A 72,089-nucleotide genomic window follows, 5' to 3' on the forward strand; every position below is an offset into this window, starting at 1 on the left:
CAGTATCACTGGATCTCAGAGTATGTGGAATCTATAAGACATATAAAGACTGGGAAGGTAAAAAGAGACCAGCAAAACAGAGGACTTTCTATTTCCCCCTGGAAGTGAAAAGGAGTCCCATATTTATTGATTGGGGTTGAGGTGAATGGTGTCATGGTCAGACCTGTAATTTAGGAAGATCACTTTGGTGGCTGAATAGAGGATGGATTGGAGTTGGGAGAGACTTGAGGCAGGCAGACCCATTAGCAACTATTACAATATTACAGAGGTGAGGAGATGAAGGCCTGTGGGTGGGGGAGGAGTCAAAGGAGATGAGGGATCATATTAGAAAGATGTTACCAAGATAGAATCAACAGGCCTTGGCAAGTGATTGAATAAAGATGAGACAAGGATGATACTTAGGTTTCAAGCCTGAGTGACTGAGGAGATGGTGGTGACCTCAATAGTGATAAGAACAGGAGAGGGTTTGGGGTAAGGGGGGATAATGGATACAGTTTGGGATACTGAATTTAAGCTGTTTATAGGGTATCCAGTTTGAAATGTGCAATTGGTGATGTGAGACTGGAGACAGGTTAGGTCTGCATAAGTACATTCAATAATCATCTACACAGAGATAATAATTAGTTCCATGGGAGCTGATGAGATCACCAAATGGAATAGTATAGAACGAGAAGAGAAGAGGAGAGAAGGGGAGGGAAGAGGAGGTGAGGGGAAGGCAGGAGTGAGAACTCAGGATAGAACCCTATGGTTAGTGAGCATTACCTGGATGAAGATCCAGCAAAAGAGACTGAGGAGTGATCCTACAGGTAAGAGGAAAACTAGGAGATCAATGCCATGAAAACCTAGAAAGAAGTGCTTATCAAAGAGAAGAGGGTGGTTAACAATGTCAAAGTACAATGAAAGGAAGGATGAAGACAGAAAAAAGTCATAAGATTTGGTCATTAGGAGATCATTGGTAACTTTGGAGAGGCAGGTTTGCGTGAATGATGAGATTGGAATCCAGAATGTAGAGAATCAAGAAGGGAGTGAAAAAAAAGAAATAGAGGCATGTATTGTAGGTGACCTTCTCAAGGAACTGAACCACAAAAGGGATGAGAAATATGAGATGATAGTTAATGGTGAATGACAGATTTGGTGAGAGATTTTTTGAGAATAGTGGAGATATGGGCACATTTGTAGGCAACTGGGATCTAGCCAGTAGACAAGGAAGAGCTGAAGATTAGTGGGAGCATGGGGACCATAGAGGAAGCAATCCACTGAAAAGGATGGAATGGAATGGGACCACTTGTGCATATTTGCCTATTTGCCTTGGCAAATTTACCTTCACAAGGAGAATTGCTGTTTCATTTTGTGAGGCAGGAATAAGATAGTGGTAGGAAAATAAAAAAGGAAAAATGGTACCTTGTGCTAATAGCGAATATCAACTCAGTTTGGCATTTGATTCAAGAGACTCCATTGCCAACACTTCTGTGACTCAAAACTTCAAGTTCAAGGATATTGAATCATATAATTTTCAGTCCAAGACTAAGTGTGTAAGTGCTTCCAGGATGCACACTGGGGATTCACTCCATAATGTAGATGGTGACTCTTCCATGAATTAGTAGACAGTCTTCACAAGAGCTGCTGTAACCAAATAAACTCATCACCTGCTGACCTTGGTCATAGGTGATTCTGAACTTCTCCAGGTTTGTTCTCAGATGATATACATAGAATCCTAGACCGGGTTAGATGGATAGATAGATAGATAGATAGATAAACAGATAGATAGACAGATAGATAGATAGATAGGTAGGTAGGTAGATAGATGATAGATAGATGATAGATGGATGGATGGACAGATAGAAATGGTAGATAGATAGACAGAGATGGTAGTTAGCTAGGTAGCTAAATAGATACAGATAGTAGAGAGTGTAAAAAGAGATGGTAGAGTAAATAGGCAGAGATTGTAGACAGACAAACACATTAGATATATAGATGATAGATAGATAGACAGATAGACAGAGATAGTAGATAGTTAAGCATTCTAGCTTAATCTTCAATCATCTAATGTTAACTCCATAAAAATAATCAGAATAGGACTTTTTTAGAAGAAAACAATGTCATACGATCTATAACAGAATTATTTTCTACATAAATGTTGGACAGTTCTCTGGTGCACTGTTGAAAAGGGTGAAATTTTCTGCCACTGAGAGTCTGTCATCTGGGACAGTCTAAGCCTCCAAGGAAAGAATGTCTGAGTCCCTATTGGCTGGTTGCTGACTTTCCATTCAAGAAAATAGGTACCAAATGTGGAAATGGCTGCTCCCTTGATCACCCCATCCTTGCTTCTTCGAAATTCCAACAAAAGGGGGAAAAACCAACATTGCTCCTTTAAGACTTAACTCCTCTTTGGTTTGTGAATCCTGACATGCCAAAGAATCAGAGCTTTATCCTTCAGTGTACAATTCCCCATGTCTCAGAGGTACCACAGGTTATATCAGTATTTTCATTTACATCTTTGATCTGCTTCCAGACCAAAGAAGGTTTATTTAATGAATGATAGTCCTGAGCATATGGAGGCAATGTGAAGTAGCAGAGAGGGTACTAAATCTGGAATCAGAAAGAGATAGGTTAAAACCTCACCCTTTTCTCTTATTGGTTAAGACTTTGGGCAAATTATTTAAATGTCTGTGTCCCTCAGACAATTGCGCGGTGATGCTGTGTTGAAATGTAGAAGTTTGACAAAAATTGCTCCTGGAAACAGCAAAAACAGTCTTCGGTTATGTTATAGACATAGCATATCTGCCCCTGGTCACTGATGAAATCACAGATGCCTCCTACAGCTTGAGAGAGTACATTTGTCTTTGGTTCCCATTTTGTGCTTAGGATCTATTGCATTTAGTAATTTTCCAACTTGATATTTTAAAAGTGAATGGAGTGCAGGGTTCTTGGGGAGAGCAGAGAGCAAGTTTGTATAAAGGGACATATTCTCGAAATTTGTCCCCTACATCTTGAGACTAATGAGAACATGGCTCCTGATGGGAGGGATTAGAAGAGTACTTCAGAAAAATCAATGTCACAGGAGAACTTTCTCAGTTGGTAGGTTGTACCTTTTCTAGCTAATTATGTCTTGCAGGTTTCGAACACTTCACAAATCATCCATTGCCTGGTCTGTCAACATTATATTCCATCATCATCAAAAGTGCTTATTATATACTTAACATGTGCCAGTCACTCTACTGAACATTGATGAAACAAAGAAAAGCAAAAAAAACCAAAAAAACCCCAAACCCAACAAAAAACATAGACCTTAACTTCAAAGAATTCTTATCTGAGTAGTACAAACAATATGTGAATTACTACATATCTATCCATCCATCCATCCATCCATCCCTCCATCCATCCATCCATCCATCCCTCCATCCACCCATCCATCCATCCATCCATCCATCCACCTATCCATCCACCTATCCACCCAAGTATCCATCCATCTATCTATCTATCTATCTATCTATCTATCTATCTATCTATCTATCTATCTATCTATCTATCTATCTATCTGTCTGTCTATCTATCATCTATCTATCTACCAATCCACTTATCTATCATCTATCTCTCTATCTATCTCTCTATCTCTCTATCATCTATCTCTCTATCTACCTTTTCTATATGCATATATGTACTCTCTCTTTCTCTCTCTCTCTCTCTCCATCTCTATCATCTCTAGCTTTATCTGTCTGCTTGCCTGCCTACCTGTCTATCTGTCAAGATAAATAGATATCTTGTATGTAAATAGGATATATATCTACATATAGATATATACAATACAGTTATGTATTCATATATGTGATATAAATAAGAAAGAAGCTGTAGTTTATAAAGGAAGGCAATCGCAGCGGTGGGAAGAAGGGAACAGAGAGGAAGGGGAAATTCAAGAAAGGCTCCTCCCCAATGAAGAGGAGACACAAAGGAGAAGATATACATACATACATATATATATATATATATATATATATATATATATATATATATATATATATATATATATATATATATATATATATATATATATATATATATATATATATCTTCTACACACACATATAAAAGTAATAATAGAATATTAATATATCTTAATATAATATAGAGAGTATTAATATGTGATAGATGTAATAATATGTAGTATAATATATTATATAATATGTAATATATTAAGGGAAATTCTTACAGCCTATATAATCCTCCAAAGTCCTACAATTCCTTTACAGATACAAACAAAGACAGTAACGTATCAGTTAGTCTTTGGCAGTGAGTTCCACTTCTCCTCTCTTTTCATTTTGCATCTAATTTTTTCTTTAATTTCCTGAAACATGCTTTTCAGTTTGTTAGTTATACTCACATTTCTGTTTAAAAGGGCTACAGTGATATTTGTACTGGTAAATTCAGTGGTAATCTAGGGGTCCCTGCCTTCATTTTCTGTGAGTGCTCTCTGTACCATTTGAAACTCTTGGCCATAGTCTTGAAATGTCACCTCTCTTGGTTTCCGTGACCTTTTATTTCTCTGATCTTTTTTATTCCGTCAACCTCTGCCTCCAGGCAGGTACACCCAGTTACCTAAAACCTAGGCAAACAATATCCTTGGAATTTTTTTTTTCCCTGGCCCATCAGAAAGTATGCAATAATCTCCTAGACTGGGAGATGTTGACCTTGATGTCAATTTGTTTTGGCAGCTGGGTGCCCTATGTTTGTGGCTCAGACTCCTTTACTATGCTTCTGACAATTTGGGATATTTTACTGTCTTGACCTGTCAGAGTCTCTGTTCCGAGGGCCAGCTCTTACAGGATAGATGGTACAACAAGGAGGAGGATAGGAATATTCATGAGTCTCTGCGTAGCTACTCATTAGAAAAACTCCTTTCCTGGCTGGAGCAGGTGATTTTCTAGAGAATGTTTACATAGGGTAGTGAGGGACCTTAAAGTCCAAAAGGGATGGCCAGGCTGGATAGAGGGAGGTGTGTAGATTAGCTTGAGTTCTTTTATCTTAAAGGCAAGAGAAACTACCTGGTGGGGGAAACAAACAATTTCTATGACCATTTCCAAGCTGCCATGGATCTTTTGATCCCAAAGAGTTTGGCTAAGAATTGCTGCTCCTCTCACATTCTCAGTTTCCTGAGTTCTGACCTTAGCCTTGGCTGCATAAAACCTTTCCTGATTTCCCCAAATGGGTATCTCTTCTCTTCCCAAATTACCTTATATTAACCTTGTAAACATAATTCCTCTGTTTGTATACATGTTCTCCCCCAACACAATGGAAACTGCTTGAAGGAAGGGATTTCGTATTCCCTCTGCCCAGTATGGTACCTGATAAATGCCTGATCATTGAACTTCGGAAGGAACCTTCCAGATCCATGATATCACGGATCCTGTTTGATTATCTCAGAGATTACTTCTGTGGTTTTAACTTCTGCAATCTAGGTGGAATCTCTGAATTAATGAAACAAGTCACAGTAAGAAATATCTATCTATATATGCATGTATATGTGTATGACCATGCATACATATACACACATGTATACGCATACACAAATGCATATACATACATGTATATATGTATATGTACATATATACACATGTGTATATGTGTGTATATATTTATACAATTATAAATAGATATGGAATACACTGCAAAACCATTTGCAGTACTCTAAACTCAAATACTGGATAAAAATGCAAATATTTCATCCTGAAGTACATATTTGCAAATTCTACCGAAACAAACAACTTTCAAAGTCCTGTTCTTCCAAAAGATGCCATGTCTTTTGTGTACACAAAGATGATCTGGTTATTTCCCTAGGAAAGTGTTTTTCAAAAGAATGGTGAAATTTTAAGGTGTTTACTTTTCTTTGATTGACAAATGACTGAGATTTTCAATGAAAACAAGTGGCAGGCATCAGTCTACATAACTAGTATTTAAAATAATATTCCCACTTAATCTGTCTTTTCAGGAGAAAGGTGATTCAACTTATCAGGAAAGAATGACCTAACCCTTAGAGCTGTCCAAAGGTCCAGTGGGCTACCATATGGAGTTGTGTATTTCCCTTCATTGGAGGTCCTCCAGTGGAGGCTGGATGAGCACTTTGGGGGCATTTTATATTGCAGATTCCTTTTAGGTATAGGCTAGCTGGGATGGCTGCTATGGTCCCTTCTGACTTTACATTCTCTGATAAAACTATCCTCATGGAATCATGCTTACCCTCGGCACCAGTCAACATGTATTAAGTGTTTACTGTATGCAAGATGTTATGTAATCTACTGGGAATGCCATCTAACCATGTTTGCCTTTGAGTCTCCTGACTTCCTACCGTTCCATAGGATCATCCTTCATCCTCGTCACTGCTGTCCGTTATGTCAGTCACTCAGTGAATTTCTTGATAACCTCTTTTGCATCATTTCTTTATAAATCTTTGGCTTGTAATGCATTTATTGAAGTCTATTCAAATCCACTCTAAGCTTCTACTTTACCTTTTGGATGATCCTTAACTTTGATTCTTTGGAGATTGTTGGATTCTGGTCTATGATTTGCAGTCATATCGATATTAAAAAGTGGGCCTTTGATGCAGGGCCTTTGGATCACTAAAACAATTTATGAAAAGTATCTCCAGTCTGCTCTCTTCCTATTTGGTTCTGGAGATACAACAGCAAAAGAATCCACTGACTCAAAGAGTACATTCTACTGGTGGGAAATCATAGATAGGAGCATGAGAGAAAAAATCCCAAGCAAATAAACAAACAACCTTACAGGCACAGCATTTCCCTTTAATAGTAGAACTCCTGACATTTTCCTTTACTGTTTCTTTCAAAGACACTTAATTACTTACCCACATGCCAGGTTCCCTGACTAGATGTCTCTTTAGCTGGAGATATATAAAAGGAGTGTTTCTGAAGCTCCAGTCCCAATTAGTGTAATTGTAATTACCAAGATGCTGTATCTCTAATATGCCTTTCAATTGAATTGCAGAATCACTCAGATGTGTAAACTAGGGGTGAAACAATTTCTAGCCACTTTTTCTCAATCAATCAATCAAACCATAAAAGAAGGTAAGCGAGGCTCTAAGAGGGCAGCTAGGTGATGCAGTGCACAGAGTGCTGAGTCTGAAGTCAGGAAGATTCATCTTCCTGAATTCAAATCTGACCTCAGACACTTACTAGTTGTGTGACCCTGGGCAATTCACTTAATCCTCTTTGCCACAGTTTCCTCATCTGTAAATGAACTGGAAAAGGAAATGGCAAATGACTCCAGTATCTTTGCCAAGAAAATCCCAAATGGTATCACAAATTACGAGACATGACTTAAATGACTGAACAACAAGGTGCTAGGAGTAACATTTTCAAGCATTTTAGATGAAATTTTATGACAGCGTATTGGGATAATGTATCAGGCACACCTCTGGACCTGTGCATATCAGAGAAAGAAATACTAGCAGCGACAGTATTCCAGCTTTGAGAGTTAAGCTTAGGGAGCACCTTGAGGAACCAAACCTTTGTTCCTAGAGCAGCAAGGGATAGTGGGTAGAGTGAGGTCAGAGAGGATGTCACACTCCCTCTCCCATCCCACTGATCATCACAGAAGAAATCATAAGCAACAAACAGTGAGTTCAGTCAGGAGCAGGGAGATGACAATGTAGACACACTGAGGAAGGTGACTTCGGGGAGTATAACTTACTTGGGAAAGAAATAAATGGAGATTCAGGACTTTATAAGGACTCCAACCTTTGGGGCCCAGCAGTCAGCTACACACACACACACACACACACACACACACACACACCTACCTCAGAGAATTTTCATAAGGAATCACAAAAAGGAAAAAAGAAATTCCATCTAAGCATGAATTATGAGTTACCACTTTGCCCCATAGACTCTCTAAGTTTGGCCTATACTCCTCTGTATTCTGTATATGTGTGTAGTAGAATGTGATCAAGATTTTGGGAGGAGGGGCACATGTTTCATACCAAATCTTCTTATGTTATCACTTTAACAATACCCCTAACTAAAGCGAACCTCTGGCTGGCTGGCTCATTGACATCAACTAGATAATGAATGAGGGATACACCAGTGGAGAATCATGAGGGATAATACTAGAAAACCACCCCAAAAATCTCCAGGGTAACTTTTGAGAAGGACCAACGTGAATGGGAGTTATGGTAGCTCCAGAGGGGGTGCAAAGAAATTTAATTGTTCAAGTCTAAGTGTGCAAGGCTATCCCTGTGGTTTCTGTGTAGTTGTGAGGGATTGCACTATAGAGCTTTTACTTTGGGCATTCATAAATAATCAAAAGCTATGAGAGACCTCTGTTTCTGTGTCTGCTTTTTATTTCAGATTGTCTTTGTTTATGGGCAGAATTCCTCCACTAAGGATTTGTCAGTCCTGTTTGCATGTGTACAAGATGGGGGTTAGCAGTGAGAGAGGACCCAGAGCTGGCTGTCATCTGACCGTTGTGAGAAAGTGACAAAGCCAAGTATGAACTCCCCTCATGAGCATGTGTCTGACAAGGATTTCTGAGGCCTATTCTTGTTCCACTTGTGATACACAACCAGTGAAGTGGGCATTTCCTCACACTTTGTGCTAGTTCAGGTTCCTGTATCAGTAGAGCTGTGGTAAGCATGTATTTTTAGCACAAAGGTCATTGGTATTCAGGAAAGTAACAAAGCTTTTTCAATTGTCCATCCTGTTGATTGGTTATTAAAGACCACAAAACCCCACTTCTCACAGCTGTACCAACGTCACTGTTTCCACTCCTATTTCCAATTTTCTATTTATGTTTCTATTTATTTGGTTACCTGGTGTAGCAGCAGCAATTGTGACCTTTATACCCTTCCCGGCAAATCCTTTGTCAAACAGATATCCCAGTAACTTGAGAGATCAGACAAATTTGCACAATACCTACCTTGATTTAATGCTGGTAAGCTGAATTATGTTGGGCTTGTCAATACCTTTCGGGGGCACTGAATTCTTTTCATGCTTGTGAAAGGTCACCCAAGTTCAGCTCAACATTCCAAAGGAAGGAACATCTTGGAATAAATAGAGCAAAAGGCATAGAGGTTTGAGCTTTTATCCTTCAATTTGGTGTTCATGAAAGATGACCCACAATGCAAAGTCTTACTCAGCTTTTTGTCATAGCAGCCACCTCACCTGGATGGGATACATTCAATAGGAGATTAGGGCTGGGCTAGATTTCTGGGAAATTCCATTAGGAGTGGGCTAAAGGGAGGAATAATATATTCATTACACATTTTTATATTCTCAATTCTCCTGTGCACACACAGAGAGATAACTGGTTATCAAATTGTAACCCACTCTAGAATTTCTAGCCATCAGGGTCAGCCAAAGAGCTGGGAGACTCAGATCTTTTCCTAGGAAACTGGGGTAGTGGGTTGGGCCTCAAACCCACTGGTGTGTGGACTGTAAGAGTCTCCTCATCACCCAGGTGAGTCAGGAGAACGAATGATCAGCTGTCATTGGCATTCTCCATCCCTTCCATTGCTTCAGGGGTGACTGTTTCATCATAATTTAATCACCGTTGTCTTGCCTTGTCTTGTCTTGTAGCAGAGAAAAGCTGTAAATTTGTCTGCCTAGGATTTGGCGTGACAACAACTTCCTCTTCCTAATTGATCCAGACTCATAACTTTATAGTTCTGAGAATGAGTAGGAATAAAATGACTCTTATGACCCCAAGGAAAAGAGACTTTATTATCAACATTATCAAGAAATATTCATTGGACAATGGCACTGGACATGGCATGATGAAATGTTTTATTTTGTTTGTACCTGGCCGGGAGTTTGCAATCTGATTTGCCTCTGAGGTCTCTTTTAGCTTTCAATCTAGGATTCTATTGTGGAGGAACTAAAAATACCATCACTCTATTGTGTTCTCCCCAAAACTCAAGACCCAGGGTTAGAGGGCATCTCAAAAGGTCAACCCAAAGTCAACAGAGGCTAGATGTTCAGAGTCACAAGAGCCCATGGCTTTGTTCACATGACACAAGGATTCCTAACCTGAGATCTGGGAATTTGTTCTTCTTCTCTCCCTTTGAATATGTAAATATATATGCATATATATGTATATGCATATGTATATGAATATGGGGCAGGTAGGTGGTATGGTGGATAGAGTACTGGCCCTGGGATCTGGAAGACCTGATTTCAAATCTGGCCTCAGACACTTACTAGTTGTGTGATCCTGGGCAAACTCTATTTGCCTCAGTTTCCTCATCTGTAAAATGAGCTCGAGAAGGAAACCGCAAACCACTCCAGTATTTTTGCCAACAAAACCTCAGATGGAGTTGTGAAGATTTGGATATGATGACATGGTTGAAACAACTGAAAATGAACAATAACTGTCTATCTATCTACCTCTATGCCCCTATCTCAAGATCTCCCTCTCTTCCTTCCTTCCTTCTTTCCTTCCTTCCTTCCTTCCTTCCTTCCTTCCTTCCTTCCTTCCTTCCTTCCTTCCTTCCTTCCTTCCTTCCTTCCTTCCCTCCTTCCTTCCTTCCTATAAACTGGTGAATCCCATGGGCTCCACTTCAGAAGTAAGTTAAGTAATTGAAATAAGTGCTTAGTCTCTGTTAGAGGTTAGTGAAAATAAAGAAGTTATCTTTTATTCATCTATATTCATGCAATCCCACCTCCCCTGAAATCTATCCAGGGACCCCAGGTTATAAATCCCTGCCCCAAACAGATTGCAGGGTAGGGTGAAAGCCTCAGACTTCTTTAGAATATTTTATGGTAAGTAGCACCAGGGCCATACTAGACACCAAAATAAAGGCTTGATTACTGAGCTCTCTTCATACATGCCTATCAGTGTTTGTTCAGGGTTATCTACATGAGAACAGAGCAGCAGAAAGCAAAAAGCTTCACTTAAAACTGAGTTCTTCCTAATGACACCTATCTGGGCCTACAGCAATCTATTTGCTCCAACACCCACACCTTCTTGCTTGTGAAGGTTTACCCACCAACCTCCAAGCCTACTATTGTCTCTACAGGATGGCTGCCCACCCTGCACCCTTCCCTCCTAAGCAAATAAATGACTTTTGCACTGTTAGCATTTATATTCTTCACACCCTATCTGCCTGAAATTATTAATCTTTGGGGAAAATCAGAAAAAGATTGATAGGTGATGCAGAGTGGTCTCTTCCAATTTTAATGACTTAGGACTTGATGTCCTGAGTTAGACTTAATTCCACTTGTATTGGAGTTGAAAAAGGTTACGCTAATTTTGGAACTTGGCTAAGATCTGAGCTTGTATTCATACACCCCTACATCAGGGGTACAGTATATCCCAATGAATCAGACATATGGGAAAGGAGGGTCAATATGGCTATACAGAAGTATTGGCTTTCACAGGGAGTGCTGCTGCCAAATTTTAGTTTGTTAATTAGTGATGAAGAGGTATGTTTTCAGATGTTTACTTGTCATTTATGAAATGACGTTAAAACATGAAATTAAATGTGAGTGTGCTCACCTGAAAAGCTGGAATGACGATGACTTTTTTTTGTAGTGTTTCCTTAGCCAATAATCAAGTTGCCTTTGAAGTTCTCAGATTAATGTCAGTTCATCCATATCCTTCAAAGACAATCCATAGAACAAAGCAAAACGTGTTTAGTGGATTCTCATTGTAGCGGGATAGAACAGCAAGCAAAGTACTAGGCTATACAAAATAATAGAAGTGGATAGAACACTGGGCCTAGATTCAGGATCGGAGTTCAAATCCAGCCTCAGACACTTCCTAGTTTGTGTGACCCTGTGCAAATCATTTAACCCTGTTTGCCTCAGTTTTCTCATATGCTGAAGAAAAATGGCACATCACTTTAGTGCCTTTGTCAAGAAAACCCCAAATGGGGTCACACAGAGTCAGACACAGCTGAAATGACTAACAACAGTTATAAAGAGAGAAATTGGTCTTGATTTGGCATTTTTCTTCAGCTAAGTGACTCAGTGGATAGATTGCTTGGCCCGGAGTCATAAAGACCTGAGTCCAAATCCAGACTCAGACATTTACTATCTGAGTGACCCTGAGCAAGTCACTTAACCTCTGTTTACCTTCATCCAGTGGAGAAAGAAATGGCAAACCACTCCAGTATCTTTGCCTAGAAAACCCCAAGGATGGTGTAATCCACAGAGTCATGAAAAGTTGAATATGGTTGAGCGGCAAGCAACAAGAAACATTTGTTGAAGAAGGAGCTGATGAACCCTTGGGACAAGAGATAAGAGAGGCCCACATGATTTTTCTCAAAGCTAAGAGATTTTTGTCCTCATGAGATGAATTGTAGGGGTTCTCAACATTTACTTTCTTGTTCATGTCCCATTGAACCTAATGCCAAAATTTGCTTCTGTTGTTTTTTTCCTTAAGTGTGCTGAATAGGACTTAGAATGCTTTCTTGACCTGTTACCTCCTCACTTTCTCTTATTAGTCTGATGACTGATTGCATCAGCTCCTTTCTTTTTCCAAAATTCTGTGGCAGCTACTGAGGAAGCTTTCACCTGTGAGTAAGCCTCTGAGAGGAGTGATGGTGCCAGCAGGCTGATTCACTGCCCTGAACTTGGAGGAAACGACAAGCTCTGCCCTGCACAGTCAAAGACGAGGTTCATGACTATATCTTGAGATAGTGGGATTTGGGGGGGAGGCGGTGTTACAGTACAATTGCATTTTTTCATGTCAATTCATTAGCTGCTTCTGACAGGAAATTCTCCCTTTTTGGGGGGTAGACACTTCACAACAAGCATACTTTCCCTTGCCCTAACCTGTTGGAAACTGAATCTTATCTGATTTGAGGTAGAGGTAAAGGGGAAGAGTGGAAATTTCTGTGCTGATCTTTTTAGTGCTGTCTAGATGAGGCACAAAATTGGAAAAGGGACATGAAAAACTACCTTTAAACTGATACCCTCCCCAACCCACCTCAAAGCAAGTCTGACTGCTTCTGGAACAGGACCAAGATGAGAATCTGGGTGGTCAAGCAACAGTGGGATAAAACACATGCCATGTGGTCAAACCACCAGGTATTACACGAACCATGTATTTCTTTTGGCCTCAACATGTGATTAACTAGTGTAGGGCAGTCTAAGTAAGGTAACTTCTGAAATTTAAGAGTTACCTAGGTCAGAGGTATGTTCAGCCCATAATATTCCCAAGTGTGACCTGAACCAGATTAAAATGTACTTCCTATCTGATTTCAATGTGTTAATTTATTAATATAAATATTATATATTATCCATTATATATATATATATACTGATATATTAATACAAAAGGAATCTTTAAACACATGTGGTTTTCTAAGCCAACATATGGTCCATGGAGTTTAGTGTTTTCCATTTTTTTTGTTTAAAAAAATATTTTTTTAACATCCTTTTTTAAAATAAAATTTTGAGTTCCAAATTTTTTAGTTCCCTCCTTTCTCTTCTTTCTAAGACAAATTATGTCTAATTTGATATAGGTTATATATGTGCAATCATGTAAAACATTTCCGTATTAATCATGTTGTAAAAGAAGTAGAACCAAGGGAAAAAAACTATGAAAAATAAAGTGAAAATGGCTTGCTTCTATCTGCAGTCAGAGTCCATCATGTCTGTCTCTGGATGTGGATAGCACTTTTCATCATAGGTCTTTTGGAATTGTCCTGCGTCATTGTATTGCTGAGAAAAGCTAAGTCTATCAAAGTGGCCCTCACACAGTGTTACTGTATACAGTGTTCTCCTGGTTCTGCTTACTTCATTCAGTATCAGTTCATGTAAGTCTTTTCAGGTTTTTCTGAAGTCTTCCTGCTCATCATTTCTTATGGAACAAAGGTATTCCATTATATTCATATACCACAGCTTGTTCAGCCATTCCCCACTTGATGGGCATCGTATCAATTTCCAATTCTTTCCACCACAAAAAGAGCTGCTATAAATATTTTTGTTCACATAAGTCCTTTTCCCTTTTTTGTAATCTCTTTACTCCCATTTCTTTTTGATACTTCCAGCCTCCAGATCTGAGAGATTAAATAACTCAGCCAAGAACACACATGAGGTGTGTTCTATGTCACTTCAACAAAGATCTATAAATATTTTTGTAGTTCTTTAGAGTTTGTTTTGTTTAGGACAAATGTCTCATCATCTACCTCTAATTCAAAGGTAGATTAGAACTCTGAAGTTTTTAATCTCATGGTCAACAAATTGGCAGAGATTACAAAAGATGAAAATAGTCAATGTTTTAAGGGGTCAGAGAAAGACAGGTACAGAATGTTATGAACTGGTCTAACCATTCTGGAAAACAAGTTGGAATTATTTTTTGAAAGAGCCTAAAGTGGCTCTTTCTTTTGTCTCTATACCCTACAATTAGACATATATCCCAGAGATCAAGAAAGAAAATCCCATATATAGAATAACAACAACAAAGCAGCTAGTATGAATCTAGCGCTTTAAGGTTTACAAAGTGCTCTGCAAATATGATTTCACTTGATCCAAATGGCAGCCTTGAGAAGTATGGGCTATTTTTATTTTCATTTTCAAATGATGAAATGGAGACTGAGAGAGGTACGAAGTCACTTATTTGCCCAGAGTCACCCAGCCAGTAAAAGCCTCTGAGATTGAATATGAGTTCAAGTCTTCCTGGTGTTAAGTTCAGTACTTTGTCAACTGAGCTACCTAGCTGCCTCTGCACATTAGCAGTTTTTGAGTTAATAAGGAATTGGAAATAAGGAATCCATCAGCTGGAAAATGTCTAACCAAATTATGGCACAATGTGTATAACCTACATCAAATTGTTTACTGTCCCAGGGAGGGAGGGAAGGATAGTATTTGCAACTCAAAACTTAAAAAGGACCTGAATTTAGAAAAAAAAATATTTTTATATGTAATTTGGGAAAATATTTTTCAAATAAAAAAATACCAATATAAATGTAATAGGATATTATTGACTTGTAAGAAAAGAGAAATATGAGGAAAGATGGAAAACGTCACTTGAACTGATACAAACAGCAGGAAAATAATACAAATGTCTAAAACAACATAAATGAAAAGAAGAATAAGATTAAACTGAACATTACAATTATGATGTCATCATCCTCCTTTCATTGGAGAGATGAGGGAATACCAGTGTGCAATTTTTTTGTATGATGTCAATATATTTCATATGTTGGACTCGATAAATCAATTGGTTTTAACTGTTGGGAGTGCAGGGATCATCCATTCATTTAGTTCATTGCTTCCATCTACTGGCCACTGAGAACCCTAACGTTGCCCAAGTTTACTCCTGCGTCCCTGATTTCTGCCTCCTATTATGGCTTAATTAATTTAAGATTGGCAAGGCAGGCATGAGCTAATAGAAGGACACAAGCAGGTGTTTGCTGGAACCAGTTTGTAAAGGACCAAGAGAGGTGATCGCTAAACTTTCTGTATGAAGATTTGTATCTCAGAAATTGACAAATGTTACAAATCAAGATGTGATATATTGTTTTACTGATTGTCTCTTCTTAAGAAAATGATAGATAATGCATATTAAATGTTATTATCAACCAAATAATTCCCAAAAAATTAAATAAAGAATTTAATGATTATATATTCTTCAGTTAAATAATTATAAATAACTTACTAATGAATAATATATATTAAATTTCAAGGTACAATGTTCATAATTTTTTTCCCCTTAGAGAGCTGATTGTTAAATATTTGCCAGCATAACTCTAGATACAAACTGTTCCAGTAATGGTTTAGCATCTGAGAAAATGAATTTCTCAGAGCCTGAGGGTTGCATTAATCAATCTCTTTTGGAAAAACATATTCAAAGACCTCCAGGAAAAAAAGCAATACCCAAGTTGGTTAAAAGCAGACAGTCTGAAAATATATCCCCACAGTCTCATGAGTACTGTTCTAAAGACCCATGGTTATTTTTATATTCTCCTTAACCAAAGGGTCCACAGCTGGGTCAGATCAATAAACCTGGGGACAAAATTAACAGTGTCCCAGGTCTGCTCCGTATAACTTCCTTAGTTCACAATAGCCCTGGTTACTGTGGAAGGAGGATGTGTGTGCATGCATGTGTGGGTGGTGGTGGTGGTGGTGGTGGTTGTGGTGGTGATAGTAGTAGTAGTAGGAAGTCTTCTCAAGGCTTCTACCTAAAACTGGACCCACCACACAAGTCCATAGAGAATAAATTATGTAAGCCAATTCCGTGCATCCTCATTGAAAGGTTCAAATTGATGCAGGATAACCTTTTGCTAGCCATATTGGGCACAGGTTTTCTAAATGACTGCTGAACCAACTGCTGGATTCTGTGAATTTATCACCTCATTCTCATTGACAAAAGCTTCATGGAAGAGGTGAGATTTCAGAAGGTTTTTGAATTGTGGCGACTTGATGAAATCTCAGGATAGCTTCCACTGCTCTTAGGCAAAAGATAGCAGGCAAATGGAGACCTGAGTACTCATAATTTCTTCATCTCTGGAGGTAATATTCGCTAGGTTGTAAATTTTCGAGAAGAGGGAAAGAATTGAATAAAGGGCTCAGAAATTGGGGAGGAAATCTTTCCTTCTCTGTATTCACCGTATGTCCTATTCAAATAAACAATTCTTTATTTTTACTTCAGACACTTGTAAGACCTTTTTCACACTACAAAGAATTTGTGACATTCATCGTTTGATGCTTCCCTCACTAAAACAGATCACCTCAGCTGGTGCTCAGCTCTTGGTTGATGAGCCTCTCTGCGGTGAGATACTCTAGCCTGGGCCTCCAATAATGCACAATCCATTCCCAGGACTGTCCTCAAAACCTTTTCACTTTGATCAGAAATGCTAGAACAGATTCCTAAGACCCAAAGAGTTCTGTGGATAGAGTTCAAGGGGGATCCACTAACCTAGATGGAAAAACAAACAAACCTTACAAAAGAGCTATCATTATATAAAGGATTATATATAATAAGTAATTCTCTTCTCCTCACTTCGTTACTACAAGTAGATAGCTTAAATTTCTCCTACTGTGTGTGTCAAAGTATCTGTAGGAGGGAGAAAGGAAATGATGAGTCACACTTTTAACTAAAAAACAATCTTTATAATGTGTAATTGGTTTTCTTTTTAATCTTATGTATTTTATTTTATACTTTTACAAGCATTATCTGGAGAAGGCGCCCATAGGTTTCACTAGCCTGACAAAGAGGTCCAGGACATTGAAAAGGTTAGGAACCCCAGAATTAGAGTTTGGGCTTCCCTGGAATAGCTTTTAAACACTCATCATTATGAGGAAGCACCAGAGTAGCATTAAGATATATTGGTATTTATATATTTTGAACTAGAGCACTGATTTTGTTGGTTCAAGGACCTCCCAGTGCTGAAACTCCCTCCACTAAAGCAGGTCGGTATCTATTTTATGACTTTGTGTCTTAAAGGGTTGCCTGAGGTTAAGTGACTTGCCCAGAGTCACACAGCTAATCTACTATGTCAGAGGTGAGACTTGAACATAGGTCTTTCTGACTGAACCAGCTCTCTCTATCCACCGTGCTTTGCAAAACACCTCTCATTTTACTATTAAGCATCATTAGCCCATTCTAAATACCACAAATCAACTCCATTACACCCCCCAGTTCTGAAGATCAAATATGATTAGGTTATATTTGGGGAATTATAAACATGTGCATTGGAATGTTGGATTTCAAGGAAGTGGCATGTTACCTCATGTTGGCCAGGAATGGTTTGAATGTAGAAGAAGGAGGCAGTAGGTTGACATTGAGATTGTGGGGTGTCAACAACTGGCCAGTCCATTCTGGTGTCTTCACTTTGTTTATACACTTCACTTTGTTTGTATCTCTTCCTCTGGGTTCCAGAATATCTATAGGAGGGGGAGTGGAAGCGATGGGTCACATTGGATGTATCTAGACCCGCAAAAGGAAAAGGAAGTTAATTTCCTTCAAATTATAAACTCACTGGCCTTGAAGTACCTGAACAACTGAACAGAGACCAAAGAGATCAAAATCTGGTGGAGAAAAGGCTATTTTTCTCATGATTGCACCACCACTTCCTGAATGCTCTGGAATAGAGGCAACTTCTGAAAGCCTGAGCATCACTTTCCTGAAAGCATCTCTCATTCTGAGGTTCTTCACCTTCATGCCATACATCAAGGAAACAAAACAGAATCAAGTTAACTCTGTAGTTATTTTAAGAGGCATTTGTGCTGAATGTTCCCCAAAATGCATTAAATAATGATGATGACGATAGTCAGCATTTACACAGTACTTTATGGTTTGCAAAGCACTTTACAGAATTTATCTCATTCGTCCTTACAACAATTTTGGGAACTTAGTGCTACCATTATTCCCATTTTATAGATGAGGAAACTTAAACAGTGGTTAAAGAACTTGCCCAGGGTTACAGAAATAATATGTAGAGTCTTGGGTCAGATTTGAACTCAGGTCTTCCTGGCTCCAGGTCCAATGCACTGTACATTTGACCACCTAGCTGGCTAAGAAGAAAGGAGGACAGTAGATGGTTGTCCTCTCTGGTGGGAGCTAGCATAATTCTGTGTAATTTATACCAATCCATGTGGAGTGTAAGAGCACTGAATGCGGGCTCCGAGGAGGTCCGAGTTCTCATCCTGTCTCTGATGCTTCCAAGCTGGGTTCCTATGGACCTCACTGATCTTAAGGTTTAACATTAATCCCATTTTACCTTATCTATGCCTTGTTTGAATGTAGGTGGCCACATGTTTCTCCCATTAAAATGTGAGCTCCTTGAGAGCTGGGGAAATTATTATTATTATTTAGTTTTCTTTGTGTTCCTGGCACACTGTGGGCTCTTAATAAATGCTTATTGAATGATTGACTAACCTTGGCAAAGTCAGTTGTTGAAGTTCAACTGGTTTCCTTGAAAAGATAAGTGGGATTGGGCTTGGTGACCTCTATCATTCCGTGCAGGTAGAAATCCTATGATTTTATAACTTGACCATGCTTACACGAGAAATACTGGACTTTCAGTATTAACTTTTTATTCTGCTGATTATGCATATGCATATGTGTATGTATGTGTATATATGTATATATACACATATTTAAGTACATATAAACACATCTGTGTACATATGTACATGCATATACATACATACATACTAATGTCTATCTCAGTCTCAACTGTAAAGTTCCTTTTAGGGAACAGAGAACAGAAGCCATTTAGTACCTTATCTATCATATATATCTATGTATATATATGCGTACATACATACATACATATGTATTTATATATGTACATGTATACCCTCTAATGAGAAAGACAAGTACATATTACATATACAATATATATTTGTATGATATGTTGTTGTTGTTGTGTTCGTCCTTCATTGCCAAAGAAGACCATGCCATCAGAGAAATGATGACGTGACTTGCACTTGACTTTGTTTTGAGTGAGGGAGGGCTGTGCAGGTCACCAGCCTCACTTCTCCGGAGCCAACTGAATCCAGTGATGTATAACACACACGTATGTATGTGCTCACATATATAACTATGTACTTCTCTTCACCATTACGACGTAAACTTAATGAGAGCAGAAGTCACCTCATTCTCTATCCTTGTATCCCCTTGCATATTGTGTGTTCCAGCACATAGTAGTCACCTAATAAATTCTTGTTGATGGATTAACTCATATTCATGTCCTTTTCAACACACCCTGCTACTTCCACAATAATGGTGTTCTCTCGCTTCTGGACTCATGACACTCCAGAAAAATCAACTAAAAAGCCCCTTAACTTGCTGCTGCCACATACAATGAGTTCCTTTTGCCTTTGGCAAACATAAAACAGCTTCTCCTACCATATGGACAGACATACTATTAGCTAGATTTCTGGTTGCTCAGGAAAGTGTCAGTGTAATTCATACAATGTTGAATCATTTATGAAAATCCTTACCAGGATGGAAAGGAAACTCATCTCTGCTTTTTCCTGAAATGGGGAGGGGAAGACAAAGAACAAGGGGTTTCACTTTAGATACTGCACACATTATATATAGATATTATCATAAGAATAGGATTGCATCATTTTGACCTTGTCTTTGCAAAAGCCCAATCTGGCCTTGGTCAGAAAAAAGTTAAGGATGATTTTCTATGGTGATCAGCACTCTTTCTCCATATATATCCATAGGTTTACAATCTTCAGGAAAGGCTCTATAGGAATGTAATCTTTACCACAGCATCCCATGCTAGGGTTCTCCTAGAATTAGCCAAGTTGCTTAGGTGCTTCACAACTTGGTGCAGAACAGCTTACCATCAGACTGCTCACTTCTGTGTCCCTAAATGCCAAATTTCCTAAACAAAGCCCTGTCCTCTTCTTGAAGGTTCTGGTAATGAACTTGGGCATCATATCAGCATTTGTTTCTCTCTGAGCCAAAGTCATGACTAGTTGGCAGGATTCCCTTAGGCTCTGTCTCTTAGCCAAGGGGTCTACAGAATGTCTTTGCATCCCATCTCTCTTCTGAGACTCCAAAGCATAGGACAATAGGTAGATAGCATTAGTAAATATAACGTCAAGCCTGTGGTATCATTACTGGTGGTGTTATATTGTGTATACCAAGAATGTCATAGATTGACTCCACTGAGATTTCTGTTCAGATCTCAGTGTTTTTAGCATGTTTATCAGCGTGTTATTTAAATTCTCAGATTGTGGGAATCCTCACCTTGGGAATGGTAAGGTACCAGGATAGAACTCTTCATATCTGTCAAAGTTCGTATTTCCTTAAGTAGTTTGTACTCAAAATTTCCACTTCTATCAGAATGGATTGTGGTGGAAAATCCATATACTAAGAGATGCTTCTCTTACTGGATTCTGGGATGATGTCATTGACCAACTGCTATTTGAAAGACAAAGGAATGCTTCCTGCTCCTTCCCAGAACAGTCAGGAATCAGTAAAATGGTTTCTGGGGTTATTTTTCTAGCACATTCCACATCACATTTGTATAATGAGAACCCAGTCTCCCGAGATTTGACCCTCAGGTATTGAGTGTTATGTTTTTCAGAGATCTCAGGGGCAGCTTAGGCTGGGGACTTGCAAGCTTTCCATGGAGTTTCTATCTATGGTCTGACCTGATTGCTTACTTTTGGGTCTAAACTTGGTAGGTTGCCAACCCTGGTTTGGGTTTGGGCAATAGAACTTCAGACTTTCCCCTTTTTGTAGCTCCAGCATAAAGCTTCTATTCCTAGCCCCTGGCAGGTAGCTGGAAGGCTTTGTGGGCTCAGAGGAACAGAAATGTGGACTCATCTTTAGTCCATCCTCCTTGCCATGGTTACTGAGTTGTAGTTCCCAGTATTGGTCTATGGGCTGAATCCATGATCCTGATTTGGAGTCAGGGATACAGAGTTGTAGGCTTATTCCTACTCCACACATCCTGCCCTAAAATTCATCCACAGGCCCTGGACTCTGTCTTTCCTATGCTGCTTTGTGGTCATAGTACCCAGCAGTTGCAGGCTTGCCATTGATCTGTACTTCCTTCCCAGGGGCACAGCTATAGTCTGTACTGGAAGATTCTGAGACCCTGCTCTGGACTCAAAACAAAACAACATTCAGATGACTCCTGTTTCTCCTCCATGCTCCAGTCTACAGTCATAGGTACCATCCTCTTTTGATTTCTGGAAGGCTCTGGACCCCCTCCCCAGGTTGTCTTCCTGTTCTGACCTGTGCTTGAAAAAAAATGGTCCCATGGTTTCTCCTTACATTTCCTAATCATTATTTATTTTGACGCACTTCTTTCAACATGTCATCACAGAGTTGTCTTTGCTTGTCTCCTCAATATCCTTTCTACTCCTAATCTTTTGAAGCTCAGTCATTCAATTCAGCTCAGTTCAAATGTAGCAAACCCTCTGGGACTACATCCTAGCCTTCACTTTCACTGGCAGGTTGGGTGTTTAGAAGGAAGCTATTTATCCCCTTAAAGTTCCCTTAAGTAATTCTACCAGAGTTGAAGTTTCTAATACTGTTGCTCATAAGTCCCCACTAGAGAGTTCCTCATTGATTATCAGTCAGAGTCAATGAACTTTTAGAAAAGGCATTTACTAAGCAGCTACAGCAAGAATAGTTGTTACAAAAACAGTACCCCAAATTAGGAATATATTCTCCCCTTCAAAGTCCCTGGGAAAACTCAAATTTATGCAGATACTTAAATATTCAAATTTAAAGAGTAGATGAGACCAAAGAGTAAAACTTAGCTCTTAGTTACTAGAAGTCTTCCCCCTCCCCTTTTTTGTGGAGTCCTCATGAGGTTCTCCTGAAGGACAGCTCTTTGCTGGGCTCCATGGCTCAGTAGCATTCCGAAACTTCTCTTCTTTAGTGTGCCTAATTTGTTCTCAGTGTATATCTGCTCCCACTGTTGATAGAGCCATTGGGGCTCTGGGGACAATGCAAACATTCTGGATTCTCTGGACTTTAGAAGTTCATAAGATTAATGATGATAGAGAGAAACCAAATCTTTCCCCCACCTCTTAAGGACAAGTTCCCCCCTCACCACTGGATTTTCCATTACTTGACTTAATGCTTCTGGGATGCATAATTACGAACTGGCTTGTTGTGTTATACACAGAAAGATGTGTCTGATTTGTTCAGCCAATCACACATTTCCTACCATCTGCTTCTGGCTATGGTGCTTTCATCCAACGTTCAAAAACACTTTATTCCTCTCAAATCGATTCAGGACTTTTTGCTCTCAGTTTACCCTTTTGATTGATTTATTCAATTGAACTGTCTGGATCTTCTATTTAAGGAAGAGGGGTGAGTCTCCCCAAAGAACATTCACTCAATGTGCAAAGTAATGGACTAATTGCTTTGTATGAGGTTGGAATCTTGTATTCTACTGGGGACATGTGACATATATAAAACTAAGGAAATATCTAAATAATTAATAAATAGGTAAATATTTTCAAGTAGAGGAGAGGAATTAACAATTAAGGAATCAGGAAAAGCCTCTTGTAGGATGTGACAGGGGCAGTTAGGTGGGTCAGTGGAAAGAGCACTGGACCTAGAGCAAAGACAACTCACCTCACTGAGTTCAGATCTGGACTCAGACACTTCCTAGCTGTGTGATTCTGGGCAAGTCACTTCACTCTGTTTGCCTCAGTTTGTTGATCTGCAATATAAGATGGAGAAGGAAATGGCTAGCCACTCTAGTATCACCAAGAAAACCCCAAATGGGATCATGAAGAGTTGGACACAACTGAAAATGACTGAACAACAGTGGCAGGACGTGACATTTAAAGGAAGCTATCAGTTCACTGGGGACCTTCATTGGTGGGAGTTAGGTAGGATGGTGCTGGAATTAGGCCTAGTGTTAGGAATATCTGAGCACAAGTCCATCCTCAGGCACTAGATATGTGAGGCAAGTCATCTAACCTATCTGCCTCAGTTTCCTCACCTGGAAAATAGGGATTATAATAGCACCTACCTCACATGGCTGTTGTGAGCACAAGTGAGATAATATTTGTGAAGTATTTATTTGGCACAATGCCTGGCCCATAGTAAGCTCCTAATAAATGCTTATTCTCTCCCAAGGCAACTGGGTAGCACAGTGGAGTTAGAGTCTGGAGTCAGAAAGGTCAGGAGGTCAAATCCAGCCTCAGATACTTAGAGGAAAGTCAGTTAACTTGACATTGACTGACTTAGTTTGGGATACCAGATGATGCAGTAGATAGAATGCTGGGCCTGGAATCAGAAAGATGAGTCTTCCTGAGTTCAAATTCAGCCCCAGACACTTACTAGTTGTGTGACCCTGGGCAAATCACTTAATCCTCCTTACCTCACTTTCCTCATCTGTTAAACTGGAGAAGGAAATGGCAAACCACTGCCATGAAAATCCCAAGTGGGGTCACGAAGAGTTGTTAATGACTCGACCATAAAAACAAAGTCATCTGTTCCATGGTCAGTGGTTTTTCCACTGGATACCTCCTTAAATCCGGGATTGGGATTTCCTTAGATAATCCAAACAGTTCAATAACTCAGTCTTTAACTTGCTGATCAAGTCACAAGACCTACATGACTAAATGATGAAACTGCTCTTCTGGGCTTGCCAACATCTACAGTCACCACTCTCTGACACTACTTAACACTGCCTCCTAGAAAAATCTGGGAAGGTAAATTGGCTAGTGACTCCCAGACACTCTCCTTCCCCTTTCCCCTGAGGGACTTCACCCTGGCACCTGGGGCCAACTGGTGAATATATTTTGGATTTAACGTGTCAGAGGGCTGTTCTTGGCTTTCCACTCAGGGTGGGGAACTTACTTCCTCTGGACTTTCATCTCAATCCTTCCCTTCTTATTTGAAATAAAAAAGAAATCACCACAAAATTCACATGACCTTCTCTTAGGTCATTTGGATAGAACTCATTTCGAAGCCACTTTTTGGACAGTACTAGGATTTGTTTTTTGGACCACTTCAATTACATGATGCTTGTAACTTTCAATGCTGTCAGCGCAGCTCACTTTTGTCTTAGTGGTGTTTGGGTGAACACTGTATTTACATACTTATTGAAATGAGAGGGAAAAAAACACCAATTTTGGCATCTGTAGGGCTCTTGTATGACCTTAAGCAAGTAAAAAAAAAACTTCATGGGCCTCAATATGTAAAAATGAAGGGGCTGCCCATATCTTCTATGGCCTCTCTAGGATTTACATTCTGGGATTGATTTTAAATATAGCAGTTATGTTTCACTTCGTGAATTCTTCCAGAGCGAATTATTCCTTCCCTCTATTAGCAGTTTGAGGAATTGTCATTATGCTGTACTTGACCCAGTAACTTCTACCTAAAAAGCTCACAAGTAAATCAAATTTATAGAATATTATTCCAATTTTACAGCATCAGAGAATTTAGTTTTTAAAGGAATGCTATGGCAAATTCTTTAAAAACCAAGTAATTCTTTTGTGTTGTACATAATAAACACTTCCATAAGTTATCTTTTTTTGTGTGGATTTTCCTTTTTTTCTTCCTTTAAAAATTTAGAACGTAAACTCTCAGCAAGTACAGATTTTTGAATTCTTTGCTTGGTGTATAGTAGGTGTTTGAAAACTTGCTAGTGATTGATAAAGGAACATCTGTCTTTCCATCCCAAGCTTCAGAGCATCACTGTTTTTGCCAGGGGTTGTGCTTGACCCAACTCCAACCGGCTTGGAGAGTAGATTGCTAAATTTTCATTTTCAGAACTTTCAGAAATTTTTAGAAATCAACAAAGACTACAAATTGGGGATTGATTTATTGTTTTGCTCATGGGAATTTTCTCTTTTCTGGATCTTATCATTAAACAGTGATTGCTATGTTTTGTAATCAGGCACACTCTCACATAGGGAGATCAGATAAGAAATAGTTTTCTACTCAGAGACATTCCATAGGCATCTGCTTGGGACCTTGTGTTTCTTGAAGGATTATGGAACCTAAGAGGCAATGGAAATTGTGGTGGAATCATGGATTTGATAATAAACAGGACCACAGTTTTACTAGGGTCAGAAGATGTTGGTTCAAGTCCTGTATCTTCCTCTCCTGAAATTCTGACGTCCAAGGTAGATCATCTCACCTCTCTGTGCCTCAGTTTCCTTATCAATAAAACTACAGGGCTTGGCTAAATGACCTCTAAGTTTCCTTATAGCTATATGCTTCTATATAGTTGCCCTCAATTTCACAAAGGGGATAATTCCTTTTATTGTGGTGTGTTGGAGCCAGTTCAAACCAGCTTGTAAGAGCCAATTGTTAAATTTTCAGTGATAGCATTTACTCTTGGGAAAGCACCAGATCCTACAAAATCAGGGCTTGATTTATTGCCTTTCTGCTTGTCTAGACATACTAAAGTGATGGATAAAATGTTAATAATGTGCTTTAAACTAAAATATGTTGGGCATAATTTCCCCCCATTGCAGGTGCCAATTGTTAAACATTTACCAACATGCTCCATGCATATATTTCTGTCTTCCACAGAAGTCTAGAAGCTACTAGGTATTTATAGTTATAATGGCTTAGATAAATTATTTTGATTTAAAGAAAAATACAGCTCTTTCCAAACTTGCCTCGGCAGCAGCTGCAGGTACATCAGCAGCAGCAGATCGCACAGGAAGTTCTCCACTCCCAGGCATGGGTCTCTGGGCTTCCTACCTTGAAAGAGAAGCAGCAGGCACTGGGGGAAGATGAAAAGCTTCCCCAAAGATGACCCCTCTAAGCCTATCCACCTGACTGCCTTTCTGGGCCACAAGGCAGGCATGACCCATGTTGTTGGAGAGGTGGACAGGCCTGGCTCAAAGGTCAACAAGAAGGAAATGGTCGAGGCTGTGATGATCGTAGCAATGACTCCCATGGTCATTGCGGTCATCATGGCTATATGCAAGCTCCACGAGGCCTGCAGAGCTTTAAAACCATCTTTGCCGAGCGCATCAGTGATGGATGTAAGAGGTGATTCTATAAAAATTGGCATAAGTCCAAGAAGAAGCCTTCACCAAGTACTGCAAAAAGTGGCAAGATGAGGATGGCAAAAAGCAGCTGGAGAAAAAGTTGAACAGTGTGAAGAAGTATTGCCAGGTGATCCGTGTCATTGCCCACACACAAATGCTCCTGCTCCCTCTGAAGCAGAAGAAGTCTCACCAGATGGAGATCCAGGTGAATGGTAGTAGCGTGGCTAAGAAACTGGACTGAGCCCTTGAGAAGCTGGAGCAGCAGGTGCCCATGTCCACCATGTTTGGGCAGGATGAGATGTCATTGGGGTGATGAAGGGCAAGGGTTACAAAGGTGTCACTAGCCGCTGGCACACCAAAAAACTGCCCTGAAAAACCCACCAAGGACTGCATAAGGTGGCATGCATTGGAGCTTGGAATCAAGCCTGGGTAGCCTTCTCTGTGGCTTGAACTGGTCAGAAGGGCTACCACCATTGCACTGAGATCAACGAAAAGATCTACAAGATTGGCCAGGGCTACCAGATCAAGGATGGTAAACTGATTAAAAACAATGCATCCACAGATTATGATCTGTCCGGCAAGAGCATCAACCCTCTGGAAGGCTTTGTCCACTATAAAGAAGTGATCAATGACTTTGTCATGCTGAAAGGCTGTATCGTTGGGACCAAGACACGTGTTCTCACCCTGCGAAAGTCTCTGCTGGTACAGACCAAATGTCACACCCTGCAGAAGACTGACCTGAAGTTTATCGACACCACCTTCAAATTTGGCCACGGTCGGTTCCAGACTGTGGAGGAGAAGAAAACTTTCATGGGACCACTCAAAACAGACAGAGTCGTGAAAGAAGAAGCTTCCTGATGTTTCCAGACCGACTTGGAGCTAGTGGATTCTCAACAAATTTTTCACAGTTAAAAAAAAAAGAAAAAATACATTCAGCTAACTTGATTTTAGCCTTTCACTCTCTCCCATGTCAAAATCACTCTAAACTGGCTGTTGTGTTGGGAAGTATATGACATGAATTCACACTAAGGTGTAAATAACGACAGGAAGGCACTTGAATTTTAGCAGTAAACAGTATTTTAGTTCAAAGATAGAGTCTGGGATTGGAGATGGGGGAAAGAAGAAATTCTATGCGTTGAGGTGGTTATTTCAGGAGATTTTTTTCTGAGTGAAGGAAAGCTTCTCAGTGCCCCTCAGATCACAACAAAAGAGCATCTAACTACCTGTTGTATTCATACTTAAGACAAAAATCTGATTGTTCTTGGACAGAGGTTGCTAATATTTTTATTTTTTGGGAGGGAGTCATGGACCCTTTTGGTAGGCTAGGGCAACCTATGGATCCTTTTTTAGAATAATGTTTTTTAAGTACCTTAAATAACATGCAGACTTACAAAGGAAACCAGAAGTTAGTTAATATTTAAATGTATTTTTTTCCCCATCCAAGTTCACAGCTCCCTCATGAAATGTATCCATGGAGTCTTTGGGGATCTGTGGACTCCAGAATAAGAAGCCCTGAGTTAGGATAAGAAAATGTCTGCTCTTTTGTACAGGTTTCTTCTTTTCCTACTTAGGTTCTGCTCTTGAGTTTCCTTTTTTAGATGCTAGGATTCCAGTGTCCAAACTATAGTTCCCATTATTAAAGGTAATATGCTGGTTAAACTTAGTGACGATTACTGATGAAATTTACTGGTTGTGAGACTGAAAAGAGAAATGGACAAGGAAATTTGTCAGTTTCACATAGTTCCTTTAAGAAATGCAGTCATCTGCCCAATTGCAAAATCAACACAATTTTTGAATATAAAGCAGGATGATAACCCCAGTAGGAGCTTGGCCATAAGCCACATGCTCTGGAACAGGCACAAACTAAACACAAACAGGAAACCACCCACCCATACAAGGGATCTGATGCAAGTAGCATCCATGCCCTGATGACTGTGCGAATGACTGAAACTTACTATATGGGGGAATAATCAGGGTATCCAGATATTTCCAGTGTCATAGACTAAGATGACTATTTTTAATTCAATTTGGAAATAAAAGTTTAAAAGCAATGGGAAACCATGACATCACATTCTTTGAAATCAGGTCCATTCTTTTTTCATTTCTTAGAACATGCTAAATAACTGGTTAATCACAGCTTTGACCTTGTCTTGAAATCAAGAAGAAAGTTTGCTGTCTGTTCGTGCAAACATTCTAGGTTATGGCTTCTGCTTTTGAGGTACTGTGTGGCAGTTCTTTAAAAAAATGAGTATTATTTCTAGGTATGTTTGCTATATTTAAGTATGTATATTTGAAGCAGCTAGGTGCTGTAGTGGATAAGAGATCTGGACCTAAAGCTAGAAAGTCGAGACGCTGGTCTCAGACACTTATTAGTTGTGTGACCCTGGACATGTCACTTAACCTCTGTCTGCTTCAGTTTCCATTTGAAAATGGAGATATTAATAGTAATAACAATGTAATAATATATCACATGTAATATTTATCATATAATTACAATATAATATTAATATACAATAAATAATAATAATGCCAGGGTTGTTGTGAGGATGAAATCAGATGATATTTGTAAAGAGTTTTACAAACTTTAATGCACTTTATAAATACTAGCTCTTGTTTATTATTATTATTTAAACAATTATGAGATATTCCAAAAGCCAGTGCATATTTAAGATATTAAAGCTTAAAACTACACTAAGAATTGTGGGACACCTTGTATATCTAAATAGTTGCCAATAGGAGAACATAAGGCTCTTGGAAACAAGGACAATAGAATAAAATGCCACTGATGTCCATAAAATAGAGGATAACAATTTTGTGAACATGGATAAAGTATCTCACTTTGCCATTCACATGTTCATGCACTAACTGCCAGAAGTGATGAACTCTTGCTCATCCATTTATCCCTGTATAATTGAGCCACTGGTTCATTCCACTGATTTTAGACATTTCTTTGGGACCATGGAAGCATCCTATTAGTTACATGGCACATCCATTATTTCTCATCCTTTTTTATAGCCAATGATTTAGTTCTGCTATTTGTCAAGTCATCCTTCCCATATTGCTGTTCAGTCATTTTTAGTCATGTCTGACTCTTTGTGACCTTATTTAGGTTTTCTTGGCAAAGATATTGTAGTGGTTTGCCATTTCCTTTTCCAGTTCATTTTACACATGAGGAAACTGAGGCAAACAGGATTAAGTGACTTACTTATCTGGGGTCCCATACCTAGTAAGGGTCTGAAGCTAGATTTGAACTCAAGTCTTTCTGACTTACTTTTCTTACAGAGCCACCTATCTGTCCAAAACAACTCTTTCAGTAATTGTGAAGTCATAGAAGTTAGTCTTTGGTACCTCCTTCCCACATTCATATAGGTATATGGCAAATCTCTCTTCCTTGAACATGGAAAGTGTACACTTTGCTATCATAGTTGTCCCTTTCTAATTCTCTAAGTTGATGTGTAATCTTTTCCTCATGGTTATACCCTCCACTGGCATAGACTGCAACCCATTCCTACCTGACCACCCTGTGGGATCCCCATTCCTGTCTTCCCACAAGTTTACCCACTACAGTAGAACTTTAAATTCTTTTTACAGAAAGAGGATGTCAGGGGGGAGCATGAGCTGACATCCCTCTGAAAACAGAATTATAATATATGAGTATAATGGTACAAATTGATTTTTCTTTTTGAGTCATAGCATTGTAAACTTGAAATTTGTGTAACATGATCCATCTGTCAGTCAACAAACATTAAATACTCTCTATCTGTAAGGCACCGTCCTAAGCACAGGGGATACAAATACAAGGGAATAAAGATAGTACCTGCCTTCCAGGGACTAACTTTCTAATGGGGAAAGATAACATCTGAAAAGGATGCTAAAAAGTGGAGGCAGGTGCATTGGGGTGAGGGTAACAATGGTTATTAATTCTGGAGAACCTAGTAAAGGTGAGGACCTAGTAAAATTGTGGACCATTACTCTCATGATGAGAAATCAGTTAGTGTCCTTAAGTCTTTCTTTAGTTCAATCATATTTTGCTCTTAATACTCCTTACAGTTTGACTTCATATGAAATTCCATAAATACAGTCTTAACATGTCAGTATTAACAGAGAAGTTGCCCAGATTTTTAAATTATATGTTCCATTCTTCAGTCTACCGTTCTGTGTTGCTGATCTCTGATTTATGACTCAGAGAGAAAGAATATAATACCAACTTTTCAAGAAATTGGGAAATCATAGAAATTAGTCTCAAGTATCTCGCATTTGCCAATGGTCCCTTCTTCTTTCCTGACTCTTACCAGGTGGCCCATGGGCCATTTCCTTTTTCTCATTAGCTGGAGTCTTGCATTTAACTAGCTCTTAACTGTTCTACAATTAATTGCAACTAAAATGTTAACGGAAAAGACTTGACAATTCCCTATGTCAATTTAGAAAGTCTGGCTTCGTTGGTTTGCATCAAGTCCCATTTAAAATGTCATAGTCTATAGGAAGCCTTTCCCAATCACTCTTAACTCTAGCTTGTTCTCTTTGTTCATTATTTTCTATTTAGACTGTAGGTGTGTATGGAATGTTCAGGAATATTAGCACCTAGGATGTGAGGGCTGCTAATCCCTTTCCAAGGCTGCTCATCCATCTTTGGTGTCCACCTGCTTCATCAGTGCAGCTCTCACTTGTGACTCCAAGAAGCTGTACAGGTGCAGTGGCCACACCCTATTAAAACAATCACATGCTGAATCAAGTTGAGAGTAATTGACAAGCCTCAGCCCTGTTGGTGAGTTGGGAGGGTATCTACCCCAAATATTTGAAGACTTCCCTTGGAAGAATGGGCAGATGAAAGCAATTTGTCTCAATGTTCATTGAGACAGCTGAAGCAAGCACTGTGAAGCACTCAGAACTTGGTCAGACGTTGAAGGCATCTAGGTCATCCACTGAATCCCAGGTCATTGCCAGTCATCCCAGCTTTTGTCTTGCCACTGGACTTTGATGACTCTGGAAGAGAGTAAGACCAGTGATTTTGTGTAACTCTGCCTCACTAATCCAATTCCCACACAAATCAAGATGTCACCTGTGATGTCAATCTTACTTTTAGAAAAGAACCAGAAGCAGCAGTTTAGCCTGTGTATATCTAGTTTGTACATTGTCATTTGTATTTTGTCTCCCTGATGTGATTGGGTGCTCTTTGGGGGCAGGGAGTGTCTTTTATCCTTCTTTGTATTCCCCAGAGTTTAGCATAGTGCTTGGCACATAGTAAGTATTTTTAGATGCCTATGGATTGACTGACTTAAAAAAATTAAACTATTATGCAAAATGACAGAAAGTAAGGTTTATATTTTGGAAATAGAAATCAATACCCCTGAGAGGTAGTGTGAAGTAGTAGGCAGAACACTGATCTTGGTGTTGGGAAAGCCTGGATTGGAATATTTCTTCTGTCAATAATTGTATGAACATGGACAAGTCATTTTCACATATTTCGCTTTCCCCATCTGTGAAAGGGGAATGACAAAAGTAGGTGTAGTACTGAACCCATGGGTTATCTGGGGTTCAAATGAGAGATGTATGAGTGTTTCATAAACCCAAAAGCACATATAAATATCACTTATTAATATTATCCTCAAATAATCCTCTAAAACTTCCTTCTACTTCAACTGCTCTGTTTTGCCAGAATGGTTTGAAAAGAGTCTTTATATCTCTTTAAATATAGGGTCAAATAGACCAATAACTTCTCATATAAGCCACAGTAGGCCTCAAATATATACTTAAACTGAATATAAAAGGTCACAGCTTTATGAAATTAGAGGGAATGGGAGAAGCTAACTTTTATAATCATGGCAAAATGAAGAATTCTTAGGCAAACAAGAGGTAGAAGAGATTACAAAGAAAAAAAGACAATTTCTAGTTCATAAAATTTTAAAACTTTTATATGAAAAACCATCAATGAGGATAGGATAAGAAGAGAAACTAATAAGACAAAATGCTTACCTAAAATATTCCTAAGAAAAACTTGATATCCAAGATATTAGGGAAATGACCCAAATATTAGTCCAAGAGCCAATAGAAAAGTAGCCAAAGAATATCAGTGTGTATTTGTCAAAAGAAAAAACCACAATCCAGAAATGACCATATGAAAACATGCTCCAAATAACTAATTATAAAATAAATTTTAAAACCTCTAACTGGCCAATATGATGATATACAGAAAGAGTTGATGTTGAAGAGGACATGGGGAAATAGTCATGCCAATGCATTATTGGTGAAGCTGAGATTTGATCCAACCATTCTAGATGGCAATTTGGTAACATGCAAGCGAAGTGGCTAAATTGTTCATTCTCTTTGACCCAATGATCCTACTATATAGGGTGTGCACTCCAAGGAAGTGAAAGAAAAAATATATGTATTCAGTCTTACTGTACCATCAGTCCTAAAGAATTTCTGGAACCTCTTGCATCTCTTTCAAAGAATGTTTCTCATGAGAGACTCTGGCTCCAATTCTGTACTTCACACAGACATTCTCTTTACTAATTAGGATCTCCTTCTACCTAGACTGTTGCATTCAAAATTCCCCAGACATGGGAAACCACAGTCCTAACATTTAACAAAAGGAGGTTATTTCATAATAGAAAGGAAAGGATATTTGACCAAGATATGGCATTAATACAGTTGGATATACCTTCCGTAGGCTCCTTCTAGAGATGACAGGTGTGTCTACTTGAACAATAGTGAGAAGTTCATCAAGATGGAGGAGCCCTAACTGCCTGTATGCCAAACTTAGGCAACAAGGAAGTTATGCTAGAGTTTCAGGTCTTAGTCCCCTGAAACAACTAAGTTCTGTGGATGGTTTTATTTTATTCTAAGAGAAAAACTAACCCTACATGGTGTAAATGATGTTTCCACCCTTTGGTGACATGGTCCTTAAAGTTTGCCTGAGGATCTTCCTCTACTTACATGGCATTAGAACCATTACCAGACAATCTTGAACTTGATGTGAGATGCTCCTCCTAGATTCAGAGTTTAGTTCAGGGATGAGGGGATAAAGAAAGAAAAAGACAGTAAATAGTGTAATGATTTCCACATACAGAACAAATATGAAAGAATATGGAGGGAAATGAGGACCCTTAGGAAGGATAAAATCCTAGATCTTACTAATCTAGTTGATACAGTAAGTGATGCTAAATCTTTGCAGCTGATGGTGGTCACCCTCAGACCTCTGATAACATATTGCTCATCTTCCCCAATTTAGTTATCCCTTTATAATGTAATAAGTGTAGCTAATGGCATAGTAACACTGGACCAGGAGTCAGAAAGACCTGAGTTCGAATCCGGCCTCAGACACTTACTATCTGTATGAACCTGGGCTGCCATTTAACTTTTGTTTGTTCCCGTTTCCTCATCTGTAAAATGGGAAAATAATAGCCTTTTCCTCCCAAGGTGGCTGTGTGGATCAAATCAAATAATAATTGCAAAATGCTTGGTGCAGTGGTTGGCACTTAGCAGGTACTATATAGATGTTAGTTTGATTATGATTATATGAATATATGCAAATATATTATAATATTGCATGTTACATAATATTGTATTGTATTTTACAATACATAAAATATATATTATATTATCTATACAAAATATTATCTATAAAGTATAATATGCAAAATAATATGAAAACTGAGGTTAATGCAAAGATAATTTTGATAGTTTCTGCCACCATAGATCTTAGAGCAATTCTTTTATCAAGTTTTATTTTATATCAATATGCTGATATGTCTAACCTCCCCTATTTGATTCCAAATCCCGTGAAGGCAGAGACCCTATTTTAGTTATCTTTGTATATATACCTGGACACCTAGTACCCTGCCCATAGTAGAAACTCAAGACTATGTAATATGCATATATACATATATTGCATGAAACTAAGCATTTGTTTTATATTTATAATGTATGTAAATATATTTAGAGTCAGTTTTTAAAAAGCCTTCCTCCAAACCAAACAATGCCAAAATATGAGATAGTTCAGATTTTCTGTATGTATCCCATATAAACTCTTAGGTTTCTTATCCCAATCTTCAATCTCACAGATTATTGACTCCCAGAGCAAGGCTGCATCTCCCTCTAAGGGTTCTTGAGGTACTCTTGATGAATTAAGGGAAATTCCCTAATACCATTAGTTTGAGCCCCAACTGGCATGTCTCCCTAATATTATCAGTTGAGAATTAATTTATTCAGCTACTTTTAAGTAGCTTTTAGAAAGGGGTTCTCACTGAAGTGATATAGTAAAACATCATCCCAAAAATTCCGACATATTCTCCCACAAGTAAATACATTATCCAGGGGAAAATGGGTTCAAGCTTGAAGAACTCCAGTGACAAAAGGGTAAGTCAAAATCCTGGTTTCTAGAAGTCCTTTTCTTCCATTGATTCATGTACTCAAGAAGTTCACATCATGTATGATGTATTTCTTTGTGGAATTCTTTATGAAGTTGGGAAACTACTTCTGGTTGGTCCTTGATTCTCAATTCAGACACTGTCAAGACAACTGATCCAAGAATGCTGCTAGGACACTAGTGGAAGATGAGAAGTCCAACCTCCTCCAGACCTTCTGAAGCTTGAAGGTCCCCCTCTAGTCAAAAGTTGGAGGACAAGAAGGAGAAAATTGAGGTCAAAGTCAAGGCCTTTTCCATCTCTGTGCCCTGCCACCAAACATTATCATTAGTGGTTTGATGGGTGAGATACGTCTCCTGGGTCACCGCTCTATAGACTCTCCAATTGAGGCTATCCTGATGCTTTTATATAGGACCTAGATGAAAGGATAAAAGTAACTTGGTCAGTTGAAATAAACTTCCTTTATGGTGTAATTTTACTTCATCTAATGGTTTTCAAAGACCTTTGTACACTTAATTTAAAGCAGAAGTTCTCAAACATTTTAGTCGCAGGACCCCTTTACTCTCTTAAAAATTACTGAGGAATTCAAAGAGCTTTTATTTATGTAAGTTGTATATACCGATATTTACTATATTGGAAAGTAAAACATGTTGGTAAAAGTATTTATTAACTGATTTTAAAATAAGAAATAATGCACCCATTATACACTGATATCATTAGCATATTTAATGAAAAATGACCAATTTGCTGAACAGAAAATAGTGAGAAGAGTGGAATTGTTTTACATATTTTTGCACATTTCTATAATGTCTGGCTTAATGGAATACAGTTGGATTCTGCTATCTGCTTCTTTATCCAATCTGTTGTGCATGATATATTTTAGTTGAAGCATTTTTTTCTTTTATCAACTATATTTTCTTCACAGAAAATATAGTTGATAAAAGAAAAAACTATTCTAATAGACAAATAATTTTGTTATTGTTGTTCAGTTTTTTCAGTTGAGTCTGACTCTGTGTGACTCCATTTGGGGTTTTCTTGGCAAAGATATTGGAGTGGTTTGCTATTTCCTTCTCCAGCACATTTTACAGATGAGGAAACTGAGGCAAACAGCATGAAGTGACTTGCCAGGGATCACACAGCTAATAAGTATCTGAAGCCAGATTTGAACTCAAGAAGGGGAGTCTTCTTGCCTCCGAATTCAGCACTCCATCCACACTGCACCATCTATCAGTCCTATACAAATAATATCTTAGCATTATTATGAAAATAGTTGTGACCTCACAACCCCTCTCAGAGGGGTCTCAGAGATCCCCAGGATCCATGGAACATTGTTTGACTCCTGATGGTCCAAAGCGTATGATTGAGATTGACTGAGCGTCTTAATCTTATTTCTTACCTTGAATAGGATTTGGTGACTTGATTGACTTACTCAATTACCCATTCTTATATATAGATCAAACAATGTGCTCTCCCAGGTGGAAAACACATATTGCTGCCTTAGATTCAAGGACAGATATTGAAAAATGACTTGTTTTTATCAAATGCGACAGCAAGAAATTTTTCAGTTGTTCTCAGGGGATAAAATTGGCTTTGGCTTTCTCCGTTTATTTGCACAGATTTTCTATTCTGTGTATTTGAATGTTCTCTCCCCAGTTCCCCTTCCCCAGCCCCAACTGACCCAGCCCTTTTATTCTAGTTGTTCACAATTCATTGTGATGTGAGTCAGCTCAGAGTCAGATTGACCCTATGGCTATATTTTTAGCACATAATTATCATTGCAGGGGAATAGAGAGATGATTTACAAAAGTCTCTTTAAGATCTAAAGTCCTGTGATTCCAAGTCACAGGGATGGGCATGGTGCTGGTTATATTTGCTCTCGCTAAACTAAAAAAAATGCAAGTGTCAGCTTGCAGGCTTGATCTTCCCTGTAGTAATTAATTCCCTTCATGAGCTCACTACAGGCTAATCACACCCTGAATTTCCTGAAAGATTGCTTCTTCCACCATAGATATCCATGAAGGTGGGGGAAATAACACAAAGCAAATTGGACTTTTGACAGCCAGCCTCTGTCTAGTAGCATCCTATGACCTTCAAGCCTGGATTAGAATTGGAATGCCCTCCCCTGAATCTCAGACAGGAATATTTTAGTGGCTTCTGAGGCCATATTGCATGATGAAAGGGCCACTATGGAGATCTGGTTGTGCTACTAGTTAGCTAGGTGACCTAGAGAAAATTAGTCTCTCTAAATCTGTTTTTTTCTTGGCTGAAAGGAGAAGATTGGACTAGATTGGGGATTCTTAACTTTTTTTTGTGTCCCAGATCCCTTTGGCAGTCTGGTGAAACCTATGTACAGAATGATGTTTCAAAATGTGTAAAATAAAACACTCAGGATTTGAAAGGAAGTCAATCCATCTCAAAATTGCAATGCAATCAAATATTAATCAAATATATTAAACAAATAGACCTCAGGTTAAAAATCTCGGGACTAGATAATTTTTATGCTCTTCCCCCTCCGCCCAATTCCAAATGTCTTAAAATATTGGAAGAAATTTATTGAAAGATTTCCTCAATTTTCCTTGGCTACAGAGGGTAGAATCAAGGGCTAAACTAGAGGGTTAAACCCATCAAATTTTGGTTCTAATTTTATTTTTTTTAAATACATATATATCTATATATAAGATGTATGTACATATGTTGTAGTCATTTTCAGTTGTGTCTGACGCTTGGCAGTCCTGTTTGTGCTTTTCTTGGCTAAGATATTGTAATGGCTTACCATTTCCCTTTCCAGCTCATTTTACATGTGAGAAAACTGAGGCAAAGAAGGTTAAGAGACTTTTCCATGGTCATGCAGTCAGTAAGTATCTAAGGCCAGCTTTGAACTCAGGAAGATAAGTCTTCCTGATTCTAAGCACTCCATTCTTGGCCACTAGCTGCCTGTATGTAAATATATACGTGTATATAACCACAAAAATAATAATAACATTGATAGAACAAATAGAAATAAGAGGAAAGCAGATTTTGTCATCATAAAATGAGGAACAGCCTAAGAATGAGAGCTCTTTCTAAGAGGAATTGACTACCTCATGAAGCAGTGAGCTCCCCCATCAGCGAAATGATTTAAGTATAGATTTAATGATTACTTATTGGTGATATAGATGATAAATTCCATTGGACAGGAACAGTTGTTTATCCAAACTCTGGGCTTCCTCCAAGAACCTTGCCTAGTGCTTTGCATATTGTGAGGGCCTAAGAAACATTTATTGTGATGAATATCTGTTGAATTGGGAAAATTATAGGTAGGATTCATAATTCAGGCATTGGTTGGATTAGATAATTATTAAGGGCCTGTCCAACTACTATCCATGTGTATGAGAGAATGTCCACATAATTAGAAAAGTGTCTTCCTTTCCACTTGATTAATTGATTTTCTTTATACTTGATCATCATTTCAATTCCAGTTGATGAGACTGTATCCATCAGCTTTATTCTTCATATTCTGTATTGTTTCCCTCCTTCTAAACTCTAGATCCTCCTGACCTTGGTTTGGGTTCCCTTTCTGTCTGCTTTGAGGTTGCTTTTCTTTCTTGTTTTCTTCATCTTGAGTCCATTCTTCTGTCTTTCCTGCCAAGCTGGAGAACAGAGAGACACTTCTCCAAACCTTCTCTGGAAAGGAGATAAATTTATACTTTGCACTAATATGAATGTGGATTGCCTGTGACAGAAAGATTAGCATGGTAGAATCTTTGCAGGTAATTAGAATAATTCCCTGGCCTCCATACTTGATGACATTGAGATCCTCTGTTTTTTGTGACTCACTTAACTTCTGTTGCTAATTGCTACAACAGTTTTAGGATAACAATTGGATGCACAAGAGAAGGTGTGTTGAAAGATGAATGAGAGAATCATTGCATGATGAATAGAAAGAGGGAAACTAGCAGCTGGAGGAACTACCACCTAAGGAAAGATGGTGAATTCCATCCTGTATTGGCTGAGTTGGAAGCGTTAGGGAATCTACATGTATTGTCCTGAAAGGAGATAGGAATAGTCCTGGAAGTTAGGAAAGAAACTAGGACCAAATGAAGAGATGTGGGCATCCTCCCTGTAGAATTATTCATTGAAATTATGGGTGAAATCAGAAGTGGTGATACTGTGATGTCATTTCAAACTTGTCCTGAGTGATTCCACTTCCTGGAACTGAGTCACTGGAGAAGGTAGGACTTCCTTGGCATTCAGGACCACCCCCATACTTTCCCCCACACATAGTTGCCCCAGGCACAAAAAGTACTGACAAAGAGCCATCCAGGACTCTGAAGCACCCAAGAAAGGAATCTAGCATAGTTCTTATAGTCTTATTTGCCTATTTAATTAGGCAAAGATTTGCCAATCTTTAATTTGCTTCCTCTCCAGGTACTGATTGTTTCACGTTTGTTTGTCCAGAGTTCCCACATTCCTCTGTTTCTTTCTCTCTCTTGTACATGTGCACAATCTATTAGTGACCTGGGCTGTGATTTCAATTTCATGGTCTCTCAGTAGCACAGTTATGATTTTCTTTGGAGGTGGGCAACCCATGAGAATGCTGGGGTTTTTTCTTCTCTCTCCTAGGGGTCTGAACACAAAATGTATGTTTGTAAATAAAGACTAGGGGAAATGACTCACAGTGACTCTAATTTCCTAATGAAAGACATTTGCAACCTTAGTTATGCATAAGAGCTTTCCAAGTAGGCTATGAGCCATAATGTATGATGCAAATGGTAAGTGGAAATCCCCTTATTTCTGTCAGACATGTTGTGGTTGTGTCAATCCTTTGGAAGTCTCCTAAACCACCAAAGGTAATCTTATGAGCTATTTAAAAAGTGATATCCTCAACCTCCTAACTGAAGGCAGCTTGACGAAAAGAGAAAACTTTGTCTCAAGAGATGCCTTTGGACCTTTTTCCATGTGTTGTACCCAAGTTATCTTTAGCTCCTTAGGAGAAGTATTCTTTGAACTACTGGAGAACCCATAGTAGCGGACATAAGTCTTCATAAAAAGAGTACAAACCATGTTGACATGAATTTTCATCATGTTCTTATGTCTGTGCTCTATATCAAGCTCTGTCCCAAGGATGTGTATTTGAATAACATCATGTGGATTCCTCCATGAAAACCCTACGAGCCAACATAGTCTATGAAGGTGAATCTCAATGCCTAATTCAGTGAGCTATGTGCATTGTTTTTGTTCAGTCACTCAGTCATGTCTGATTCTTCATGACCTCATGGACCATAGCTCAACAGGCTCTTATATCCTCCACTGTCTCTTGGAGTCTGTCCAAGTTCATGTTCATTGTTTCTGTGACACTATTGATTTCATCCTCTGCCATCCACTTTTTTCTTTTGTCTTTAATCTTTTCCCACATCAGAATCTGTCCTCACAGGGGGCAATGAGTTGGTACAGTGGATAGAGTGCTGGGCCTGGAGTCAGGAAGACCTGAGTTCAAATCTGGCCTCAGACACTTGCTAGCTATGTGAACTTCAACAAGTCCCATAACCACATTTGGCTGTTTCCTCATCTGTAAATTGAGATGGAGAAGGAAATGACAAATTCAGTATTGTTACCAAGAAATCCTCAAATAGGTCATGAAGAGTTGGACATGACTTAAATGACTCAATGACCAACACAAGAGTAAACATTGTTTGATAGATACACATATTTTCTATCTAAGGGATAATCTAGCTGAATTCAGAAAGGTATCACTTGAAGATTGGCTCCTGGTCACTGGAAAAGCTGGAAACCTCTTTCCTATCACACAAAGACCATTTAATAAGATGTATAAACTGTGCAGCATGTTGGCAGTGAGGGGAATGCTTGGGGAATGTAATGAATCCTTGAAAGTACTGAAATGTGACCTCTGTTTGTATGAGTTTTCTTTATTAACCCTTCTAGTTTGTAAACTGCTTATGCCTACTCTCTCCTTCTTCTTGTCCCAAACAGTAGTATTTACTTTGTGACCTACAATAAACAGAATATAGAGCTAGATAAATAGATCACTAGGTGATATAACATAGAAAGAAGACAAGAAAGTCCAGAGTAGAGCATTGGTGGAACTACCCACTTAGTGGAAGTGACATTAAAGAAGATCCAGCAAAGGAGACTGAGAAGGAAACACAGATGCGACGAGAAGCAGGAGAGAACTGTGTCCCAAAAACCTAGAAAGAAGAGATGATCCAGGAGGAGATGATAATGAACAGTGTCAAAGGTTGAAGAGAAGTTTAAGAGTGATAAGGATTGAGAAATGGTCATTAGGTCTGGTAATCAAGAGATCATTAGGAAGTTTCAGAGAGAGTAGTTTCAGTTGAAGGAGGAAGTTGAAAGTCAGAGGAGTGGCGGCATTGGTAATTCATGGCTAGGATTAGTAGTTACTGCCATTCTCTCAATCATCATCCCTCCAGAAAGGAAATGAAGCTGCTGTAGGATGCACTTGCCCTGTTCTGGACTTAAGCAGGCATTATCATATATGTATGAATGATATCATTCCATTTTGCCCTTCCTGCAGAATGCTGGATATGGTCATTCTGGATACCTCCTCAAGGTGATTTTGCTGGATATCTGGAAGAATTGTCAGGAAACTGCAAACTTCTGATGCTTCTATCTTCCACAAATACCATTGCCTTTGGTTCAAGAGAAGCAGTCTACTGGTCTCCAGTACATGGATGCTGGGGATTGAAGTGGACTGGATAACTGGATAACCGATGGCAGCACTCATCCCAAAGGGATTTTTGCTCTACAGCTTTAAATTGTTTCATGTCATCCAAGGTGACAGCAGAGCAAAGCAGAGCTAAGGACAAGTTGAGTTTTCAACTGACCCAGTGTGGACTCAAATGACTGTGTTTCCAAGACTTGGAAGTTTAAGTCAATTGACAATCACATGACTCTTTCCACTGTCCTCTCAGTGCCACCCTCTCCTTGCTTCAGTGGATGTCAGATAGACCTCTTGTTTATAGTTGTCCTTTATCTACTCTGACCTACAAATGTAGGCTTGCTCATGTCATTTGACTAATGGGGACAGGGAGAAGATGCATAGATAGAACAGAGTAACCTAGCATTTTGCTTTCTTTTAAGATCAGTTGCTAATCTTAATCGTTCATTTATCCATCCAATATATACATATACATGCCCATATATATTTATACACAAATAGTTGTATTTGATCATTGTTTTTTCAGTTATGTCTGACTCTTCATGACCCCATTTAGGTTTTTGTTGGTAAAGATACTTGTCATTTCCTTCTCCAACTCATTTTACAGATGAGGAAACTGAGTCAAACAGCATGAAGAGACTTGCCAGGGATCACACAGGTAGTAAGTGTCTGAGGCACTCATGAAGATGAGTCTTCCTGTCTCCAGGCCCAGATATCTGTTCTTATCCACTGCTCCACATAGCTGTACATACATATATACCCATACACATACATGCATATGTACATATATGCATGTATACATATACATACATACCTATGTATATTCTTGAATGCTTATTATAGACACTGTTAGAAACTGTGGGAAATATAAAAATCTATAAGACATGATTCAATAAATTTAATAAACATTTATTAAACACCTACTGTATGTCAGACATGGTGCTAAGCACTGGATTAATACCATCACAAAATTTACAATCTAGGAATTGGGTACATTTCATATCATTTCAGTCTTTTTTCTCCTTCCTCTTTTTTTATGTAGCACCGAGACCCTCCTCCTTTTTTGTCTCCCACCTCCCCTGATTCTCTGATTCAAAGAAAAATATTTAGTTGTTGAAGTAGCCAGAAGAATTCATTCAAATGCATGTTCATTAGTGTTGTGGAATGTGCATTTTAATGAAGTCTTCTGTTTACTTCAGTAATTAAATCTACCTCCTCTCCTCCTCTCAACCCTGGGAAAATCAGTTAACTTCTGTCTGCCTCAATTTTCTCAACTAAAAACAGGGATGATAATAACACCTACCTTGGGAGGTTGTTTTTGTGAAGTATTTAGGGCAGTACCTAGTTCTTAATAAACGTTTCCTTTTTCTCTTTTTCTCTCTGTCTTGCTCCCTCTTTCCCTCCTTCTCTCCCTCCCTTTTCTCTATCCCTTTGACAATCTTAGACTGGACTGATATGCTGAATGCTCTGACTGTGCCTTCACCTTCTGTCTTTTCCATCTCAGCACATTCCTTAGAGAAGGCAGCAAGGGACCAGCACTGGTGTCTTCCATCTGCCCCAAGTGCCTTCCTCTAAGCAGGAATCTCTATTTCCTAGTGCTGCCTGAACTCCAGGTGCCTCAGGTGAGAACAGGAGCTAAGCATTCCTTCCTACAGCATGCCTTGCTCCTTCCTTTTCCTGCTGGTCAGTGTGGCTCATGAGAGAAGGTAGTAATGCAATGACTTCCTTCAGTGCCAGAACAAAGCAACTTCCACCTCTTGCTGCCAGCCCAATGTCCTAACTGGGGGGTGAAGAATGAACCTCCAGTGCAAAAAGGAGCAGTCCTCTCTTTGATCTCTAGCCCTCCTCCTGTGCACCTATCCTTTGAGAGAAGAGGAAAATTGGTGGGGAACAGAATTTCTTTCTCCTGCTGTACCCTTTCTTGCCTAATCTCTACCTTTTGGAGAGAAGAGTGAAGTGGAGGTCTTTCATCTAATACTGTCCTTGCTTCCAGCCCAATCTCTATTTTCCTTTCAGGAGTGGAAACCTGCACTCAATGAGAAACGTTCTCACACCTGGTCATACCCTTCATCTATGAACACCTGCAGACATAACACAAACTCCCTTCCCCACCTCCAATTCCTTATTCTCATCTCTTTCAATCCTCCCACCCAAAATTTCATCCTAACTCCACCCAACCATTCCACTGTGCCCTATCAATTGCTTGTTCCTTAAGAACCAAACTTCCTTTCATCCTAAATCTCTTCTTCTTCCACTATTTCCATCTACTAGGTCTTACCGAAATCTGATTCTCCTCCAGATGGCATGGCCTCACTGGTGATGCTTTCCAGTATTAGCTACAGCCTCACTCATTCCTTCAGCTCACTAGTTAAGGTGAGTTGGTATACTCCTTACTCCTCACTACCACTTCCAGGTTCTTCCCCTTTCTCCAACACTCAGCAAGCTCTTCCCCTTTGAGGTTCAGGCTCTTCTTATCTACCATATCATCAAAATTCTGGTAGCTGTTGGCTATGGACCCCTCCCTCCCCACCCCGGTCACTTCCTTTATTTTTTAATGAACTTTAACCTAGCTCACAAATTTTTTCTCTTTATCAACTCCTGCTCTCATATAAGAAGACTTCAACATACTACATTAACAGCTACCACAAACACCCTAATCACTGGTTCTCAACCTACTTGCCACCCATGGACTTCTCCTCCTCCCCACCTCAGCCACAAAGATGGTCATCCCGTTGCTATTACCATCCCCCACAAAGCCACGTTCAAGAATTCTGAAAACTCTTTATCTGACTAATCAGTTGGCCTTTCTCTACTGTAAAACCCTACTTCTTTTCCACACTATGATCTTGAGGCCAACTTCAGACCATCTCCCTGTACCAGCTACTCTCTTTTTTTTTTCCCATCTTGACCCTTTGGTTAACCAGTTCATCTCTATATGTCCTCCTCTCTAATCTCTAACCCGCTTATCGTATTGTTACATATACCCAACCAAGCCTCAGCTTTGGATCACTCCCATCATTTGTCAGCTTTTTGCCTATACATTTGTTGTTGAATAAAGGTGGGGAAAATCATGTGACCTTTCTGACTGTGTCCCCTAAAAGTTTATGCTATATAACCTCAATTGGATCTTCACTGCTGCAAGGCAATCCTACTATTCCTCTCTTATCCACTCACTATCCTATTCTCTATAGTGGCTTTTCCAAATCTTTTCATTCTTCCTTAAACCTCCTGTGAGTTCCCTTTCCTTCTTAGCTAAGAAGATTTCCTCATATTTTACAGAAAAAGTGGAGGACTTTCATCATGAGCTCCCTTTTCTCCCTTCTTCCTCCTCTCATATCTATAAAAGCAAGGACCCTGACACACAGAGGAGAGCCTGCTATCACAGGTTCTTTGATCTGCTTCTCCAAAAGGAAAGCAACTTGAGGGGTCAACAAGCACTTTAATCAAGCACATGTATCATTCACATGTATTGTTCAGGGGAAAAAATCAGCACCCTGAACTTCAGAGAAAATATAGAGAAATCAAAATCAACAGACAGGGCTTCCAGCTGCTTGACAGTAAGCAAAACATACATCACAGATCCACAGACAGATAACTGTCTGACCATACATACTGGTTGGTTGGTTGTTGTCCTTTGTCTTCGAAGAGGACAAAAATGACGTCACCATGATAAAGTGAAATTTCAGTGTGTCTGTCTGACTGTGACTGATCTGATCAATATGAGCTCGGAATGCTCTAGCACAGGTTGGACACAGGTAGTCTGTGTGAATTTTTGGGGTGGATATCCCAAATTTGTGCATCCTGAATTTACTTTGTGCTGTTTCAATTCTGCTTTGCTTAAAGAGCACAGCACCCTCTCTGATGTGGGAATGCCATGCAGTCCTGTGCCAGTATCTCCCATGTTGCACAGTCAAATCCAAAGTTCTTGAGAGAGATCTTGAGAGTGTCCTTGTATCATTTCTTCTGGCCACCATGTGATCACCTGCCCCATGTGAGTTCTCCATAAAATAGCTCTGGTAATATGTGCATCAGCCTCATTGTCAATGTGTTCATCCCTGGAAAATACACTACCAAGGTAAGTGAACTTATCCACAGCATTCAAAACTTCTCCATTTGTTGTAACTGATGGTTCCACATATAGATGATGTGGTGGTGGTGGCTGATGGAGCACCTGTGTTTTCTTGGTGTTACTTATCAGGCCAAAATTAGCATAGGCAGCAATCGATCCATACTTATTGCATCTGAGCTTCAGTGGTTGTGTTGAGTGCACAATCACCTGCAAACAGAAAATCATGCACCAACACTCCCTCCACTTTGGACTTGACCTGTAGCCTTTTCAAACTGAAGACCTTGCCATCAGTATGGTAGTTGACCTTGATGCCATGTTCATCCTCACTGAAAGCATTTGTCAACATGACTGAAAACCTCATGCTAACATGCATAGGAGCAAGCACACAGCCCTGTTTCACTCCATTGGTGACTGAGAAGGCACGAGAGCTTTGTCCATTATCCATAACCTGGGCAAACATGCCCTTGTGAAATTGCTGTACGATATTGATGAACTTCTCTGGGTGACCGAATTTTGACATAATTTTCCATAAGCCCTCACAACTAACAATGTTAAAGGTCTCGGTCAGATCTACAAATGTTGTGTACAGACCTTTGTTCTACCCTTGGCTTTTCTGCTGAATTTATCAGGCAGCAAACACCATATCACAGAGGGATCTATCTCTTAGTCATTGCTGGCAATGTTCTTGCTAGAGTCCTCCTTAATAGGCTGATCCTTCACCTAGAAGATGGTCATATATTTGAGAGCCAATGTGTCCTCAGAAAGGTCTAAGGAACAGCTGATGTGGTGTTTGCTGCCATACATATTAGTTACTAAAGAGAGAAGCATCAACATCTGGGTTTTTCAAAGCCTTCATGGCTGCCCAGTCTCTTCTGGCCAAATAGACACTTCCAAAGTAAAACTTCATTTCAGAGTACTTATACATTTTTCAGATTCAGAGGGCATCATAACGCTTGAGAATCAGTACCTCATTAACAAAATAAATCTCTCCTAATCTCTCCTAATCAAACTCCCTTTAATGGGCAGTCCCATTAAATAGGTGAGGAAGATCTTTAATCTCATTAGCATTACAATATCACTCACATGTTTTCTGCCATTATTACCTCCTTCATTCCTGTCTCACATGATAAGGTGGCCTTACGCCTTAGCAAGTTTAGCCTCTCTGCCTACTCAAGTGATCCCACTCCTTTTCATCTCCAACAGATTGCCCCCTCTCTTATTTCCACTCTTTCATGCATCCTCCATCTTCCCCCCCTTGTATTGATTTCTACTGCCTACAAACATGGCCATGTCTCCCCTATCCTGAAAAAAAATCCTCTCTTGATACGTCTACCTCTAACGATTGTCCTAAATCTCCTCTGCCATTTGTGATTAAATTTCTTGAAATTTCATCTACCATAAGTGCCTCTACTTTCTCTTTGCCACTCTTTCCTTAACCCCTTACAATCTAGCTTCCAACCTTATCACTCCATAGAAACTCCTCTCTCCAAAATGACTTATGATCTCTTTGTGACCAAATCCAATGGTCTTTCTTCAATCCTCATTCTCCTCAATTTCTCCTTAACTTTTGTCACCATTGATTACTTTCTCTTCCTTGATATTCTCTTTTCTCTAGATTTTCAGGATACTACTCTCTCCTGGTTCTTCTCCTACCTATCGGATTATTCCTTCTCCATCTCCTTTGCTGAATCAACTTCTAGATCCTACCTTCTAGCCAGGGGTGTCCCCCAGCTTTTGGTCCTGGGCCCTCTTCTTTTCTCTATAATACTGCTTTACTTGATAAAGTAAATCAGTTCCAATGGATTTGATTATCTCTTTGCTGATGATTCTTATAACTGCTTATCTTGATCTAACCTCTCTGCTGACCTCCAATCTTGCATCTCCAAGTGCTTTTCATGCATCACAAACTGGATGTCTGGTAGATATCTTAAACTCAATTATCCTAAACTGAACTCATTATCTTTTTTTTTTTAAGGTCTTTCCATACCCTGACCTTCAGTATTACTGTAGGAAGCAATACCATTCTCCCAGTCCTCAGGTTCAACCTATGAGTTATCCTAGACTCCTCACTCTCTATCCCCTCCTTCATACCCAAACTATTGGCCACACCTTTTAATTTCACCTTTGCCATATCTCTTGAACATGTCCCCTTCTCTCCTTTGACACTGCTATCCCCCTGGTGCAGGCGATCACCACCTCAAGAGCCTGCTGATGTGTCTGCCAGCCTCAAGTCTCTCCCCACTCCAATTCATCCTCCATTTGGCCACTAAACTGGTATTCCTAAAGAGTAGGTCCAACCTTTTCATCCTCCTACTCACTAAACTCCAATGTAACTCTATTGTCTTCAGAAAGACATACAGAATACTCTGTTTTGCATTCAAAGCCTTTCATAACCTAGCCTTCTTATACCTTACTCCCTGAGATGTACTCTGATCCAGTAACACTGGTCTCTTGATTGTTCCCTCCATCTGGCTCCAGGCATTTTCTGGTTGTTCCCCATGCCTGGAATGCTCTCCTTCCTCAACTCCACCTCCTGACTTCTCTGGCTTCCTTAAAGTCTTATCTAAAGTCTCATCATCTCTAGGAGCCCTTCTTCAGCCCCTCCTAATTGCACTGTGTTCTCTCTGTTCGTTATTTCCAATTTATTCCATATGTAGTTTGTCTGAATGTATTTGTTTGTTGTCTTCTCCATTAGCCTAAAAGCTCCTTGGGAGCAGGGATTGTCTTTTGTCTTTCTTCATATCTTAGTGCTTAGTACAGTGACTGACCCATAGTAGGCTTAATAAATGTTTGTTAATTGGCAAAATTGGCTCTATAGAGGAAAACAGCAATTGTATTCTGGCAAATTGGCTTTAATATGTGATGTTATTAATGTCAGACCTTAGATGATGCCTGTTTAAATCAGTAAATACAGGGGCACATCAAATGACATGGAGGTGAAGATTTGGGTTCATTTCCCTAAAGGATCAATCCCTGGAAGTAAGCTGAAAAATTGTCTTATATTAGCCATGGCTTTACTAGTGCCTGGCTATGTTTCTAAGCTAAACATCACTTGGGCTTTGATTAGAGTAGGGAATTAAAAATAACAAATGATATGGATATATTGCCTACATGAAAGCTGTGGGGTTCTGGGATGCCAGTTGTTAATAGGACCAGGGAAATCAATTGACACAAAAATTTTTCCTGTTCTTTCTAGATGTTCTCGAAATTTACTCCTTCTAATATATGTGAACAGGTAGTAAGTAGAATTGTGGTTGGAAAAATGCTTCAAACCAAGTACTAAAAACAAAAGAGGCATTCCACAGTGCTGAGATCAAATGGGAGGTGGGGGGTTGGGGTATACTCCATATGATGTTGGCATTAGTCTTTTAGCTACTAGGGCCATACCCAGGATTGCTATGGTAACAGTCAGCAAACAGTGGCATAGTATGTTGGTCCTAAGTGCCAAGCTTAGAAAACCAGTCACACCCTAAAGCAGTCCAAAGTCTTACTTTCCATTCTATTTTCCCCCCATCAAGTAGGCTTGTTAAGAAGGTAAAACCACAGAGACACCCATTGGCCTTGGCTTCAGTAAGCACTGCAGGAACCACAGTCTAATCAGAGCACCTTCTTTCCTTTATAGAAAGATATCTGTTAGAGACAGGGTCAGTTCACATTGAATGAATATTACATGGAGAAGCCTGTTCTGAAATGACCAAGCTAAAAATCAGTCCTTCTGTTCACTTGTCTCAAGATTACTCCAGAGTATTTTAGAAATATGAAAGTTGTTGCCATGTTTTCACTGTTTAATTATACTGCATGGACTGTTAGGAAAAAATTACCAGTAGTGACTAGTACTTTGAAAATTGCTTTTGGCAGGATATGAACAAACAGTTCTCAAAAGATGAATTGCAAATTATTCTTAAAGACACATGAACCATTAGACCAAAGCACTGGTAGTAAAAGAAAACAGTGAGAGAAATCAACTTATAATCATGATGAGATTTTTACCTTACTAGCAAGTTGGTAAATATGAAAAAAGATAGGAACACTCCATGTTGGAGGACTTGTTGGAAAGATAGGTATACTAATGCATTGTTGGTGGAGTTGTGGATTGTTTAAATCCTGGTCCATTTGTGGAAATTAATTGTGAATTGTTCCAGTTCTGTAAAGCAATGTGAAATTATGAAGATAATGTGAATAAATTCATATTCTTTGTTCCAGGGATCCCACTGCTATCTTATGCTATAGGGAAGTAGGAAAGGAGGCAGATAAGAGAAGAAGGGGGAAGATAGAAGGCGTGGCAGATTAGGGGAGGTGGTGGTTAAAAACAAAGCATTGGTGAAGAGGGACAGGATGAGGAGGAAAGGATGGAAGTAGGGAGGAGAGAGAGAGAGAGACAGAGACAGAGACAGAGACAGAGAGATAAAAAGGAACCATATGAACACAATGACAAAATACTTTCCACACAAAGTCAGAACTAAAGAATTGGAAAAATATAAATTGCTCATATGTAGTAAAAGTGACTATTCTGCTTAAATTACTTTGCTTACTCAGTGCCATACCAATCAAACTACCAAAAAGTTATTTGATAGAGGTAGAAAAAATTAATGACAAAATTTATCTGGAAGAGTAAAAGGTCAAGAATATTAAGGAGATTAATGGGAAAAAAGTGAAGGAAGATTGCCTAGCTGTACCAGATCTCAAAATGTACCATAAAGCGGTAATCATCAAAACAATCTGGAACTGCCTAAGAAGTAGAACGATGGATCAGTGGAATAGATTAGGTACATAATACACAGTAGTAAATGACCACAGTATTAATATAGTGTTTGATAAAACTTAAGACCCCAGCTTTTGGGACAAGAGCTCATTATTTGACAAAAATTGCTGAGAAAACTGGAAAATGGCTTGACAAAAACTAGATATAGACTTTCTACACCATATACAAGATAAGGTCAAAATGGGTTCATGATTTAGACACAAGGTTGACACCATAAACAAAGTAGGAGAGCAAGGAATAGTTTTCCTTTCAAATTTACGGAGGAGGGGAGAATATACATATATATATAACATATATATATTAAATTAAAAAGGTTTTGCACAATCAAAACCAATGCCACCAAGATTAAAAGGAAAGCAGAAAGCTAGGAAACAATCTTTACTGCAGCTTTCTCTGATAAAGGCCTCATTTCTCAAATATATAGAGAACTGAGTCAAATTTATAAGAATACAAGTCATTCTTCAATTGATAAAGGGTCAAAGGATATAAACAGACACTTGTCAGATGAAAAAATGTATTCAGATGAAAAAACTATAGTCATACAAAAAAGTGTTGTAACTCACTATTGGTTAGATAAATGCAAATTAAAACAACTCTGAGGTACCACCTCATACCTATCCAATTGACTAACATGACATAAAAGGAAAATGATAAATATTGGAGGGAATGTGAGGAAATTTAGACACTAATGCATTGTTGCTTGAGTTGTGGATTGATTCAACCATTCTAGAGGAATTTGGAACTATGCCTAAAGGACAACCAAACTGTGCATACCCTTTGACCCAACAATGCTACTCCTAGGTCTGTATCCTAAAGAGATGCAAAGAAAGGAAGGGGCAAAGTGCTGTTTATACAAAAATATCTATAACAGTGACAAAGAATTTTTTGTGGTGGCAAAGAATTGGAAATTGAGACGATGCCCATCTATTGGGGAATGACTGAACAAGTTGTGGTATATGAATGGAATGCAATATTATTGGGCTATAAGAAATGATGAGCAGTATGCTTTCAGGAAAACTTGGAAAGACCTACATGAGCTGATGCAAAGTGAAGTGAGCAGAACCAGGAGAACATTGTACATGACAGCAGCAATATTGTATGATAATCAACCGTGAATGATTTAGCAATTCTCAACAATGAGATGATTCAAAACAATTCTGAAGGACTTATGATGAAAATTGCTATCCACCTCCAGAGAAAGAACTGAGGGAGTCTGAATGCAGATTGTAGCATACTTTTTTCCACTTTATTTTTTCCTGTTTTTTAGGGAAGGGAGGGATGTTTCTTCTTTCACAATATGGCTAATATTGGATATATGCTTTGCATGATTGTACATTTATAACCTATATCACATTGTTTACCATCTCAGGAGTGGGGATGGAGAAAAGGAGGAAGGGAGATAATTTGGAACTCAAAATTTAAAAAAAAGAATGTTAAGTATTATTTTTGTATGTATCTAAAAAAATAAAATATTTTTTAAAGAGGATTATTTTACAAGACATATAAAGAAAGAATTGTAGGAAGGAGTGATTAGAGACCAGGAATCCAGTTAGGAGTTAGTTAGAATAGTCTAATATATAATAATAATCTAATAGACAATGAGGGCCTAGACTACGCTGGTTGACTCACGAATTGAAAAGAAACTGACAGGCATGTAAGAGGTTGAATTAAAAGGACAGTGTCAGATTGCTTGGGGTTTTGGAGGGGCAGATGAGGAAGGGAGATGAGATTTTTGAGTCAGTTGTATTAATCTGGAGGCCCTTGGGTGCTGTTTCTGACTCCTTAAGAAGAAAAAAAGGTCTATCCTCCATCTTCCATTTGAGGTATCACCAAGGAGAGTCGAAGCTCACTGTCTTCTACAGGGCAAAAAAACCCCTCTTCACTCTACCTGCTTGCTGCATTAAATCATGCACAAACCAAGATTAGCAACTACTGAATATTTAGTTTAATATCAAGCAACCAAAATAGCATCAGCATTGAAAGTATTACAGTAAAGGTAACAAAAAGTAGGTACTAGTTGATTTTTAACTGGTACACAAGAAGGGGAGTTTAGCCTACATCTGTGGTAAACTTTTGGGAGAATGAAGATGAGAATTACACAGGGTGGGCAAATGTGAATATACATTACTGGAGGGGACTTCCGGAAAGGTGAGATTCAAGAACCATTAGAGTCTTTAAATATACAGTCTGACTGGGTTGGATTTATATCAAGAATTAAGGATTAGATTAATATTAGGAAAACTCTCAACATAGTAGAAGAACATATTAATACAATTGCAACATATTGTTTTATAATAGGATCAAAAAATCTTTTGATAAAAAACAACACCCATTTATGTTGACAAAATTAAAATCATGGATATAACACAAAATAAATATAAAATTAAAAACCATCGGAAAAATTAGTCTTTCCTTAATATGGTAAAATTCAGGGGTGGGTACCTGGTGGCCTGGAGGCCACATGTGGCCCTCTAGGCCCTCAAGTGCTGCTCTTTGACTGAACCCAAACTTTATTTGTTCTGTGAAGTTTGGATTCAGCCAGAGGGCTACACTTGAGGACCTAGAGGGCTGCATGTGGTCTTGAGGCTGCAGGTTCCCCACCTCTGTCAGGTAAACAATATTTATCTAAAACCAACAGCTTTAATGGAAAAATTCCAATAAGATTAGAGGTGAAGCACAGTTGTCTGTTGTCACTATTACTATTTTACAGTATTAGAAATGCCACCTATAGCAATATGACAAGAAAAACTGAGAGAATAAGTACAGTCAAAGGAGAAATAAAATTATTGCTTTTGGCTGGTGATAGGATGGTTTGCTTTAAAACTCCCAGAAAATCACCTAAAATGAATTGAAAAATTAACTTCAGCAAAGAAGCAAGAAATAGGAGAATATTAAAGCTGGAAGGAACTCTGATCATTAAGTGTGAGCCCTTTTACAGGAAAGGAAAATGAGGCCCAGAGGATGGAAGTAACTTAACTTGTCCATGTTCACATTGGTAGTAAGTAATAGACCTAGCATTTGAGCCAAAGACTCTCTGTCTTCAAATCCATTGTTTTTTTCATTGTATCCCACAAAAATGAGCAAACGTTCTGTTTACTACCAATTAAATCCATCAAGAGGAGACCTAAAAAGAAGTTCCATTAAAGTAAAACCAAATGTATAAACTACCTAAAAAATTTAGCTATTAAGATACATTGATCAGTTGATTGTTTCTCATTCTTGAAGAGGACCAAAATGACATCACCATGCTGGATTAAGGTGTACCCTACTCTGGCTGGACAGACCAGTATGAGCTCAGAAGGCTTGACCGTATAGGTCAGACAAATCATCCATATGAACATTTGGGGTGGAGATGTCTCTAAATTTGTGCATCTCCCATTTCTTTTGAGTTACTGCAATTCTGCTTTGTAGAATTTATTTTGCAGAATAGAGAACAGCCCTGTCTTCGATGTAGGCACCACATGCTGGATGGTACTTTGCCATAATCTTCCATGTCACTCAATCAACTCCAAAGCTCTTCAGAGAGACCTTGAAAGTGTCCTTGTATTGCTATTTCTGACCTTTGTGTGGGCACCTGCCTTGTGTGAGCTATCTGTGAAACAATCTTTTAGGAAAGCGTAAATTTGGCATTTCAACAACATGACCAGCCCATCAGAGTTGCACTCTCTGTAGTAGAATTTGAATGCTTGGCAGTGCTTGAGAAAGGACCTCAATGCCTGGTACCTTATTCTGCCAGGTAATCTTCAGAATCTTCCTGAGGCAATTCAAATGTAAGTGAAACAATTTCTTGGCATGGCACTGGTAGACTGTTCAGGTTTTACAGGCATACAACAATGCAGTCAGCACAACAACTCTGTAGACTTTCAGTTTGGTAGGTAGCCTAATAACTTTTCTCTCTCACGCTTTCCTTTGGAACCTCCCAAACACTGAACCACTCTGGCAACATGTGTGTCAACCTCATGATCAAAGTGTACACCCCCGGAAAGTATATTGCCAAGATGAACAAAGTTGATAAAAAAGAAAATGACAAATATGGAGGGACTGGAAGAAAATGATTGATTTTACTTTCATAACATCTCTTATATACTCCCCCTTTTCTCATCACTCCACACTTGTACTACTGCAATAACCTGCTGGTTGGTGTCCTTGTCTCAAATCTCTCCCCACTCCATCCCACCCTCTACTCACTAGTCAAAGCGATCTTCCTAAAATGAGGGGACTGACCATATGATCCCCCCACTCAATAAACTCTAACAAATTCCTATCACCTTCAGGATTATATATAAAATTCTTTGATCCTTAAAGCCCCTCTTACCCTTTCTCCTATCTTTCCTTCATAGTTTTCACATCGATATTATTAAACTTTCTCATGGGTTTAGAGTCCTCAAATTTCCATTCACATTTAAAATCTTTAATTAGTTTGGATTATTTCTATCTTCTAGATTTTGCCTTACTCACTTAAAAGTCCATCTCAGTGGTTCTCTTCCTAGATGGGCCAAGGGTCTGTGATCATTTGCTAAGAGGTGTTTAGAGAGTGTTCTCATCATGGGTAATGGGACATTTCCCAGGAGCAAGAAGAATTACCTTTTTTTTTCTACTTTGATCTTCTGTAAGACTTATTTGCATTGGACAAAAAACTTGGACAAGAAACAAAGAGGCAATCACATAAAAGATTGCCATCGTAACATCTAATTGTGAAATTAAAGATCACCAATCTCTAGCTTAGTGAAGAAATTCTCGGCTTTTATTCTCCCTGAATGCCATGCTCAAGATGTTCCATTGGCTTTTCATGAGTGGGAGGGAGAATACAAACCAGAGATATCTACCCTGTTTGCCTATCCATCACACAGACACTCTTCCCTTCTTCTTAGAATAGGTAGCTCTCAGCTGCTGAGTCACTAATTAGCTCTTCCAACGATATTACCATGGAAAGAAAATCCATACATGTCCTGGATCTTCACCTCTTACCGAGTCTAGGTTTTGATTCACATTCATTTTGTTATTACAATGCCCACAGCATGATTTTCTGCTGACTGACCTTCCAAAGATTAATAATTTCAAATAATTTTGGTCGGTTTGAGTTCATAGACATCAACCAGCTTTCTTTGTAATTAAATTTTATTTTATTTTCAAAGACCAATACTCTATCCCTCTCACTTCCTTGTCCCTCATTGAGAAAACAAGCAAAACAAAAACCTTATTGGAAACATGTATAATCAATTAAAACAAAATTTCTAGAAAATATTGCAAGCAGCCAAAAAGTAAGAACTCAAATATCATGGAATCATAGTCAGAATAATGCATGATTTAACAGTTTCTACATTAAAGGATCAGAGGGCTTGGAATATGACATTCCAGAAGGTAAAAGAGCTAGGATTATAACCAAGAATCACCTACCCAGAAAAATTGAGTATAATCCTTCAGAGAGAAAAATGTAAATTTAATGAAATAGAAGATTTTCAGACATTCCTGATGAAAAGACCAGAGCTGAATAGAAATTTTGGTTTTCAAATACAAAACAGAAAAGAAAAATCATAAGGGTTTCAATAAGATTGAACTGTTTATATTCCTATATGGAAAAATACTATTTATAATTCCTAAAAACTTATTAAGCAATTAGAAGGAGTTAGGCAGAAGGCATGGGTGTGAGTTGACTATGATGGGATGATGATCTAAAATACAAGAACAAAATTAAGGGGTAAGACAAACGAATGCACTGGGAGAAGGGAAAAGGGAGCATTAGAATGGGATAAATTATGTCACATAAAAGAGGTGCCAAAGAACTTTTACAGTGGAAGGGAATATGGGGAATGTGGGCAGGGGTGAGTGAACCTTACTCTCATCAGAAATGGTTCAAAGAGAGAATAATAGACACACTCAGTTTAGTGACAAATCTATCTTACCCATCAGAAAAATAGGAGGAAAGGGGAATAAAGAGAGGGGGGAAGGTGATAGAAGGGAGGGCAGATTAGATAGATAAAAGACAGAGGCAACACACTTTTGAGGATGGATAGGGAAAAAGGAGAAAGAGAAAAGGAAAGTAATCATGTGAAAAAATGTTTATAATGGATTTCTCTGATAAAGACTTCATTTTTCAATCATTTAGAGAACTAAATCAAATTTATAAAAACAAGAACCATTCCTCAGTTGATAAATGGTCAAAGGATATGAACAAGAAGTTTTCAGATGAAGAAATCAAAGTTATCTATAATTATATGAAATTAGTTAAATTGCTATTGAGTAAAGAAATATAAATTAAATCAACTTTGAGCCACTAATCAGGCAGAAAAGTAAAATAAATCTTGGAGTGGATGTGGGAAAATTGAGACACTAATGCACTGTTGGTGAAGTTATATACTGATTCAACCATTTGATAGGGCACTTTGGAACTATGCTCAAAGGGCTATAAAGCTCTGCATCCTCTGACTAGTAGATCAGTATCTCAAAGAGATTTAAAAAATCAGAAGGACCTATATTGCAAAAATATTTATAGCAGCTCTTTTGATCGTGGAAAAAAATTGGAAATAGAGAGGGTGACGGAACAGCGGCACAAGTTGTATATGATTGTGATGGAATGCTATTGTGCTATAAGAAAAGATGAGCAGAACGCTCTTGTAAAAATCTGGGAAGATTTACATGAACTGCTTTAAAGTGAAATGTGCATAGTAACAGTGATATTGTATGATAATCAACTATGAATGACAACTATTCTCAGCAATTCAATGATGCAAGATAATTACACAAGACTTATGATGAAAAATACTATCCATCTCCATAGAAAGAATTGATGGAGTCTGAATGCACATCAAAACATTTTTTTTTACTTTCTTTTCTTTTTTTGATCTATACTTTCTTTCACAACATGACTAATGTGGAAATATGTTTTGCATGACTGCACATATATAACTTATGTCAAGTTGCTTGCCTTCTCAATGATGGGGGGAAAGGAGGGAGGGACAGATTTTGAACTCAAAATTTTAAAAAATGATTGTTAAAATTGTTTTTTAATTTGGAAAAAATAAAACATTTTTAAAAACCCAAATTTCCCATTGGTTATGTCTAAAAAATATGTCTCAATCTACAGTCTAAGTCCACCATCTTTTTGTCAGGAAACGTGCAACCAAATTTCATCATGAATCTTCAGGAATTATAGTTTGTCATTATGTTTAACAGAATGCCCAAGTTTTCCTTCCTTCCTTCCTTCCTTCCTTCCTTCCTTCCTTCCTTCCTTCCTTCCTTCCTTCCTTCCTTCCTTCCTTTCCAGTATATATTTTGTTTTTATCAGTCAAAGTCTATTGTCCTAATTCTCCCCTTCTCACCATGTCCCCCACATTGATAATACAAGAGAAACAAAGATCTTGTTACAAGCATAAATAATCAAAACAAATTTCCACATTTTGCCATATCCTAAAAATATTTTTCTCATCTTTCATTCTGAGTCCTTCCCTTCTCTAACAGGAGGTGGGTACCATGTTTCATCTTAATCTTTTGGAATCTTGGTCTATCATTACACTGAACTTCATCCATTGCTCAGTTTAGGGACATCCCCTCAGATTCCCATTCTTTGATACCTCAAAAAGACTATAAATACTTTTGTATTTCCTCAGAATTTGTTTAACTTAGGACTAATTCCTCCTAGGAATAATCTATATTCTACTTAGTTTCCCCCTCTTCCATTCTCCTCTCTCCTATTCCATTGGTGAATGAAATGTACTTCTCTACCCACCTGTATTCACTGTGCTACCTAGTTTCTAACTAGGTATAATTGTAATTGTAAGTATAATTGTTAGGTTAGTATTCCTCTTCACAAATGAGTGAGGAGGTTGCTTCTGAGTCATTCCCTGAAAAGGATTAGGTATGTGGGCTCTCCCTCACTCTCAAAACACGGATTATTTTGAGACATGCACTACTTTGAATATAAAATTGGATCAGGAAATGGAAGCCAGTTAGGAAATGGACCACAATTATGAAATTACTAATCCAGTCTTCATTTTTTTCTCTCTGGCCTTCATGGACCCCACCCCATTCCAATGCTGTTATTAAATTGAACTCAAGTCAAAATCTCCTTTATTAAATTTTATTGCAGAGATTACATTTAGTCCATTAATTTCATTCTATGGGCATTTCTACCATCAGAGTACCTTCCTTTGAAAATACTCCAATTATCACAATCCAAGGGCATCCATCTCCACTCACTCAACTCACTCACTCATTCAATAAGATCATTTGCTAAATGCTCCCTCCCAAATACTATGGGATGGACAGGTAGTATGCTGTTATCAGTAGCTTATTCCTTAAATCCAAGCCTTACTCTTAAGGTAATAATACATTGATATAATATTCTGCCATTTCTATTAGAAGGTTCCTTACCAGGATCTCTCTGTGCTGTGACTCCCAGACCTTTCCCCTTTCCAGCTCTTGGGGATAGTTTCTGATTTCTCCATGGATACAGAAGCCATACCCAACACTTAGTGCCTGTTCTGGCTTCCTTGTTATTTCTGGTGCTTGTCCAAGCTGCCACTCTCTGCTCTTGCAAGGGTGGAGTTGGCCTGTCCACCTTGAGTCATTTTCTTCCCCAGCACCAGCTTCTTGCTTCAATTTTTCTTCTCACTTTTTATTCTGAAATAAGACCTCAAGAGCATATTTGAATTTACGTAAGTTCAAGGACCTTAATAGCATACTTCCTAAAATTTCTATAGCAGATAAAAGAAACAATATTTTGGATATCTTTTATGTATTAACATAAATATCACTAGACTAGTAAACATGATGAGTTTATATTGGACATGTAAGGCATATCAAAAATCTTAGAGCAATTTGAAGATTTAATTAGTTAAGTTTGTACTAGAACTTTGGGGATGATATACACTGGGTATTTATATGAACGTATACATATATATGTGTGTATACATAAACTATCATATTACTGTTATTTTGTACAGATGAATGGATATACAAATATGTTATAATAACATATATCTTATAATATAATAGTAGCCTATATTACTTAATATATTATAAAACAATAAATAAAACCATTTTGGTTTATATGGTTGGTGTCCTTTGTTTTCGAAGAGGACCAAAATGACATCACCATTGTAAAGTCAAATTTCAGTATGTCTGTCTGTGGCTGATCAGACCAATATGAGCTGGGAATGCTCTACCACAGGCTGGGCACAGATAATCTGTATGAATATTTGGGGTGGATATCCCAGATTTGCACATACTGCATTTAATTTGTGCTGTCTCAATTCTGCTTTGCTCAAAGAGCACAGCACCTTTCCTTATGTGGGTACGCCATGCTGAGCAGTCGCCAGTGTCTCCCATGTTGCACAGTCAAATCCAAAGTTCTTGAGAGAGATCTTGAGTGTCCTTATATTATTTCTTCTGGCCACCATGTGATTGCCTGCCCCATGTGAGTTCTCTATAAAATAGTCTTTTTGGCAAGTGTCCATTTTATATTCCAACAACATGGCCAGCCCGTAGGAGTTGCACTCTCTGAAGCATAGTTTGAATACTTGGCAGTTCAACTCGAGGAAGGACTTCAGTGTCTGGTATCTTATCCTACCAGGTGACCCTCAGAATCTTCCTAAGGCAGTTCAAATGGAAGTGATTCAGTTTTCTGGCATGGCATTGGTGGACTGTTCATGTTTCACAAGCATATAACAATGAAGTCAGCACATTCAATGAAGTCAGCACAATGGCTCTGTAGACCTTCAATTTGGTAATCAGTCTAATACCTTTTTTCTCCCAAACCTTTCTTTGGAGCCTCCCAAACGCTGAGCAATCTCATTGTCAATGTGTACATCCCTGGAAAGTATACTACCAAGGTAGGTCAACTTATCACAGCATTCATAACTTTTCCATTTGTTGTAACCAATAGTTCCATGTATGGATGGTGTAGTGGTGACTGATGGAGCACCTATTTTTTTATATTAATTATTAGGCCAAAATTAGCATAGGCAGCAGAGAATTGATCCATACTTTGTTGCCTCTCCACTTCAGAGATTGCACTGAGTACAGAATCACCTGCAAACAGAATATCATGCACCAACACTCCCTCCACTTTGGTTTTCGCTTGTAACATTTTCAAATTGAAGAACTTACCATCTGTATAGTAGTTAGCCTTGACGCCATGTTCATCCTCATTGAAAACATTTGTCAACCTGGCTGAAAACATCATGCTAAAAAGCATGAGAGCAACCACACAGCCCTGTTTCATTCCATTGGTGACTGGGAAGGCACGAGAGCTTTGTCCATTATCCAGAACCTGGGCAAGCATGCCATCATGAAATTGACATACAGTATTGATGAACTTCTCTAGGCAACCAAATTTTGACATAATTTTCCATAAGCCCTCACCACTAACAGTGTCAAAGGCCTTGGTCAGATCTACAAACATTGTGTACAGATCTCTGTTCTGCTCCTGGCATTTCTCCTGGAGTTGTTAGGCAGCAGACTCCATATCAACTGTTCCTCAGTCCTTTCTGAAGCCACACTGGCTCTCAGGTATATGCTCATCTTCCAGGTGAAAGATCAATCTATTTTGGAGGACTCTAGCAAGAATTTTTGCCAGCAATGACTAAGAGAGAGATCCCCCTGTGATTGTCGCAGGACAATCTATTCCCTTTACCCTTATAGAAATTTGGTGTACAACAGTGCATTTGCTCATCTGGGTCAGAACACTTGCAAACATTGACTGGTTTGATGAAAATGATGGGGAAATTCAGAACCTGCTGAACGAAAAATGAGAATTCCACAGGATTTACCAGCAGGATAGTTCATCCACCTCTGAGAAGGCAGCATTTAGTTCCATGAAAAGCAAAGTACAAGCAAAGCTTAGAGAGATGCAGGATTCCTGGCTCAAGTAGGCAGATGAAATCAGTTTTATGCTGATAGTAACAATCCAAAGCACTTTTATGATTCCCTGAAAGCTATTTATGGACCAAAAACCTATGGTGCATCACAGTTACTCAGTGGTAATGGAGCCACATTGATTAGTGATAAGGACATGATCCTAGAGAGATAGGCTGAACACTTCCATAGTATTCTCAACAGACCATCATCAATCAATGCTGAGGCCATGACCATTTACCTCAAGTTGAAGTCAATCCCTCCTTAACTGAACTTCCAACTGAAGAAGAGGTTCTGAGGACCATTGGGCTCTTTTCACGTGGCAAAGCACCTGGTGCTTATTCTATTCCAGCTGAGATTTACAAGGTAGGGGGACCATTGCTCATACAAAAGCTGACTGAGATTTTCCAGGTTGTATGGCAAGAGGAGGTTATCCCCCAGGAGTTCAAGGATGCCTCCATTGTCCATCTCTATATATTAATATAAAGATATAATATATAAAATGTTATTCTATTTTATATATATCCATTCATCTGTAGAACTGTGTAACATGTGAATTACATTTACTGATATATGTGTGTATATTTGTATATCCCCCCAAAATAAAAAAAAGTATCTATATATGTATATCTCTCTATATAGTGTAAGTGATGCGTGTTTATTTATATCTACATCTATGTGTATGCATACATGCATACATATATATATGTATATATATATATACAGACACATACACATGTATCAGTAAGTGTAATTGACTATTAGGTATCTTCTCTAGATGAATGAGAGTACTGTCTCTGTCTCACTTCACAAAATGAAGTGAAGTGTTACTTTTTTTTAACAAGTGCATATATACTGCTTTCTTATTTCTTTGAATTATTATTATTAAGGCAGGCTAGAGGAAAAGTCCTGGGCATATGCCTGAGATCTCAATGAGACCCAGGAGGCGGGGGGCCTAAAAACAAAACCACATGGTGAAAGAATCATGTATTGTATTTCTTTAATTGTTAAGTGACACCCTGTCTTCTTGTGGTCTTCAGAAAGGCAGGTGCAGACCATTCCTCTTTCTGCAGCTCCCTGAATGTCACCTGAGATATCCACAAAGTCTACAATAGTTTTCTTGTCTTTGGCATTCAAGGTGGACCTGTGACATCTCAGTACCATTTGAAAGCTATGTTATTTTCACTGGATAAGAATGAAAGCTTTCCTCTGATTTGTCTGTGTATTTCCATTATTTTTAGCAGTGTCACTCATTTAATAGACAAGATGTTGTGTAATAAATGCTTGTTGAATTGCACTTCATTGATTTTGGCTGTGAATATGTAAGGTAACCAAATAACTGGCCAATTTCATGGGGTCCATTTCAAGCAATAAATAAGTTTGAATGAACTGACCAGTCAGCTTACCCCAAATGTTCCACTTAGAAACCTTGCTGTAGAGGGTCTCATTGCTCGCAGACAATTAAGTTTTGGCTTTCCACTCTTAAATTAAACTTGTTTTATGAAATGTTACTTGTTTGGGGAACTAAGGGAAGGTGACTGCTTAGTTTTCTACCTTTGTGGCTACTATTAAATAGAAAGAATGAGTTGGGGAAGAAAAAATTAAATAGAAAGAACCAGGAGTCCAAATCCCTCATGCCTATTTTTAATTTTAGCTGTTACAAGTCTTTCATTTACTTTAAAAATTTCAAAATATTTCAAAATATTTTAAGTAAATTTTATTTTTAAAATAAAATCTGTTTTACCAATACATTAATATTTTATGAATTTTGATTTCAAAATAAATTAAAATGAAGCTTGTATTTTATTAATCACTATAGAACCCATAGAAATTCTTTTGTATGTGTGTGTGCAAGAAAGAGGAGAGGGAAAGGGGAAAGTGAAAAAGCATTTATTAAAATACCTACTACATGTTGGGCACTGCACTAAACATAATCCAAGTATCCTCTTATTTGATCCTCACAACAGCCTGAGAAGTAGGTGCTATCTTCATTTTCAGTTGAGGAAACTGAGGCAAACAGTTTAAGTGACTTGCCTGAGACTCGATTTGAACTTAGATCTTCCTGACTTTAGGGCCAGCACTCTCCGCACTGGGCCACTTAAACGATAGAAAGAGGGAGAAAGGGAGAAAAGGGGGGAGGAGGAAGGAAGAGAGGAGAGAGAAAAAGACAGAGATACAGGGAAGAAGGAAAGCAGGGAAAGAAAGAGAAATGGAAGAAGGAATGGAGGTAAGGAGGGAGGGAGGGAGAGAGAGACAGAGAGACACTGACAGTGACGGACAGAGACACAGACAGACACACAAAGATAGAGAGACAGAGAGAGACAGACAGAGAGACAGAGAAAGAGGGACAGAGACAGAGACAGACAGACAGAGAGACAGAGAAAGAGGGACACAGACAGAGACAGACAGACAGAGACAAAGACAGAGAGAGAGAGAGAGAGAGAGAGAGAGAGAGAGAGAGAGAGAGAGAGAGAGAGAGAGAGAGAGAACACAAAACCTTTGTAACAAACCTGCCTATTCAGACAGAGATAGAGACAGAGGCAAATTCAGAGACAAGGAGACAGATTTATTCAGCCTACAGAAGGTGTATTTGCATATCCATTAATACCATAATTTATCAAGAGAGTCTTATAATAACCATGGTCCACAATCTGAAAACCCTTTTCTAGGATTTATTTGTAGGGAAATATAAAATCTAACCATTCATTGTGATGTGATAATATATCAAATTAAGGTGGTTGGGAATGAGGAAGAAGAGAAGGTACCTATTCTTACCCTCTGAAGCACTTGATTTTGCTAAGGAGCCCATCCAGTCACATTTTTCCAAGCTTAACTGAGCCTCCCTGTAGCCTGGGAGCCCCATCTTTCATCTTCCCTCCTGGCCCCAGAACACCATCTCTAACTTGGGATTGGTCCATTGGCCATACTAAACGAAGCTCATTGGATGGTGCTCTAGTCAAAGATATACCTTCAGTCACTTACGAAGTCTGTGACCCAATCTTATCTGCAATCAGTTCCTTAACTAGCTATCTCCCTTCTCTCAGCCCAAAGGAGGATGACAAAGAAATATGGCAGGTAAAGTTGTTTGGAATGGGGTTTTTTACTTCTCTATATCCTTTCATAATGTGCTGCCCAAAAATAATAGAATTCAGGAGCAAACTTCTGCTTAGCATTTCCTGCAAATATATTAATCACTTTTGGATTCCATATATACAAAATGAAAAAATAATTCTCTAAACTCAGGTTGTGTCTTGTATTCATGTGCTTCAGCCTATTGACATATATATATATATATATATACCTGTGCATAAGAGCATTGCTTTATATACAGAATTCAGTGAAGTCACTATGGTGACGCTAAATACCTCTGGGGCTTAGAATAGTATCTGGCACATAACTGATGCTCAATAAAAGTTGATTGATTGATACTGTTCAAGATTTGAGATTTACCATTTATACAGCAAGATGGTACTGCTGATAGAGCACAGGGCCAGGAGTCAGGAAGACCTGAGTGACAAGATACCTTAGGCACTAACCCTGGCAAGTCATTTTAACTCTCTCTCAGTTTCCTCAGCTACAAGAAGTAAAAAATAATATCTTCCTTCTAGAGTTGTTGTGATGATAAAATGATATAACATTTTGAAGTGCTTTGCAAACCTAAAGGGATATGAAGAGGCATCTAGTGTAAGTCAGCTAGGTGGTGCAGTGGATAGAGAGTCAGGCCAAGAATCAGGAAGAACAGGATTCAAATCTAGCCTCAGACACTTACTAGCTGTGTGACCCTGGGCAAGTCACTTAACTCTGTTTGCCTTAGTTTTCTCATCTATAAAATGAGGTGGAGAAGGAAAGGAAAACCACTCTAGCATCTTTGTCAAGAAAACCCCAAATGGGGTCAAGAAGAGTCAGACAGGACCAAAAAACAACTGAATGACAGCAGTGTAAGTCAACTGTGTCATTTGGGAATCAAAAAAAGTGAAAGTATTGAGAGGCCTAGTTTCTAGGACCAGAGACATGATCATCCCACTCTACTTTGTGTAGCCTGGTAAGAATTCATCTGAAAAATTGTATTCAGTTCTGGGTGTTTGATTTTCAGAAGGGAATTAATAATAAGAACAATTGGCATTTATATAGTGGACTAATGTTTGTAAATCACTTTAAAAACATTCTTTCATCAGAGTCCATTTTAAAAATTAAGAAACAAAGCTTGAGTGGATAAGTGACTTGCTTATGGTCACTCAACCAATAACTACTGACTGGAGATAAAAAAACCCAAGATTCCACTGATGCCATGCTCAACACTCTTTCTGTTAAACTGCTCTGTCTTCCAAAAAGTACAGTGTGGATAGGAGGATAACCGGGATTTTGGAGGACCCCAGAATGTTGTCCCATGAGGATCAATTGAAGAAACTAGGAAAGAGACACTGGGGATATTTGTGGGGGTAGTAAGAGAGGGTTGTAGCTGCCTTTAAACATTTTAAGAGTTGTGATATGAAGGAGAGATAGTGCTTGTTCTGACTGACTCCAAAGACAGAGCTAGGAGTCCACCTGCATTTAGGTTGGATGTAAGGAATATCTTTCTAATAATTATCAATAAGTAGAGGGGATTGCCTGAGGAAATACTTAGTTCTTCCTCACTGCAGAATTTCTGATAAAGGCTGGATGATCCCTTCTGAGGCAGGCTGTGTGTGTACTGGGGGCTTTTAAAAAATTCATACACACGCAAACACATCCATATTGCCTCTGAGGTATCTTCTAACTCTGAGATTGCCATAATTATAATAGTTCTTTAAAGCGTACAATCCCTTTACATTAAATCATAGCACCAAAGAATAGGAACTGAAGGATGCTTTAAAGATCAAAAAGCCCAAACATTGTATTGTTTGATCTTCACAAGGGTCCAGTGATAAAGGTACTGAGGTAACGTTATTCCCAATTTACAAGTGAGGAAACCGAGCCTTGAAGAGTTTGGGTGAGTTACCTAGCTTGTAAGTGACAGAAGCGACATGTGAACCAAGGTCTTCCTGACACCAAATCAAGCATTCATTTCCAGTCTGACTTTGGGGCTCTCCTACGCCGGCTTTCTATGATCTTTTCTATTTTTTTCTCTTACCTTTCCCCTTGTATCTCAGTGTTCTCCTGTTGCCCTGGGTCCCTCATTACATGTAGGAAAGTGGCTAGAGAAGTTAACTAATACTATGAAGTTGATGATTGCCAGAAACATTTGAATTTTCAATCAAGCTGCCCCAAAAAGACATTGGTTAATCCAAGGAATGACTCTCCAATGTTGGAATTATTGACTCTGTGGAACCATGGTGGGAGAGATTTTAGGCAGAAAGTCCTTCCAAATATCCCTCAAACCACATGGCTGAAATGGCCACCTACTAGGCCTACATGCAAAGCCAGACCTGCCAGTGTATGTTTGGGCCCTGAATTTCACACATTTTTTTATACACAGTCCCTGTCTTGTAGGAGAAAAATTCCCCTCCTCTGTGTAGATGTGAACATGAGATAATTGTGAGTCAGGGGCATGAGACTGCCAGGAGGTAGACAGTGAGGGTGCTGTTCATTATCAAATCAGTAGGTGAAGCTTTCACTTCCTGTTCATATATCTAGGAGCTGTAGGTGTATTGTTTAGACTGGGATGAATAGGGGTTCTTCTATATTGGTAGCCTTTTCTGTTTCAGTCAAAATAGATGGTGAATTAAAGCATTTTGCCAAACTTTAAAGTCCTACTTTAGCTATCAAGTACTAATAAATGTGAGCTATCAACTGTGTCATTATTATTTAAAGAACTTCTATTTGGGAGATGACTTTTCAACTGATTCCTCTCATGGTTTAAAAAGTGGATCCACACTGGCATCAGTGTCCTGGGAATAACACAACACAACCTAGTCATGGGGCCACTTAATAGATTACTCTCAATTTATTCTCTGAGCCTCATTCATCATTAACATGAAATGCCTTAGGACAGGCTTACATAGGTTTTTAGGAACAGGGGGGCAGATTTCCAGCAAAGATGGTGATATGAAAAGTATTGGCTCAGCCCATATTGCTCCCCTAAAGATGAATGAGGGTGACATATGGAGTAATGAGCCATAAAACAGGGAAACACCAGCTCCTGAAATCAGGGTAGTTCTATTCAAGAGAGGATGATGGGTACTCTGGATAAGGGAGCAACAAGGGGGCCAGAAATAAGGAAGAGTAGGAGAGGAGATCCAGAGTATGTCACAGTTGACCTTCTAGATAAAGCAAAAGGTTTACCTATCCAGGTAGCTTGGGGTAGGGACAGAGTCCTAGTTTCTGGTGGGGTTATTAGCATGAGTTCATGGTCATGGAGGTTGTGGAGAATGAGTCCTATTTTGTATGATCGTACTCACAGGAAGGGACAAAGCTTGCTCATGCTTGGTGAGTGCCCAAGGAGTTGGAGATGGGGCAGAGACTCTTGGGAAGCCCATACACTGATACCTAAGAGTACTAAAACCAGTTTGATCTCCAATAGCATCATCACTATCATTATCCTTATCATTATAGAAATGAGGAATTGAGGCAAGGATAGGTCCAGATCCAGCTTCCTCTCCCAGACTGGGGTTATAGAAAAGAGAAGTAGGAGGAGCATCAGCACATCCAGATCTTCACCAAAGCACCAGTGATGGAACCTCCATATTACAGAGAAAATGTGACTACTGCGTAGCTACTCTATCCAAGAGTATAAAATGACCATGGTACAAAGTTCCAGTCTGGAAGTTGAGGCTGGAGACATGAGTAAGAAGTATAAGATTCCAACACAATGAAGAATTACTATGGGTTAAGAGAAGCCCAAGAAGCAAATCCAGAGGAAGAATGTTTCCACAATTAATGTAATTGGAGTCTCACAATGAAAAGAGCCTTACCAAAAAAAAAAGAATGATTTAGTCACAAAGATACTGAGAATGGATAGAAGAAATGAAATGAGATTTTTAAAAATAAAATTAGAGCTATTGAAGAAAACATTGAAAAAAGAATAAACCTCTTAGAACAGAAGGTGGAAAACGAACTGTCGTGGACTTCTTGAAAAACATTGGGCTATGATATTCTGAAATCAGAAAATAAAGAAGAATTTACCTTGAACAACTGAGTATAATTATAAGGGGAGGGAATTCTTTAGTAGAACAGAGGACTTTGAAGCAATCCTGATGAAAAAGGCCAGAGTTGGATAGAGTTGGTGAAGTGAAAACACAGGAGTAAAGAGAGTCCTAGAGAGGTAGATATTTCTGAGAAATAGTAGGGGCCAGACAATGATCAAATGCTTAGATAGAAGAGAAAGAGACATGAGTCCTCACAAAATCACTCTGTTTTCAAGGGCCACAGAGAAGACAAAGAAAGATAAACTTAAGGACTGGGGATTATATTGTTCTAGTTGTTTATTCTAAGAGAGAGGGTGAAAAGAGAAGGGGGAAAAGAATACACTGTAGAAGAGATGAGGACGATGAAGGAAGTACTTATTATTTGTCATATTTGGAATCAGTCAGGAGAAGAGTATACAAACATGGAGGTGGGGGTGGGAGAAGTGAGTTTATCTTGAACTGGGAAAACAGGCAAAGACATGGAGAGTGGAGAGAGGTTTTCAGAGGAAGGGAAGAGTGTGGGAGGGAATACTCATAAGCAAAATAAACTTCCATTAATGAAGACAGATTCAAAGGACAGAAAGTAAGTGTATAATAACCAGTGATCTCAGTCTGGGCAGGATGGAGAGAGGAGGAACAGAGGAGTGGAATGATAGATCACTATTGTGTATCTCATTCACCTTTTTCTTCTAACTTTTTTTTTCTTTGTAAAGATGAAGGAGAGAGGAGGAGAGGGCATAGAAAGGAAAAAAAAATAAGAGGATGTGATGATACAATGTAAGGCCACAGCTTACTGCATATTATTGTGGTGTTAGAAATGACAATCATGAAAGATTCAGAGAAAAATGGGAAGATCTGCATCAACTGATACAACGAAGTGCGACAGATTGCTATATCTTATAAACATAGATTTTTCTATTGCCTTCTCTTTCTTTGAATCACCCCTGAGGTTTAATTGTTATAGTGTTAGTATGTTGTCTCATTGTTGTCAATATCTTTAATGAAATTATTGATAGTTTCTGTGATTTGTTCTACGGCTCACTCATTTGTTAAGATTTGTTATTTAGTTTACAATTTACTTTTTTTCTTTAGTTTTTTTTTTAACTTTGAGTTCCAATTTTTTTCCCTCCCACCAAGCCTTCCTGTACTCACTGAGAAGGCAAGCAATGACACTATTATACATGTAAAATCATGCAAAACATATTTCCATCTTAGCTGTCTTGCAAAAAAGCAAGAGAAGCAAAGAAAGTGAAAAAGTTATACTTCAATTTGCACTCAGAGTTCATCAGTTTTTTCTCAAGTTAAATAGTGGCTTTCTTCATGAGTCCTTCTGAACTGTCTTAGATCATTGTATTGATCAAAGTAGCTAAGTGTTTCACAATCTATCATTATTACAATGCTATTACTGTGTAAAATGATTTCCTGATTCTGTTCACTTCACTTTACAACAGTTCACATAGATCTTCCCAGACTTTTCTGAAATCATCCTGTAAGCCATTTCTTACAGCATGATAGTATTTCATCATAATCACATAACACAAATTGTTCAGTCATTGCCCCATTGATGGGCATCTCCTCACTTTTCAATTCTTTGTTGCCACAAAAAGAACTGCTCTAAATATTTTTGTACAAATATGTTTTTTTCCTTTTTTCTTTAATCTCTGTAGTTTAATCTATCATAGTTTGATAACTTTTTGTATAGAGTTCCAAATTGTTTTCCAGAGTATTGAGTCAGTTCAAAACTCTACCAACAGTTCATTTGTGTATCTATTTTTCCCTCATTCCCTTCAGTATTTATTATTTCTGATAGGTGTTAAGTAGTACCTTGGTGTTATTATAATTTGTGTTTCTCTAATCAATAGTGATTTAGAGAATTTTTATATGTTATAGATAATTTTGATTTCTTTTTCTGAATACTGTCTGTTCATATTCCTTGAGTCTTTATCAATTGGGCAATGACTCTTATTTGTACAAATCTGAGTAAATTCCTTATATATTTGAGAAATGAGGGCTTCATCAGAGAAACTTGCTATAAATTTTTTAATATTACTACATTATTTATCAAAATATAGTTTTCAATATATTCCTTTTATCAAAATATAGTTTCCCCTGATTATCTCTTTGAATTAGGTTTATTTTTGCTTTTACTTTGTCTGAGATCCTGGTTACCTCTACTTTTTTTTTTACTTCAGTTGAAGCATAATAGCCCCTTACTTTGATTCTTTGTCTTTCTGTTTCAAGCAAGTCTCTTTAAAAAAAAAATATTTATTGATTTTTAGTTTTCAACATTCATTTCCATAAAATTTGGGGTTTTAAATTTTCTCTCCCTCCTCTCCACCCCCCAAGATAGCATGCAATCTCATATAGGTACTACTTATACTTTCATATTAAACGTATTTTCATATTAGACATTACGTAAAAAAGAATTTGAACTAATGGCAGGAACCACAAGAAAGAAGAAACAAAACAACAAAAGAAAAGGAGAGCAAATAGTATGCTTCCATCTGCATTCAGACTCCAAAGTTCTTTCTCTGGATGTGGACGCATTTTCCACCTTCAGTCTTTTGGAGTTCTCTTAGATCCTTGCATTGCTGAGAAGAGCTAAGTCTATGAAGGTCAGTCATGACACAATGTGGTTGTTACTGTGTACAACAAGCAAGTCTCTTGTAAGCAGCATATTGTTGGATTCTGGTTTCTAATCCATTGTGCTATCTGCTTGCATTTTATGGATGAGTTTGTCCTATTCACAGTCACATTTATGATTATTAGGTCTATATTTTCCTGCCTCCTATTTTCTTCTATCTAGCCTTCTCGCTACTTTTATCCTGTCTTTTCTCAAGAGTCTGCTTTGCTTTTGACCCTTGTTTCCTTTATTCCACCCTCTCATTTATCATTCTCACTTACTCTTTTCCCCTTTTCTTCCTATTTCCTGGTTGGGTAGAATAGATTTGTGTGTGTGTGTGTGTGTGTGTGTGTGTGAGTGTGTGTGTGTGTGTGTGTGTTCATGTATACACCTACATTTATATCCAGGGATGTACACATTGACAATGAGGTTGATGCATACATTGCCAGAGCTAGCTCAATGTTTGGGAGACTCTGAAAAAAAGTTTGGGAGAGAAGAGTAATTAGACTGACTACCAAACTGAAAGTCTACAGAGACGTTGTGTTGACCTCATTGTTGTATGCTTATAAAATGTGGACAGTCTACCAGTGCCATGCCAGGAAACTGAATCACTTCCATTTGAACTGTCTTAGGAAGACTCTGAGGATCACCTGGCAGGATAAGGTACCAGACACTGAAGTTCTTGCTCGAGGAGAACTGCCAGGCATTCAAACTATGCTTCAGAGAACACAACTCCAAGGGATTTGCTGCGTTGTTTGAATGCAAAATATATGCTTGCCGGACTATTTTATGGAGAACTCACATGGGACAGGCAATCACATGGTGGTAAGAAGAAGCGATACAAGGACACTCTCAATGTCTCTCTCAAGAACTTTGGATTTGACTTTGCAATATGGGAGACATTGGCACAGGACTACTCAGCATGGTATGCCCACATCAGAAAGGGTGCGGTGCTCTATGAGCAAAGCAGAATTGAGACAGCACAAACTAAACATAAGATATGCAAATTTGCAGTATCCACCCCAAAAATTCATATGAATTATTTGTGCCCAACCTGTGGTAGAGCATTTCAGGCTCATATTGGTCAGATCAGCCACAGTCAGGCACACTGAAACTTCACTTTATAATGGTGATGCCATATTGGTCCTCTTTGAAAACGAAGGACCACAACCAACCAACTATACACACATATACATATACACATATACATACACATATACATATATGTATA

General features: G+C 38.6%; 1 pseudogene; it reads left to right on the top strand.

The window, feature by feature from the left end:
• Nucleotides 1-17,641: 17,641 nt before the first annotated feature.
• Nucleotides 17,642-27,263, top strand: LOC140514780 (large ribosomal subunit protein uL3 pseudogene; annotated as a pseudogene).
• Nucleotides 27,264-72,089: the final 44,826 nt, after the last annotated feature.

The sequence above is a fragment of the Notamacropus eugenii genome, chromosome 7 (genome assembly GCF_028372415.1).
Source record: "Notamacropus eugenii isolate mMacEug1 chromosome 7, mMacEug1.pri_v2, whole genome shotgun sequence".
Classification (NCBI taxonomy): Eukaryota; Metazoa; Chordata; class Mammalia; order Diprotodontia; family Macropodidae; genus Notamacropus; species Notamacropus eugenii.